At 39.2% G+C, this 72,089-nt stretch overlaps 1 protein-coding gene, 1 non-coding gene and 1 pseudogene across 2 annotated transcripts; 1 reads left to right on the top strand and 2 right to left on the bottom strand.

Annotated features, from left to right (window-relative positions):
• Positions 1-5,826: 5,826 nt before the first annotated feature.
• LOC133237074 (U6 spliceosomal RNA) lies at positions 5,827-5,920 on the bottom strand (annotated as a pseudogene).
• A 46,248-nt stretch (positions 5,921-52,168) lies between these two features.
• LOC133236611 (placental prolactin-related protein 3-like) lies at positions 52,169-61,599 on the top strand. Its single transcript, XM_061398730.1, has 5 exons — positions 52,169-52,293; positions 56,382-56,563; positions 58,750-58,854; positions 60,598-60,777; positions 61,411-61,599. Exons 1-5 carry the CDS (start codon positions 52,239-52,241, stop codon positions 61,597-61,599), a joined length of 711 nt encoding a protein of 236 aa, XP_061254714.1. The 5' UTR covers positions 52,169-52,238.
• Positions 53,971-54,081, bottom strand: LOC133237119 (U6 spliceosomal RNA). The gene has a single exon (XR_009733149.1). It is a non-coding gene; the product is annotated as a U6 spliceosomal RNA (small nuclear RNA).
• Positions 61,600-72,089: the final 10,490 nt, after the last annotated feature.

Genomic DNA, 72,089 nt, shown 5'->3' with positions numbered 1-72,089 from the left:
GACTCCAAAGAAAGGAACATCAACAAAATCAATGGCAATTTACAGATTCACAGAAGATATTCCAAATCATATATTGGTTAAGGGCTTAATATCCAAAAATACATGGGACCTACAACTCAATGGCAAAAAACCCCAAATAATCCAAATTTTTAATGGAGTGTAAGGAAAGTAAGAGTTTCAATAAATCTGAAGATTATACTGTAGATGAGAGACACAGCAAGGTTTTCCGTCTAGAACAATAAAAGCCTGTGCCTTCCTGGCATTACTTTCTTCATCTCCACTCACTTGTTTGACAATTACAGTTCAATGTGTACATTCTTTAGTCAATACTAATCACCCCACAGTGAGCTATAATATGTACTAAGAACAGCCCCACTGGGGAAAAAAAATCCTAATATTTGCATCCTTACTAATGAGGCATATCAAAAGGTAGGTAATTTCCAGAGTTTACCACTCCATTGTTTTCTATATTTCATTTCAAAATTGAGCTGCCTAGTAAGGAAAATGAGTTAAGAGACTTCAATAATATATAGATAGAAAATCAGTTTTAAAAGGGAGCATTAATGGATTATAATTTGGGGGTAATTTATTACTACTGTTGTAACTATAGTCCTTTTGGTTCTCTACTGCATCCATTAATAATTTTTATAAATATTAATACCAACACAGGGACTGCTGCTGCTGCTGCTAAGTCACTTCAGTTGTGTCTGACTCTGTATGACCCCAAAGGTGGCAGCCCACCAGGCTCCCCTGTCCCTGGGATTCTCCAGGCAAGAACACTGCAGTGGGTTGCCATTTCCTTCTCCAATGCATGAAAGTGAAAAGTGAAAGTGAAGTCGCTCAAGGGTGGTCAGACCCTCAGGGACCTCATGGACTGCAGCCTACGAGGCTGCTGCGCCCATGGGATTTTCCAGGCAAGAGTACTGAAGTGGGTTGCCATTGCCTTTTCCAGAGAATTAGGTAGGGTCGGGTATACAGACATTCAAAATTCTCCATTGCTTAGTCCATCAGGCACTCAAGGACCACCCTCACTGAAGTCTTTCTCTATTGCTCAACCTACAGGTACCAGCATGGAGAAAGAGACAGCTCTACTCCACAGGCAGTAGAACCCTACCTTTACGCCTCATGGCTTTCCTTAAGAAGCATTCCATGCAGCAGATTTCCTCCATCCCATCCCATCAGGCTGACTCCCCACTGTCAACAGGAGTCCTCACCCTGGGATCATTCCGCAATCCCCATGGCTCCAGCTCCCAGTTTCCGTGGACACCAGTGGACTTACAACCCTGTCCGAGGTATGAAAGGCTGCAGCATGGCTTGTCTATGTGGTTCTCACTCTGTTCAGACTGTGACAGATTAGTGAGTTCACTCCCCAACTGCTTCAAATGCCTCCCCTGTCCCAGTGGACGGCCATGGGTGTGGGGATCTCTCCCCTGCACTTCAGCTCCCTCTCCCCCAGGTGCAGGCTGGTCCCACTTGCTCTCGTCCTTCTTTCCCCTTCCTCCTTGTCCCTTCTTTCCTTTGTCCTACCAAGTTCTGTATGGATCCGGATGTTCCTTCTCAGTAGTCAGCGAGTCCTGCCAGGATTCACCTGGTCTTCTGTGAGAACTGCTGCGTCTTTAGACGTTCTTGATGCATCAGTGGAGAGAGGTATACCCCACTTCCACCTACCCCTCTGTCATCTTGTCCACCCCCATTTGTGCATGGATTAGAAACGAGTTTCCTTTTCTATTAAGTAACATTGCCATCACCACACACATTTAACTTTTGCTTTTTGAGGAGAACACAGGTAATTCCCACTCTCTTCAGTTCAGCCTGTCATTCAGTCGTGTCCCACTCTGTGTGACCCCAGGGACTGCAGCACGCCAGGCTTCCCTGTATATCCCGACACCCAGAGCTTGTTCAATCTCATGATTAGACCCGAAGCTCAAACTTAGATCTTCATCTTAATAATTTTTTATACATAAAAATATGTAACCTTTAAAAGTCTTTCCCAATTTTCCTACCCTCCAGTCTTTGGCAATCATTTTTCTACTCTGAGTTCCTTTTTTTTTTTTTTTGGAAATTCCTTATAGTTGAGATCCTATGGTATTTGTCCTTCTCTGACTTAGTTTACTTAGTGTAATGCCCTCCAGTTTCATCCTTGTTGCCACAAATGGAAGGATTTCTAATTCTAATGGCTAAATAATATTTACCTATATATATCACATCACCATTCACCTGTTGAAAGATTGTTTCTATAACAAGGCTACTGTGAATAATGCTGCATGAACATGGGAATACAGATCTCTCTTTGAGACAAGACTTCATTTCCTTTGACTATATATCCAGAAGTGGGATAATGGATCACATAAACGTTCTCTTTTAAATTTCTCGAATAACTTCCACACTATGATTCCAATGGAGGTACACTGGTATACATCCCTACCAACAGTGCATAAAGCACTCCTTTTTCTCCTCATCCTCAATAACATTTGTCCTTTCTTACATTTTTGGTACTAGCCATTCAAACAGGTAAGAGGTGATATCTCTTGTGCTTTTGATCTGCATTTCCTTTGATTATTAGTGATGCTGAGCATCCTGTCATATACCTTGTGATCATCTATATGTCTTATTCATGGGAAAAATGTCTATTCTTTAAAGATGTAGCATACATTATGTTTACTATATTCCAATATATGAAACTCAGTTGTCTACCTATGTATCAACAGCAAATTATCAGATAGTGGAATAAAGAAACAATTCCATTTACTATTGCATCACAAAAAGATAAAACACTTAGAAATAAACTTAAGCATGGTGTTGAAAGGTTTTATGCAAAACCATTAAGACATTGATAAGAGAAATTTTTAAAGAGTTAAAGATATGTAAAGTTAGGTCACCTATTCAATGTGTTTCTTGAGGTAGGATTTGTATTACTATAAACTTCCCTCTTAGAACTGCTTTGGTCCATCCTCTAGGTTTTTGATCATCATGTTTTCATTGTTCTTTGTTTCTAGGAATGTTTTGATTTCCCTTATTTCTTCAGTAAACTGTTCACTATTTAGAAATGTGTTGTTTAATCACCATGGGTTTGTGTTCCTTAAAGTTTTTTTTCCTATAATCGATATCTAGTATAATATCTAGATTATACTATCGATTATATCTAGTATAATCGATATCTAGTACTCTTGCCTGGAAAATCCCCTGGATGTAGGAGCCTGGTAGGCTGCAGTCCATGGGGTTGCCAAGAGTCAGACACGACTGAGGGACTTCACTTTCACTTTCACTTTCATGCATTGGAGAAGGAAATGGCAACCCACTCCAGTGTTCTTGCCTGGAGAATCCCAGGGACGGGGAGCCTGGTGGGCTGCTGCCTATGGGCTCGCACAGAGTCGGACACGACTGAAGTGACTTAACAACAGTAGTAGTAGCAGTATCATAGTGTTGCGGTCAGAGAAAATTCTTGATATAATTTCAATTTCCTTAAATTTACTGAGGTTTGATTTGTGACCCAAGATGAGGAGAATGTTCCATATGCACTTGAAAAGAAAGTATACTCTTCTGCATTTGGATGGAGTGTGCTGAAGATATCAATTAGGTCTGTTTGCTCTAATATTTCCTTCTAGGTTTATTTTTCCTTATATTTTCTGTTCTGATGATCTGTCCACTGGTGTAGGTGTGGGGTTAACATGCCTACTATTATTGTGTTATGGTCAATTTCTCCTTTTGTGTCAGTTAGTGCTTACCTTATGTATTGAGGTGCTCTTATGTAGGGTACATAGTTAAAATTGCTGTCTTTTTCTTGGACTGATCCCTTGATCATTTGGTAGTGTTCTTCTTTATCTCTTATAATAGTTTTTATTTTAAGGTCTATTTTTTCTGATACGAAAATTGACAATCTGGCTTTCTTTTGATTTCCATTTGCATGGAATATCTTTTTCCATCCACTCACTTTCAGTCTGTATGTGTCTCTAGGACTGAAGTGGGTCTCTTGTAGACAGCATATATATGGGTCTTGTTTTTGTATCCATTCAGCCAGTCTGTGTCTTTTGGTAAGAATGGAAGAAGATAATAGCAAATAAAGCAACTGATAAAGGATTGCTTTCCAAACTACAAGCAGCTCAAACAACTCAGTCATCAAAAGCAAAGGCAAGAACTGCAAAAATAAACTAGTGAGATCACATCAAACTCAAAACCTTCTGCATAGTAAAAGAAGCCATCAGTAAAATGAAATGACAACCTATGGAACGAAAAAAAAATTTGTAAATCACCTATTTGGTAAGGGCTTAGTATCCAAGTATATATAAGAGACTCATGCAACTCATTATTGAAAGAAATCAAACAACCCAAATTATTAAATGAGCAAAGGAAGAGTAAGTGTTTTGAAAAATCTGAAGAGTAGACTGTAGATGATAGACCCTGTAAGTTTTTCCTTCCAGAACAAAAGCCTGTGTCTTCCTGGCATTGTTTTCTTTATCACCAATCACCTGTTTGGTGACTGCAGTTCTCAGTATACATCCTTCATTCAATAGCTGTCACCCAACACTTAGCTATATGTGCTCAGAATAGCCTTATTAACTATAACAAACTAATAATTACATACTTAACCTTGAGGCATCTAAAATCCAATGTGATTTTCATAATTTTCCAGTCCATTGTTTTCTACATTCTATTTCAAAATTGAAACACCTAGTATGGAAAAATGAGTAAGGGACCTCAACAATACATGCATAGAAAGTAATTTAAAACTGGGAGCATTACTGGATTTTATTTTGGGGGAATGTATTATTACTAATGCTATTGCAATTTTATTCCCTTTAATTCTCTGCTATACTAGTAGATATTGATTTAAAATAGTAATAACAACATAGAGCGCATAGTACTCAAGTTATAGTAGATTGAGAAAGACAAAGCTTGTGGGGCAGGCAGTGAAATCACAGAAAATTAGTAATCGTATCAAAACAAGGGGCAGTGTTGCCTAGAAAGAAAGCAGAGTTCTGTAATTATTTGGAGACAACATGAACAAGCCAGATGTGAGCCAACCAGCTTAAACTGTGTACCAAAAACCGCACCAGAAGGAAAATGAAGTTCATAAAAATATGCTGATGCTAAACGCCAAAATCCAGACAATAAGAGAATAGGGTAGGGTTTATGTAGATGCTGAAAACTACTCAGAGAGGTAGACATGGAAGGAAATACACTAATGAGCATCATGAAGATCAAAGCACAAAAGGGTCTGAAAAATAAATCGTAAAGGGACTTGGTAGTCTGTTCAAAAGAATAAGAGAATCAAATTAGAAAACCAAAATATAAAAACGTGTGCACGTGATAGACCCAGAGAATGCTCAGAAGAGAAAATTTCAGCCTTAGTGACCAGCGAACGGAAGCCTCCAGCATCAGGAACAAAAACCCTGGGCAGGACTCACGACTGTGCGCTTCTGGGAACAGCCTCAGTTTCAAAGTTTGGGCACCATACCACCTAAAAGCGAACGCAGCAAGGATTATAGCTTGCTATTGCACTGAATCACAGACAGTAGTGTTGGTTAGTTTACTTTTCTCATTCAACTATAAAGTTAATGAATCACTAACCGATGATAATTGACACCATCATTTTCTAGTCAGACCCTCTTTAGTCATACAATGGATATGTGAACCTGTTATATGATCCCCAATAACAGTTTTAATAATTGAATTTCTTGATGTTTAATTGAAGGGAAATTGCTTTACAATACTGTACTGCTTTCGGCCAAACATCAACATGAATCAGCCATAGGTATACCTATGTCCCCCCGCTCTTGAACCTCATTCCCACCTTCCTTCCTGTCCCACCCCTTGAAGCTGTTACAGAAAAATATGGAAGGCTTCAGAAATGTGTGTGTCATCCTTGGGCAGGGGCCGTGCTAATCTCCAATTTATTAATATATGTGCTACCAAAGCAAATGCACGAATAACAATTTAACAGAAAAACAAACCACATAGTCACCTACAAGTAAATGACCAATTACATTAGGAATTAGGGTATTCTGCTATATTTACCATCTCTTATAAAATCAAATTTTATAAGGTCCAAAGTTCCATGAAGGAATTAAGCATATATTTAGGCATAACACATGTATACATGCACAGAAATATATGCACACAAATTCGTCTATGTTATACAAGCTATTATTCTCCTTGGCTGTCACAATAAGCTCTTTAGTTGATAAAAGATATAGTTTCAAATTTTTCCAACTTATATATCTTCCTTTTGAGAACTACTTTTATTTTTATCACCTAATTTTAAATAACCATTTTATTCTTAGGTACCATGCCCCTTTAAACTAGGAGCACAAAAACCTAGTAAATGTTGATATCTTATCATTAATTATATCACCATTTTTCTGGTAAATTGGAAAAAGAATCATGTTAAGATCTCATTCAGGAGGATATAATCCCTGTTTTACCAGTTCTCTTGTCCAAACTCAGTTCTTGCTCACTTCATTCTTAAATTATGCTTACTTTGATGGATGAACAGGAAAAGTAATATTAAAATCACGCTTGCAAGAGTCTGTGATTTTATGCTTCTGTTGGTCAAAGGTAGGGGCCATGAATAATATCTGAAATTTTACAACACATCATTGAAACATGAAGGTCTAGTTCTACCATCAAAGAGGAGATGTTTGGAGATGGTTCAAAAACTAAGCACCATGGGTTGTCAGGATGTACTCCCGACCAGACAGATAAATTTTGTCCCTAAAAAGTCAAAGTCAGGAAAGGGCAGGCCTTTTTCCCAGAGCCAATGATGTTGTCTTGGGTGCTGAGCAGGTAATATTCTTGTATTATCATTTGGAGATTTATTTGCTATTTTCTCGAAGAAACAAACGTAATGAGAGGATTAAAGATGCATAAAATTTCAGATATACACATGCTCCCCATCCTGAACCCTCCTCCCTCCCCCTCCCCATACCATCCCCCTGGGCCTTCCCAACGCACCAGCCCCAAGCATCCAGCATCGTGCACTGAACCTGGACTGGCATCTCGTTTCATACATGACATTTCACATGAAATTCACATTTCATATCTGAAATTAAAAAAAAGAAAAAAAGAAAAAAAAATAAAGGTGAGTAATATTCATAAAAAAAAAAAAAAAGATGCATAAAAGTAGAAGAGCTGTCAAGGTAACTAGAAGAAAGGCTAGCCAGGAGAACCAGGCCCCCACACTGATAATTGTCAAAGACTTTAACAGTGGGTGTTTTATAGACAGAGCAGAACAAATGGATAAAACCAATGTTCTAGGGTCACTGCTGTTTTGCAGTCAAAGACAAAATATTTTTCTCATTAAGCAGAGTCATCATAGATCCTGCTGTGGCTCCTGGTTACACACATGCAGACCGAGAGCCACAGGCATGTGTGATGTGACATCAGGAAGTGAACAGATGTACTGGTGCCCAGTCACCTGCATCTGCTAATAATGGGACCTGGGGAAAATTACTTGCCCTCTCCAAGTCATTGCATCTTCATTAACATAAATTGATGATCATGGTGAGATTAAAAGCTATCCCACAGGGTTACTGTGAAACACAAATTTTAAGATGTTCTAAAGCTTTGGGGAAAGTATCAAAGACATGCATGGGGTTACTAAGGTGAGTGAGCAGATCCAAGGTACAGTATCCTTTTTCTCTTGGTATTCTCTTTTTACTCAACAGTAGCGATCAGTCAGTCATGTGTTTACTCTTACCCCAGCGTGATGGTAAACCACAGAGATCAACTGGACTTTTCTTGTCATTTCAGTGTCTAAAATGCAAGCGTTAGTCAATGCAGAGTGAAAAAATTACAAACTCCTTGAGGGCCTCCCTGCCAGAGTCTGCAGAGTCCGAACATTAAACTGTGTTAAAAGAATGGCCTAAACACTCTGGCTCAGAATTAAGTTCCAAATGTTTGCAGAGCACAGAAGTACTTCTGAGAGCAATACAAAAATTCAGGGAGTAACCTACTTCTCCCACTATCTATCCGTGCAAATACCATCATCCATGTAAATTTACACAGAAGGCACTCCTTCTTCCCTACCCCAGGTACTACAGCACCAACTCCTGCTCAGAGCAACTGGGAAAGAGAAGGCTTCCCTCCACAGGATGGATTTGATAACCTCAGGTGACTAGATCATCTCAGAATGGTTCATGTTTTTATTTAAATAGGGTCCTGCCTGCTGCTGCTGCTGGTCATGTCAAATCTGCTCCTGTGCCAAGGCAACTCATGCCCGTCCTGCTGTCCTGACGTGTCTGACATCCCCCTGGATTTACTTAGAGAACTGTTTCTCAATGCCACCTTGCTGTCCCAAAGCATCCTTAAGCATTCCAGAATAATGTTGAATGAGTTTGTAAGTACTGTGGTGTTGGTGGTTTAGTTGCTAGTCCTGTCTAACTCTTGTGACCCCATGGACTCTAACCTGCCAGGATTCCAGATGGAACCTTCGCGTAAGTGACTGGGCTATACTGTCCTTTCAACAAGAAGGCTGCATCAGCCAAACTTCAAATAACACAGTGTCTAGGTCAAAGAAGCCATCAGCTCATAAGATGTGGAATACGAATAAAGGATCCTTTTTGTGAAATCTCAAAGATTCCTAGAAGTGCAATAACTTTTTCAATTTCCTTTCATTCATTTTCTTTTGTAAATTTCCAAAATAAATGATTTTGTATTTGTCAGCCAGGAATGCCATAAAAGAATACAATACACTCAGTGGAATAAACAACAGAAATTTATTTCCTCACAGTTCTTGGGTCTAGAAGTTCCAGATCAGGGTGCTAGCAAGGTGAGGTTCTGGTAAGAACTCTTTTTTCCCAGGCTGGATTCTTGGTGCATCCTCAGACAGGGTGGTGGGTGGGGAAGAGAGATAGAGGAAAAGACAAAGAGACACAGAGGTAATTCTCTGGTGTTTCACTTCATGAAGACACTAAACCTATTGGATCAGTGTTCCACCCTAAGAGCTCATTTAACCTTAATGGGCGTCTCTGGTTGCTCAGATGGTAAGGAATCTGCTCTCAATGTGAGAAAGAGACCTGGGTTCTATCCCTGGGTCTGGAAGATTCCCTGGAGAAGGGAACGGCAAGCCACTCCAGTATTCTTGCCTGAGCAATCCCATGGACAGAGGAGTCTGGTGGGCTACAGTCTATGGGATCCCAAAAAGTCGGAACCCTTTTCAAAACACAGTACTTTGGCAGTTAGGACTCAAACACATGAATTTGAAGAATACACATTTAGTCCATAATACTACCTGACATAAAGCACTTTTAGGTGGGACTGGGGAAAAGGAAGCATGTTGATTTTCTGGTGCTTCAGTGTCTCTCTGGGCTTTTTTCTCCAGGCTCAGAGTAAATAGCCGACGAATGAAAACTGCTCTGCAGTGAACTTGGTGGATGGAACATATTAAACAAAGCTGAATGTTGGTCACAAAAACAAATACTGGTAGTTTTTTTAATGCTACAAATTATTGTTTTAAGATTTGCAGCGTATAGGTTTTGAACTACAATAGAAGGGGAGTTTACAATTGGAAACAATTATTCTCTTTTTGAGGAAGGTCTTTGAAAGTTGTATGTTAATTCTTTTAGGTCAATCAAGGAGCACACATTAGAGCAGACAGCTAATAAAAGACTGTGCTAAAGGTTTCTATTAAATTCACGTAGTTCTTTTTACACACTAGTTTTTGCTTCATCCTCCATTTTTGACTGTCCATTTTTCCCCCAACTCTTCCAAGTAATCTCTTGAAATGTTCATAAGCTTCGCTAAAGATTAGTTTTTCTCTATCAATGTGTTATCTAGATTTCTCTACTCTTATTATTCTGTCCATGCTTACTATTTCCTATAGCTTTATGCCACGTTTTTCTGCCGTACCATTTTGTCCCCATAAACAACACTGTATTCTGCACCTGGGATGAACACTAAACTTCTTGGTGTGCGGATCAGAGATAAGTCAGAATCATAACTTATTACTCCTTGCAAGGGAATATATTGGCTCTAACCCACAGTAAACAAGAGATTAAATGGTTAAAAAGAGGTGCATGCATGCATTCTAAGTCACTTCAGTTGTGTCCACCTCTTTGCAACCCTACTGACTGTAGCCCAACAGGCTCCTCAGTCCAATGGGTTTGCCAGGCAAGAATACTGGAGTAGGCTGCTGTACACTCTTGCAAGGGATGCTCCTCACCTAGCAATCAAACCTGAGTCTTCTTATATCTCCTGCACTGGCAGGAATGTTGTTTACTACTACCTTCACCTGGGAAGCATCAAGTATTGGTACAAAAGTGCTATATTTGGTTCAAATACTAAAAAATAAAAAAAAATAATAATAAAATAGAGAAGGGAAAAGGTTGAACTTAGAAAATTTACATGTAAAATCATTTTATAGAGACAACGTATAGAAAAAGTAGGAAAAGAATGACTTTCAAATTTTGTGATGCCCCCCGTTAAGAAAATTACAGGACTGTCAAACATGTTAATGTTTTGGTAGTGGGTTCATCTATTTAATACCCCAAAACCCTAACTAATTGCCTGATCACTTTCAGGATGAAAAGTATGCCCAGGGCAAACTGTACTATCTCACTGCCACCAAGAGCTGCCATACCAATTCCCTCCATACTACCGAAGACATGGACAAAGCTGAAAAGATAGACGTGAGTCTTTCACCTGGGTTTTTCACAAGATCATATGAGACAGTTGTAGGTTACCAGGCTTCAGATTATAAGAGGTAATGGTAACTGTACATGCAGAAAAAGGTGGAGGAACCATAAGCAATTGAAGGAAATTATATTATGCAGTTGATGAAGCATGAGCAAAATCAAGGGATGAGTAAAGATCTGTAGTAGCAAGATAAATAACAGATCCATAAATTGTCCATGCAGACAACTTTAGTTCAACCAATGGATTAGACACAGGATTGCAGCTATTGTACTGTACAAAAACAGGAAATGAATGGGAACTTCCATGAGTAAAATATAAGATTGCAAAATTCATGAATATGTAAGAAACACACTCCAGTTTTGAGTGCTCCCTGTTACTAGTGAGTGCTACTTGGGAATGCTATACTGCACCACCCGAGCCCTCGCATCTGCCTTTCAAGGCTCTCCTGATACTGCTTCTACTTCTCTGACACCTCCTTCATTCGTCATTCTCAATGAATCCTCCATCACCTTTTATTCTTAATTTGTAAGTCTCCCCTACAATGGCCTATAACATATTGCCTTGCTTTTCATGGCCACAATTGCATCTGTTCTGAGCACAGCACAGTTTACATATCAAGCCTCAATCATATGGCAGCTCCAAATTTTTACCCTTATGATCCCTCCTTTCTGATTTCCTGCATTATCCTTCGTCCTAACACTATTTAAAATATTTTCACATGCATCCCCCCTTAAAATACTAACTTCTCTCTCTACAACTTTCTTAATGATACCAGCATTCTTTTCCTCTGTTAAGCTTATTAATAAAGAAGATGATCAAGTAAAGGAAAAAGTCAAAGAGAAAAAAGAGGAGGGATTTTTCAATAATCTTAAATTTAAAGTTTATTGAGAGTTCACTACATGGCCTTACATTTTACTCAGCACCTTAGGTGCATAACTATATTTAATCCTATTCAGTTCTCTGTTCTTTACCAGTAAAACAGTTCATGGCTGTAAAGAAATCAAGCATAGAAATTTTCAGCCCCCAGGATTTTCGTGCTGAATTCTGGTAATAGTAGTGAAGTAGGGGGGAAAACCCTCCATTGTGAATCCCACTGATGCTGTTACTAAAGACAACGCTATGCCATTTTCTGCCCGGACACATGTCAACAAAACAGACTGTTCTGATATCAGCAGGGGGCTGGTGTTGGGATCAGCTGAGGAGAGAAGCCTGTTTAGGAATGTCATGTCTTCTTCCTTGTCTCTTTGTTGTAATATCATAAAACAATTACCAATAAAAAATCAATATGGAGGACCCACCTGATTCATTAATACAAATGAATCACTGGGTGTCAATGATGTGGGCACAGGTGGAATCCCTCTTTCCTGGGTCAGGCACTGCAGCACATACTGACTTGCGTAAATACTTAGATTTCTCTCGAGAAAATACACAACATAAAAGAACTCACCGAGTGGTGGTAGAATTTCAGGGGACAAAAGAAAATTCTTCATGGTATAAATTAGAATGCATCAGAAGAATCAGTTCCTAGCATAGCCTAGATTTTTAATAATTCAGCAAAGTGTGAACTAATAGCTTACATTTTATACTTTTCTAACTTTCACTACCCTCTAAAATCTCTGCATACACATAGGAATAACCAAAAGTTTTTTAGGTCAGCTGCTCTAAGCAAAGATCACATGTTACCAAAACCACTTAATTATGATTATTTTAATGAGAATGTTTCTTCTGGTTGCTTAGAATGAAGACCTTAGTAAGTGGATACTCATGTTACTGTACTCCTGGCATAGACCTCTGAATCATCTAGTCACTGACATGCGGGGTATGATTGAAGTCTCAGACACTATCCTATCAAATGCCAAAGAGAACGTGAAAAAAGTAGAAGAACTTCAAGCATTCATAGAGAGGCAATTCTGCCAGGTGAGCATCCTGCAGAGGGCTTTCTTGCTTTGTTCATGAATGAAAGAGGTCACCTCTGTAATGCATAAGGTGTTTTAAAATATCTCATTTTGCAAGAAAAAGTTCATGACTAGTATATTCTAGACTGCTACTACATAAAGCAGGAGCCTAGTCATTCATAGTGATAGATTCTACTGTAAAGGAATCAGAATTTCACTGCAATTTTTGACATGTGCAGTCTTCTCTGCATTGCACACAATTCCATCAAAAGCTTGCCTCTTCCTGGGCACTGGTGGTTGAAATATTTTCAAGAGTATGAGAACTAGAGAACAGAATTTCCAAGATCAGAATTTTCTTCAAAGTAATCCAGGAGATATGCTATTGAAATTCCACTTGTCTTCTTTCTCTGTTCTCATCAAATCAAAGGATGAGAGTAAGAAGGAAGAAAAGAGAAAGGTAAAACTAAACTCGAGTTATGTTTCTACTTTTTAGATTCATAGTAGTTTTCTCATAGGCTGGCTCCAAAATCCATATCTAGATAGTTTTACATTCATATGTCTTCCCCAGATCTTAATTTGATAATTAGAAGGAACAAAACGAATCCTCATAAAGCACATAAGAACTCATTATCTTTTGGGTATTCAGATTATTATTCCAGTAATGCGGAAGATGTTGGAGAATAATATTTACTGGTCGGGACTCCCATCCCTGTTGTCCAGCGATGAAGATGTGCGTCATTCTGCATTTTATAGCCTGTTCCACTGCCTGCACAGGGACACACTTGAAATTGACATTTACACCAAGATCCTGGCACGCCGAATGATCAACACCTAGTGCTAAATCCACATCCATGCCATCCAGGTCTGAGATTATCAGAATCATCTATCCCATAGCAAGCTTATTTGAAATTTACAGCGTTTTAATGCATGTTCTGTGAAATGGGTCTCCTCTTAAAAAAATAAACACAGACTCTGTAGAGATGTCAAACTCTATGAGGGCAATTTGTCAACATTTCTTATTTTCACTTAATAGAAAATCAAAAGAAAATCTACCCCTACAATTCAGAGAATGAAGCTCCTACTAAAATTAGGCACAAATAACAGAAGCTGGCATTACAAAGAAGATCATTAAGAGATTACGTAAGAATCACAGCCAGTTATGCTGGGTCATGTTATTAGAATCAAAGAATTAGACAATTGTTCATGGTTCTGGTCATGCTACCAAGAAGACTGAATTCTCAGGATTCTTTATGAAACCCAGCCACGAACTGTCAGCCAACTATCACAGTGTTACACCAGAAAATATAAGTGCTTTGTACCTTTGTATAAATACCATGAGCTTTACTGAACTGTCTAAAGATTGTTAGGATGCTGTATTAGTTCTTCTGGGTTGCCATAACAAAATATCAGAGGCTTAAAAACAATGGAAATGGATTTCCACAGCGTGGTCATGCAGGGTCCATTCTGGTCACTTACTTCTTAGGGTATCCTCACACAGGGGAGGGCTCAGGAGCTCTGTGTGTCTCTTATATATAAAAGCACTCATCTCATTGAAGAGACTCCATCCTTACAACTCCATCACCACACAAAGGCCCAACCTAGGATTACCATAACCATGAGAATCAGGATTTCATCATATGAAATTTCTGGGGGACACAAAGACTGAGACCATAGCAGATACAAAGGTGAACTGGCTCATCCTCCTGCAGTGGCTGTCATCACCCACACTCCACTGCATCCTCATTTCCAGCATCACCTTGCAGCCATTCCATACATTCTATCACTCTGGGTTTCACAAGTCCAGGTCAGTCAAGGGTCAGCTCCATCTCATATTCAGCCTATTCAATGTTTCCCTCTCCCCTGCTGAGGCCCAGGGAACCTACCAGGAAATGCGGATGTGTCCATTTTGGCAAGGTTCCTTCTCTCTCCCTCTCTGGATCTTCTTCCTTGGGCCATATTCAAACAAGGTAGATGGTAATGAAATGGGAAGGTTCTGACATCACTGACTTACATGGTGCTGTTGAAGCCTTCTCTTGGTTCAGACAGACTGATCTGAAATCCCCCTGACTGACAAGTGTTTCCCTTGTGGGGTATCCTTGTGATTTTCCAGGACATTCAGAGTTGGGGATCCCCAAATTCATAGTTTCCTTTGTAATCAGGGGAAATGTTCTGGAACCACAGCTCCCCACCTGCAGTAGTCACCACAGCCTCACTGATTCCCTCATTCTGCAAGCACCATCTGGAGAAAATTAAGCAGCCCACAGTGAGCTGCCTACTAGCTGACCCACAGGAAACCCATGTATCATAAACACTCTGAACATGAATGGAAGAAATACTGGTATGCATCTGTCCGCTACTGAGGCCTCTGGACGATTGTCCAACTGGTCACATAGACACAGAGTAGATCAGAAAGCTGGATTCAAAAACACATTTATCTGATAAGTGAGATACCATTCTCTCTTCCTTTTAGAGTAACTATCCTTGTCATTAATTATTTGGCCTTACAAACATGCCCTGCTGCTGCTGCATCTGCTAAGTCGCTTCAGTCGTGTCCGACTCTGTGTGACCCCATAGATGGCAGCCTACCAGGCTCCCCCGTCCCTGTGATTCTCCAGGCAAGAGTACTGGAGTGGGTTGCCATTTCCTTCTCCAAAAACAGGCCTTAGTAGGTCCCTAAATTATAAAATTCTCCAAATAGACTGAGTCTCTGCTGAGACTGGAGCAATGTGACTGGATTAGGGATGCTCAGCTTGTTCAACAGCCTCCAAACAACCTGGGATGAAGGCCAATCTCTTTACTGGCTCTCCTAGGAAGCCAGTGATGTTGCTGGGCTGGTGTTGCAGCATCTTTCGGGCTTTAGCAGTAATTCCTGGTAAAGAAAATGGGAAATCAAAAGGTAGAAGGAAAAGGGGCATGAAAAAAAGAGAAGGAAGAGAAAGAAGGAAGGAAAAGCAGCAAAGGGAAAGTGAGTCTAGTACTTGGGTAGTGAAGGATGAAATGCTGTTAGAACATTTTATTTTTAAGGACACAAATATATAAGTTTTTTTTTAATATCCTAAGAGCAAATATCTCATATTCCCTTTTATTTCCATTTTCTCTTCTCTCCTCTTTTTTCTGAAATTGTCCTTTATATAATCAATCTGATTTTGGTGTTGACAATCTGGTGATGTCCGTGTGTTGAGTCTTCTCTTGTGTTGTTGGAAAAGGTTGTTTGCTATGACCAGTGCATTTTCTTGGCAAAACTCTATTAATCTTTGCCCTGCTTCATTCTGTATTCCAAGGCCAAATTTGCCTGTTACTCCAGGTGTTTCTTGACTTCCTACTTTTGTATTCCAGTCACCTATAATGAAAAGGACATCTTTTTTGGGTGTTAGTTCTAAAACGTCTTGTAGGTCTTCATAGAACCATTCAACTTCAGCTTCTTCAGCATTACTAGTTGGAGCATAGACTTGGATTACTGTGATATTGAATGGTTTTCCTGTCGTTTTTGAGACTGCATCCAAGTACTGCCTTTAGGACTCTTTTGTTGACCATGATGGCTACTCCATTTCTTCTGAGGGATTCCTGCCTGCAGCAGTAGATATAATGATCATCTGAGTTAAATTCACCCACTCCAGTCCATTTTAGTTTGTTGATTCCTAGAATGTCAACCTTCACTCTTGCCATCTCCTGTTTGACCACTTCCAATTTGCCTTGATTCATTGACCTGACATTCCAGGTTCCTATGTAATATTGCTCTTTACAGCATCGGATCTTGCTTCTATCACCAGTCACATCCACAACTGGGTATTGTTTTTGCTTTGGCTCCATCCCTTCATTCTTTCTGGAGTTATTTCTCCACTGATCTCCAGTAGCATATTGGGCCCCTACTGACCTGGGGAGTTCCTCTTTCAGTATCCTATCATTTTGCCATTTCATACAGTTCATCGGGTTCTCAAGGCAAGAATACTGAAGTGGTTTGCCATTCCCTTCTCCAGTGGACCACATTCTGTCAAATCGCTCCACCATGACCTGTCTGTCTTGGGTTGCCCCACGGGCATGGCTTAGTTTCACTGAGTTAAACAAGGCTGTGGTCTTAGTGTGATTAGATTGACTAGTTTTCTGTGAGTATGGTTTCAGTGTGTCCGCCCTCTGATGCCTTCTTACAACACCTACTGTCTTACTTGGGTTTCTCTTAATTGGGCGTGGGGTATCTCTTTAAGCCTGCTCCAGCAAAGTGCAGCCGCTGCTCCTTACCTTGGATGATGGGTATCTCCTCACTGCTGCCCCTTCTGACCTTGAACATGGAATAGATCCTCTAGGCCCTCCTGCACCTGCGCACCCACTGCTCCTCACCGCAGCCACAAGAGAAGAATCTACACATGGACATCACTGGATGGTCAACACTGAAACCAGATTGATTATATTCTTTGCAGCCAAAGATGGAAAAGCTCTATACAGTCAGCAAAAACAATTCCAGGAGCAGACTGTGGCTCAGATCATGAACTCCTTATTGCCAAATTCAGACTGAAATTGAAGAAAGTAGGAAAAACCACTAGGCCATTCAGGTATGACCTAAATGAAATCCCTTATGATTATACAGTGGAAGTGAGAAATAGATTTAAGGGACTAGATCTGATAGATAGAGGGCTTGATAAACTATGGACTGAGTTTGTGACATTGTACAGGAGACAGGGATCAAGACCATCCCCATGGAAAAGAAATGCAAAAAAGCAAAATGGCTGTCTGGGGGGCCCTTACAAATAGCTGTGAAAAGAAGAGAAGTGAAAATCAAAGGAGAAAAGGAAACATATAAACATCTGAATGCAGAGTTCCAAAGAATAGCAAGAAGAGATAAGAAAGCCTTCCTCAGCAATCAATTCAAAGAAATCAGGAAAACAACAGAATGGGAAAGACTAGAAGTCTTTTCAAGAAAATTAGAAATACCAAGGGAACATTTCATGCAAAGATGGGCTTGATAAAGGACAGAAATGGTATAGACCTAACAGAAGCAGAAGATATTAAGAAGAGGTGGCAAAAATACACAGAAGAACTGTATAAAAAAGATCTTCATGACCCAGATAATCATGATGGTGTGATCACTGACCTAGAGCCAGACATCCTGGAATGTAAAGTCAAGTGGGCCTTAGAAAGCATCACTACGAACAAAGCTAGTGGAGGTGATGGAATTCCAGTTGAGCTGTTTCAAATCCTGAAAGATGATGCTGTGAAAGTGCTGCAGTCAGTATGCCAGCAAATTTGGAAAACTCAGCAGTGGCCACAGGACTGGAAAAGGTCAGCCTTCATTCCAATCCCAAAGAAAGGCAATGCCAAAGAATGTTCAAACTACCACAGAATTGCACTCATCTCACATGCTGGTAAAGTAATGCTCAACATTCTCCAAGCCAGGCTTCAGCAATACGTGAACCGTGAACTTCCAGATGTTCAAGCTGGTTTTAGAAAAGGCAGAGGAACCAGAGATCAAATTTCCAACATCCACTGGATCATGGAAAAAGCAAGAGAGTTCCAGAAAAACATCTATTTCTGCTTTATTGACTATGCCAGAGCCTTTGACTGTGTGGATCACAATAAACTGTGGAAAATTCTGAAAGAGATGGGAATACCAGACCACCTCACCTGCTTCTTGAGAAATTTATATACAGGTCAGGAAGCAACAGTTAGAACTGGACGTGGAACAACAGACTGGTTCCAAATAGGAAAAGGACTATGGCAAGGCTGTATATTGTCATCCTGCTTATTTAACTTACATGCAGAGTACATCATGAGAAATGCTGGGCTGGAAGAAGCACAAGCTGGCATCAAGATTGCCAGGAGAAACATCAATAACCTCAGATATGTGGATGACTCCACACTTATGGCAGAAAGTGAAGAGGAACTCAAAAGCCTCTTGATGGAGGTGAAAAAGAGAGTGAAAAAGTTGGCTTAAAACTCAACATTCAGAAAACGAAGATCATGGCATCCGGTCCCATCACTTCATGGGAAATAGATGGGGAAACAGTGGAAACAGTGTCAGACTTTATTTTTTGGGGCTCCAAAATCACTGCAGATGGTGATTGCAGCCATGAAATTAAAAGACGCTTACTCCTTGGAAGGAAAGTTATGACCAACCTAAATAGCATATTGAAAAGCAGAGACATTACTTTGCCAACAAAGGTCCATCTAGTCAAGGCTATGGTTTTCCAGTGGTCATGTATGGATGTGAGAGTTGGACCGTGAAGAAGGCTGAGCATGGAAGCATTGATGCTTTTGAACTGTGGTGTTGGAGAAAACTCTTGAGAGCCCCTTGGACTGCAAGGGGACCCATCCAGTCCATTCTGAAGGAGATCAGCCCTGGGATTTCTTTGGAAGGAATGATGCTAAAGCTGAAACTCCGGTACTTTGGCCACCTCATGCGAAGAATTGACTCATTGGAAAAGACTCTGAGGCTGTGAGGGATATGGGGCAGGAGGAGAAGGGGATGACAGAGGATGAGATGGCTGGATGGCATCACTGACTCGATGGATGTGAGTCTGAGTGAACTCCGGGAGTTGGCGATGGACCGGGAGGCATGGCATGCTGCGATCCATGGGGTCGCAAAGAGTCGGACAGGACTGAGCGACTGAACTGAACTGAACTGAACTGTCCTTTATATTAGGAGTATTCTTTTGTTGTTACTAAAGGCCAAAGTTCTAGAGATGAACAATGCTTGCCAATCTTCAGGGCACAATCCAGCCAAATCATCTTCTTTTAGGCAAAGACACCTTTCAACCACATACAGGAACACTGTCCAGAAAAACCAACTTCTTCCCTCATAGCCAGGGTTATTCTTGTCTGAGTCCTGCCCCTGACTCTACCTGGGATGACCCAAACCTTTCAGAACACGACAGAATACTCTGCCCCAAAGAAATCTATCAATCCCTCCTTTGGCTCCTTCATGCATGTAAAGTGTCAGCTTTCTTGTTTTTTCACTTTCTGCTTTCAAAAGTTGAAAGACCATCAAACACCCTGTAAGTACTTTGTAAGTCATTTACTGCCCAAAACATCTAATTCTATTTTGTTACTTGCTTAATTTTCTTTCCTTCAATGTCTAGATATTTCCAGCAGAGAACATGGTATTAATTAGAGGGAAAATTTCGCAATAAGGGGAACAATGTAATTGGAGGAAACATACACTCACCAATAGACCACACACATCTTCATGTATTTGTCTCTTATAAAATGTATTTCAAACATAAATTTAGGACTTTACATCAAGAACAGAGGTGGTGACATTAAGAGCACTCTCCTTGCTTGACTGTGACATATAAAGTGAATACTGTAGATTTCAGACAATATGGAACAGGGCCATAGATATATTATAGAGTCAGTCAGGAATAGCCAAAGCAGGGATATTTGGACAGGATTTGAGTCACTCCCTTGCTATCGAGAAAGTGTTGATTTTCCCCTCTTTTACAGATTTCCAATTAAGATTACATTTGAAGAAATGTCCCTGGTATATCAAGAATAGTAGCAGTGCTTACCAAATGGAAACCAACAAATGAAAAATCTTCGAAGTTCACTGACCTTTATAGATTAGTAAATCACATGTCATGGATACATGGATACTTAAACTGAGGCTTTAACAAATCTCTATTTTCCAGAAGCAGGCCCTCAAGTTGTGGAGAAAGACAGGTTGATATAAACACACAAACTGCTATATTACATGATAGATCGAAGAAGAATAAATGTGACATCAACACGGTGCTACAGTATATTAAAGTAAAGCTAGGAACCATCTAAGTGTGTCATAGGAGTGATGCTAATGGGATGGCTTTATGATGGAGTTTTGAAAAGTTGATGGGATATTGATGTGCAAAAATAAGAAAACAGTATATCTGTCAATTCATTTAGGATCATCTTAGGAAGTAACGATCTCCGACATCCTAGATCAAAGCAACTGAGATATTAATACACATAGCATTATAAGGTATCAGTGAATAATCAAGTCTGACAAAAACACAAGAAATGTTCATTTTTTACCATTCATGTTGTATCTCTCATGATTATGCTCCCATGATATACTGCATATATTATTGTAGGGTTAGAATGGAGAAATACTTGTATGCATTTTTATGCATTAGATATTGCATTTTTTGCAATATCATATATTGCAAAATGGAGAGTTTGCCTTTATTCTACAATGCAGCAGGAAACCAAGAAAATTCAGTCCAAGAGAGCAGTATGTCCAGAATTAGAAAAGAGAAACTTTAATGTGGATTGAGGAGTTGTGGCTGGTAGAGAAAAGAAAGACGAGAAAGATGTGGGAATATTATGACACTAAAAATCAAAGAGGGCTCTGCCAAATGAAAAGACACAAAGCATGTGAGAGATACAAGAAATGAAATAGACCTTGACCACATGCAAGGAATGAGGCAGACAGAAGAGCCAAAAAAGGCATCCAGCAACATGGGACTAGTTGAGTCAATAAATGACTGAAAAGTCAGAGAGAAGGGGGGAGATAAATTAAGGTTTTATCCAAAAGCACCTGAGCTCTATTTTCCTGTATTTCATATCTTAGTACCAGAAATTACCAAAAAATGTTAAGGTTCTGCAGCAAATGATAGAAATAAATACTCTACGGAGCCTCTGCTAGACCCTATGGAATCCCAGAACCAAAGCAGGACTACCCAGTGATAACAAGCAGTAAGTCACTAATCACTTTCAACACTTAAATAAGACATACATTGTAAAGCATAGAGGATGAATGGAAATCAAATGGAAACAACCCATACATGTACAGAGTCAATCTAAACAAAACCTAAAACCTAAACCAAATAGAGGTAATGGTCTCCTTAATCTTGTGTCCACTTTCTCCCAGAGTTTCTCATTCCTTTTGCCTGAATTCTCCCTAGTTTCCTAATGCTTCATTGCCTTACTCTCAGTAGACGGTTAGCTAATCACTAACCAAGTAAATAATTAAACAGTGTTCACTCCTGAGATATAGTTGTATTGATGGACTCTACAAACTGAAAAGCTTCCTAATCCCCTGAAAGTAAAACGCTGATACTGGAAGGACTCCTTCCCAGCCTCTTTCCAAAATGCCCAGTGGGCAGCAATTGTGAGTCTAGCTACTTAGACATCTTCTGCTGTAATTATAACCTGTTTGGATAGTCAAGACAGGAGACAGATGAAGCACTGAATGATGTTGAGAAAGAAATGCATGGACAAGTGGAAAAGATACCATAAGCCTTAAACACGGATCTATGCCTGCACACCATGCCATGTGTGATGGGAGCCAGGTGGGCCTAATGAGGGATGGATTTTTCAAGAAAGCTGTATATGAGTTGGCACTGAGACGTTTGATTCAACTCAACTGTTTCAACATGATTTTTTGATTCTAAACTAGAGCCACTTGTCTCATTTAACTGCACTAATTCAAAAAGGGAATATACTTATTGCCTATTTGAACACTGACAAGAGATCATAAAAGTTTTCATCACAAGGAGAAAATTGTAACTATTTCTAATGAGGGATGTTCACCAGACTTATTGTGGTGATCATTTTGCAATATATGTGAAATAATTATGTTGTACACCTGAAACCAAAATAACATTATAAGTCAATATGATCTATGTAAAATGATACCTGAACCTAAAATAACATATTTGTCAATGTGACTTATGTATACTGATCATATAATCATTATGTTATATACATAACATATATCATACCTTCAATTGACTTCAGTCACTCAGTCATATACAACTCTTTGAGACCCCACGGACTGCAGCACATTAGGGTCCCATTTCCTTCACCACCTCCTGGAGCTTGCTCAAACTCACGCCCATCGACTCAGTGATGCCATCCAACCATCTCATCCTCTGCCTTCTCATTCTCCTCCTGTCATCAATCTTTCCTAGCACCAGGGTCTTTTCCAATGAGTCAATTCTTTGCATCAGGTGGCCAAAGTATTAGAGCTTCAGCTTCTGTATCAGTCCTTTCAATGAATATTCAAGGCTGATTTCCTTTAGTATTGACTGGTTTGATCTCCTTGCAGTCCAGGGGGCTCTCAAGAGTCTTCTCCAACACTGCAGTTCAGAAGCATCAATTTCTCAGTTCTCAGTTTCCTTATGGTCCAGCTCTCACGTCCATACTGACTACTGGGAAAACCATACCGTTGACTAGATGGAATTTTATTTATATATATAAACATATATGTATACACATCTATGTTAGGAAAAGGTTTTGAAAAGGAATATAATTATATTTCAGATAAAGAAAACAAATAAACTAGTATAATTGTTTTTTCAAATGTGCATTTTGACTATCATGTTTAGTCTAAAGACTTTTCTTCAAATATAGTTTATGTTTATGATGATAAAAGAAACATAAATGTATCTTAATCTTGTAACATTAACTGTAGAACAGTTTATTTACAATAGCTAACCAAAATCATAAAATTTTGAAACCTATAGTCCTGCCCAGTACTCTGCTATTGGTCATTTAACCAAATGATCATTGACTTAATTCTTCCTTGACTCAGAAACTCTTATAGGTGCTTGAAGTGAAACTGAAAGTAAAGTCGCTCAGTCTTTTCTAACTCTTTGCGACCCCGTGGACTGTAGCCCACCAGGCTCCTCTGTCCGTGGGAATCTCCAGGCAAGAATACTACAGTGGGTTGCCATTTCCTTCTCCAGGGGATCTTCCCGACCCAGGGATTGAACCCAGGTCTCCTGCATTGCAGGCAGACACTTTAACCTCTGAGCCACCAGGGAAGCCCTCATAGGTGCTTAGTTTACATCAATAAACAAAGCAGGCAGACACGTATCCTCATGGAACTGATATTCTAGCTGGGGGAAGACAGATAATCTGCAATAAACATGAATCCAAGTATATTATATGGTATGTTAACAGGTGATCTGTACTATTGGAAAAGAACTAGTAAAGCAGAGGATGGGGTTTAGGGAATAAAAGTGAAAAAAGGGAAGTGATTTAAAGAAAAACAACTTAGACCACACTGAGGGGAGCAAACATGCTCTCTTGCATTCAAGAGTCAACCCAGTCAGGTCTCGGTCTTCTACCCAACTTCAAAATTGTTTCCATCTCTGAGGCTCTATGCAAACTCATGCAAACATGGATGTTGTGAACATTTTGCCTCTCTTCAGTTGAACTGGTTTCATAAAAAATTGTTGGTAAACTCCCCCAAATTAAGTAACATTTTATGCAGCAAATTTTGATAATTTTCTGTTTCCTGAAGAACTAATCCCCAAATTATTTTCCATTTTACAACACACTGTCAGTAATCTAATTGTATTATGTAAAAATATTATATATGCATTGCTATTCTATATATTATGACATTTAAAAATATACACAAAATATAAACTAAATGACACTGAGATAAAAATAGAAATGGAAATGCTAACATTTTCTTCCCCAGGGGATGAGGACACTCATTTTTATGGCCACTAGACTAATGGATTCTGAATGTACACACATAATTATACTAGTTATTTAACTATCATAAAAAAGTAACTTCTTTTACATATAGCTTCATTCAAAGTTCTCAGAATAACACAAGGGGCCAAGAATACAATTATATGTGAATAACTCTCTTCATATGCATATGTAAAATTTTGTGAGCTCAATTAAGTAATCATCTTTAGTTCTTCTGTTATTCCATCAATTCATCTACTGGTAAATAATCCAAACTCTACAATAGATATCTCATTTTCAGGGTTTAAATCTCAAGTCATAATAAAAGCAGAGCAATGGCCTAGAATGAATAAAATGTCATATGGATATCATCATATATATGCATTTGTAAAGAAAATTAATGAAAAAATACAGAAGACTTACAGTTTGCTGAAACATAAAGTGTACTCACTCAGAGCTGAATATACACTCACCTAGAAAAAATACTTTCTCAGCTTCTGATGACTTCTAAAGAAAGGGACTCCATGACTTTCATCTCCAGCCTACTGTGGACTCCTTTCCACTTTCCTCCTCAACTTCCCTCCATGAAATCTCTTCCCTAGGTTATAAAACACACCTTGGGCTTCTGGTTCAGACAAGATGACATTGATCTCTTTGTGCCCACTCCTCTGTCTGTTCTGGAAAAAAGAAGAGACCACTAAAGGAGACCTTTTATATTTGGCAAGAAGAAGGTGAACTAGATTAGGGCCTGAAGAATGGAAGAGAAACACAGCAGCACCTGAGAAGACAAGCCAGGCCCAGCATTCCTGACCTCCAACCTAGTGTCAGAAGGCAGCCTGAGTAGGGCTGTTCCTCCCAAGGAACAAATGTGAAGAAACACCAGGTGGTGGTTTAGTTGCTAAGCTGTGCCTGAGTCTTCGTGACCCCATGGAATAGAGGCCACCAGATTCCTCTGTCCACGGAATTCTCCAGGCAAGAATATGGATTCCCATGTCCTCCTCCAGGGGATCTTCACAACCCAGGGGTTGAATCCAGGTCTTCACAAGGCAAGTGGATTCCTTACTGTCTGAGCCACCAGGAAAGCCCAAGAAACTCAATAATCACATGGATATTTGGAAAATAAAAGGATAAAAGCATATGTTAATATTAAATAAAGTAGACTTTAGAGCAAAAAAATTTCCAAAGACAAAGGAAAAGGACATTACATATAGAAAAAAGAGTTTAATCCCTGGGTCAGAAGATCCCCTGCAGGAGGCCATGGCAACCTACCTTAACATTCTTTCCTGGGGAATCTCCATGGACAGAGGAGCCTGGCAGGCTATATAGTCCATGCGGACACAAAGTGTTGGACATGACCGAAGTCACTTAGTACACATGTTAAGAGAGGAAAACTTAAAGTCCTCACCAAAAAGATCTAGAAAGGTAAATATGTGAGGTGATATTAATAGATATGTTAATTAAATCAATGAGGGGATCCATTAATAATGCAGGATATAAAATCAACACACAGAAATCCCTTGCATTCCTATACACTAAGAATGAGAAAACAGAAAGAGAAATTAAGGAAACAATTCCATTCACCATTGCAACGGAAAGAATAAAATACTTAGGAATATATCTACCTAAAGAAACTAAAGACCTGTATATAGAAAACTATAAAACGCTGGTGAAAGAAATCAAAGAGGACACTAATAGATGGAGAAATATACCATGTTCATGGATTGGAAGAATCAATATAGTGAAAATGAGTATACTACCCAAAGCAATTTATAGATTCAATGCAATCCCTATCAAGCTACCAATGGTATTCTTCACAGAGCTAGAACAAATAATTTCACAATTTGTATGGAAGTACAAAAATCCTCGAATAGCCAAAGCGATCTTGAGAAAGAAGAATGGAACTGGAGGAATCAACCTGCCTGACTTCAGGCTCTACTACAAAGCCACAGTTATCAAGACAGTATGGTACTGGCACAAAGACAGAAATATAGATCAATGGAACAAAATAGAAAGCCCAGAGATAAATCCACGCACATATGGACACCTTATCTTTGACAAAGGAGGCAAGAATATACAATGGATTAAAGACAACCTCTTTAAATTGTCATGTATTCTTTATATATCTTGCCATTTTGACTGGAAAATATATTTTAAAAAAACTTAAAAAAGAAAAATAGCAAGAATTTCAATGCTTTTTATGTAATTTTGTAGGTATTTCAGACATTACACTTGGTAAGTAAAAGGTTTTTTTTTTTTTTTTTTTATTCCAGATAATAACCAGTAGGATTCACTGGATATTCAGAAAGAGAAGAAACCTTGGAAATTATCTAGACAATCTTCCCATATTAAGAATTTATAAGTAAATCCAAGAATGATTATGTCACTTATCTAAACTTATAAAACTCGATGCAAAGTAGCAATAGAAACCAGGTTTCCTAGGTTTAAGTGAATCTTTACCGAATTACCCGTCAAATGAAAATATCTCCTATGCTCTGCAAAACCTGATTCTTATCTCTTTCATAGAACTGATCATATTCCACCTTGTATTCATTGTCCAATTAGCATAAGTTTTACCAAGTAAATTAAATTCCTTGAAGGTTCAATGTGGACATATGGCATTCTGTGCTTTTCCCTCTCGGCACGTGTCCCAATTGTGGTGCAACATTTAACTTTGAAATTTACCTCTTTCTGTTTTTCTATTAAAATTTAAGTCTAATTCACAAAGTCCACATGTATGTTCTTCACTGTTGTCCATTCTTTGCATCCAGCAGGCCTTCATTGTGTGTTTGTTCAATGAAACATTTTTATTTGTACAGAGTAAAATTCCAATGAATTATTGATGTTGCTCTCACAGAATACAGTGAACTAAAACCACTGAGGTCTTTTCTCCCCAACCAAACCCTCATAACCTGATTATTTGGACATAATTATAAAACTAGAACTGGGGGGGGCTTCCCTTGTGGCTCAGCTGGTAAAAAATCTGCCTGGAATGTGGGATGCCTGGGTTTGATCCCTGGGTTGGGAAGATTCCCTGGAGAAGGGAAAGACTACCCATTCCAGTATTCTGGCCTGGAGAATTCCATGGACTGTATAGTCCATGGGATCACAAAGAGTCAGACACAACTGAGTGACTTTTACTTTCACAGAACTGTGGATGCATTTGCTTTTAATTGCTACCCTATTAGATGGAAAGCACTGGATGTTCAGTCTTTTATTCCACATACACTAGCTAGCCCTCACAGTTTCATGTCCTAAGATAATGTGATAATCCAATCACTGACTAAAAGGCTGAATAGGACATAGCTAGAGACAGTGCTCTGAACCTGCCACTTGAGTCTACTTTTTACCATAGGATTCTCAGCTTCACTAGAGGAGTTCAGTTTCTTAGCTGTGCTTTCTGATCATGACAGATGAAAATACTTTAAGGACAGTCTACAAATCAAATGTTCCTACATTGTACACAAACACCTACTCTCTCTTCGAAGGTAGAAAAGAAATTCACCTCTTTGATGAATTGTTTCCTACATTTCCCAGATGAAAGTACCATCTTCCTCCTTATGCTTTCCTAATTTCATTCTCACCAATTTTATCTCACTGACCACATTCTGTCTTATAGTTAATTATCTGAACAACACCAATTCCCACTACTTTAATTCAGTTCCCTTGGGTTTACAAAGGTTGCACCAACTACCCTGAACTTACTATTCACCACTTACTGTTTATCAACCATGCCAGAAACTGGTATTTTTCACAGACCAGCTTATTTGTTCCTTTTGAGGTAAATATTACCATTAAAAGCAAATACTCAGGCTCTTGTATTTTAAATAAACTGACAACTGGACAAAATCTTAACTGCTATTCCAGATAAAACTTCCTTTTGTGTTATTTTTTTTTTTTTCTTTCAGAAAGAACTTCCATTATGGACAGCTTTCAGGTGAATGGAAATGGGACTGATATGTTAACTGGAAAAAAGCCACCATTGCAGGAAACAAAAGTAGACAAATCACACATCTTCTGTATACATCAAGACTCATTTTATTGGGAGCTGTTGGCTCAGACAGTAAAGAGTCCCCCTGCAGTACAGGAGACTTGAATTCCATCTCTAGTTAGGAAGATCACTTGAACAGGGCATGTCAAACCACTCTAGTATTCTTGCCTAGAGAATCCCCATGGACACAGTAGCCTGGTGGGTTGCAGTCCATGGGGTTGTCAGATCATGGAGTCGTAAAGCATTAGACTCAACTGAGCAACTACGCATAGGAAAATTCCTCAAGTGACATACTGACATTTGGAAACAGTTTCTCTCACACTTGTGCTTAACTACAACTCCTGCTTTTCAATAAAGACAAAAGATCAAAGTACTATTCCATAATAATCAAGTAATTATTTATATCAAGGAATTTTTCCTAAAGCTAAGCTAGAGAATACACTGTGAGATAGAGCAGATAATTAGAAGTAGAAGAGATCCAAACACGGAAGCTGCACAACCAATGGATAATTTTCTTTTCAGGAAAAAGAGTAAAACCTCACTTTGGGATCATATTTTATACAGAGATTTGCATAATCTTAGAAATGTAAAGGATTCTCTACTCTAATTTCCTTGTTTAGTTGAGAAAACCAAAGCCTAGAGAAGTGAAGATAAGTTTACTAAGTCAAAGAGCAATTAAGTTAGGATTCTGATGAGAGCCCAGTGACACGCATTAGGGTTCATTTGCTTCATCTTTGGGCTGATATGCTGGAGATTGGGGTACCAGTAATGGTGCAGTCTTCAGGGTGAATTGCTTTAGTTTGGGAAACCCCTATCTTTGCTCTTAACACCCTCAACTGATCCCATAAAATCCAAAATCTATATGTTTAAATGTTATTTACATCTAAGAAAATATCTTCCCATGGGAACATGTCAAAGAACTACAATTTGAAAGAAATGTACAATTCTATGGAGTATGTTACCACGTACCACTGGAATTTAATATCTTTGCTACCTGTTCCACACTTATGACCTAGGAAGGGAAAACAAGATTGACAATTTTTTTTTCCCCACTTAATCATGTCCAGAGTTTTAGTGCATGCAGGCTGTGATTACAAAATGCCAGAGGTTGAGTGGTTTATAAACCATGTTATTTATCACAGTTCTGGAGGCTAGAAGTCTTCAGAGAGGGTGTGGAGAAAAGGGAACCCTCTTACACTGTTGGTGGGAATGCAAACTAGTACAGCCACTATGGAGAACAGTGTGGAGATTCCTTAAAAAACTGGAAATAGAACTGCCTTATGATCCAGCAATCCCACTGCTGGGCATACACACTGAGGAAACCAGAAGGGAAAGACATGTGTACCCCAATGTTCATCGCAGCACTGTTTATAATAGCCAGGACATGGAAGCAACCTAGATGTCCATCAGCAGATGAATGGATAAGAAAGCAGTGGTACATATACACAATGGAGTATTACTCAGCCTTCAAAAAGAATACATTTGAATCAGTTCTAATGAGGTGGATGAAACTGGAGCCTATTATACACAGTGAAGTAAGCCAGAAAGAAAAACACCAATACAGTATACTAACACATATATATGGAATTTAGAAAGATTGTAACAATAACCCTGTGTACGAGATAGCAAAAGAGACACTGATGTATAGAACAGTCTTATGGACTCTGTGGGAGAGGGAGAGGGTGGGAAGATTTGGGAGAATGGCATTGAAACATGTAAAATATCATGTATGAAACGAGTTGCCAGTCCAGGTTTGATGCATGATACTGGATGCTTGGGGCTAGTGCACTGGGACGACCCAGAGGGATGGTATGGGGAGGGAGGAGGGAGGAGGGTTCAGGATGGGGAACACATGTATACCTGTGGCAGATTCATTTTGATATTTGGCAAAACTAATACAATTATGTAAAGTTTAAAAATAAAATAAAATTAAAAAAAAAAAAAACAGAACCAAAATGCTCAGAAGTGGGAAAAAGGGAGTGAAAAGATAAGATGAATTATGAAGTTCTTGACTGGCAGAAATTTCAGAAAGGAAACCTTTATTGGATATAACTATCCAAAAAACTATTCAAAAATTTCCCACAAATGATAAATATGCATTTCTATATTGAAAAGACTCATTAAAATATTGTCTCTAAAATATTGGTGGAAATAAAAACAGCAACAAGATGCATCATCATAGAATTCACAGAATTTCTGGCATTGAGGAAAAAATTTGAAAAGCCATCAGCAAGAATAACACAAGTCACATGGGAAAGACTAGGAATCAAAATAGTCATATTTCTCAGTGATAATTAGGAGCTCAAAAGAAATGAAGATACAGTTCACAATTCTGAGGAGAAAATTATTTCTAATTTAGAATTCTATACACAGTTAAAATACGAAAGAAGTGGATCGAATAAAGTCATTTGAAGAACCTATGTGATATAAAAAAATTTACATTCAATGCACTCTTTCTAGGCAAACTATGGAAAGGATGGTATAAAGCAAGAAAAACATGGGATTCAGGAAGGAAAGAATTCAGCCTAGGAGAGAAGTACAAGGGAATATGACGATGATGCCTGTGCAGCAGATATAGAAAGAAGCATGTCCAGATTAAAGCAAGAATATTAAAATGCCTAGGAGCAATATCTTTAAGAAAACAAAGGTAACTGACCACCTGATGTAAGACCAAGGGTTATCAAACTATGGCTGAGGCCAAATCTGGCTCCCTGCTTGTTTTTTTTAAATAAAGTTTTATTGAACTATCAAAAAGAAAAAAGAAAATATCTTCCCATGGGAGCATGTCAAAGAACTACAATTTGAAAGAAATGTACAGTTCTACGGAGTATGTTACCACGTGCCACTGGAATTGAATATTCTTTGCTACCTGTTCCACACTTATGACCTAGGAAGGGAAAACAAGATTGACATTTTTTTTTTCCCCACTTAATCATGTCCAGAGTTCTAGTGCATGCAGGCTGTGATTACAAAATGCCAGAGGTTGAGTGGTTTATAAACCATGTTATTTATCACAGTTCTGGAGGCTAGAAGTCCAAGATCAGGATGCCAGCATGGTCGCCTGAGTGAGGGCCTCTTCCAGGACATATCCCTAAATAGAAGGAATGAGCAATTATTTCAGGCCTCTTTCACAAGAGCCCTAATCCCATTCATATGGGCTCTGCCCTCATGTGGGTTCCAAACTCGTGACCTAATTATTTTCAAATGGTCCCACCATCTAAAATTGTCACTTTAGGGATTAGGTTTTCAACATATGAATTTTGGGAGAACACAAGCATTAGACCATGGCACCCAAAGAGGAGACTGACTTGTCTAAGGTAACCCAAAGCCTCATCCATACTGAATGCTCTGGTGCTGATATGAAGCCAAGGACTAAGGAATTAAGAGATTTCTCCTGGTATATACCAAGGGGATTGCAGAGTTTTGAAAGAAACAGATAAAAAACTGCCCAGATAAAACACTGTTTTATTTGGGGGAAAATTTTTCTATTCTGTAAAAAATAGCAGCATTTTGTATGCTGTATATGAATACATAAAACTCAGTTACCTGTCCATACACCAAAATACATTACAGAAATACAAATAATCCCATTTACAATTGCATCAATAAAATAAAATATTTAGAAATAATGTTAAGCAAGGTGTTGAAAGATCTATGTATGAAAACATTCAAGACACTCATGAAAGAAATATTTAAAAGACACAAGGGAAACATATTTCATATTTATTGACTAGAAGAATTAATATTATTAATACATCCATACTTCCCACAGCTATCTTCATATTCACTGCAGTCTCTTTCAAAATTCCAAGGCATTTTTCATAAAACAGAAAGAAAAAAATTCTACAACTCATTTAAAACTGTTGTTGTTGTTCAGTTGCCAGGTCATGTCTGACTCTTTGTGACTCCACAGCCTGCAACACACCAGACTTCCCTCTCCCTTACATTTCCTAGAATTTGCCCAAGTTCGTGCCCATTGAATTGGTGATGTCATCCAACCATCTCATCCTCTATCACCCTCTTTTTCTTCTGTCTTCAATCTTTCCAAGCATCAGGGTCTTTTCCAATGAGTCAACTATTCACATTAGGTGGCCAAAGTATTGGATATTCAGCTTCAGCATCAGTCCTTCTGAAGAGTATATGGGGTTGCTTTCCTTTAAGGTTGACTGGTTTTCAACTCCTTGGTGCCCAAGGGACTCTCAAGAGTCTTCCACAGCACCACAGTTCGAAAACATCAATTCTTCAGCGCTCTGTTTTCTTTATTGTCTGCCCAGCTCTTACATGTGGACATGACTACTGGAAAGAGCCTAGCCTTGACTATACAGACCTCTGTCAGCAAAGTGATGTTTTTGCTTTTAACACACTGTCTAGGTTTGTCATAGCTTTCCTGCCAAGAAGCAATCATCTTCTAATTTTGTGGCTGCAGTCACCATCCACAGTGATTTTATTTTATTTATTTTTTTAATTTAATGTTATTTTTTAACTTTATAATACTGTATTGGTTTTGCCATATATCAAAATGAATCCGCCTCAGGTATACATGTGTTCCCCATCCTGAACCCTCCTCCCTCCTCCCTCCCCATACCATCCCTCTGGGTCATCCCATTGCACCAGCCCCAAGCATCCAGTATTGTGCATCGAACCTGGACTGGCGACTCATTTCATATATGATATTATACATGTTTCAATGCCCTTCTCCCAAATCATCCCACCCTCTCCCTCTCCCACAGAGTCCAAAAGACTGTTCTATACATCAGTGTCTCTTTTGCTGTCTCGTATACAAGGTTATTGTTACCATCTTACTATACTGTATTGGTGTTTTTCTTTCTGGCTTACTGCACTCTGTATAGTAGGCTCCAGTTTCATCCACCTCATTAGAACTGATTCAAATGTATTCTTTTTGAAGGCTGAGTAATACTCCATTGTGTATATGTACCACTGCTTTCTTATCCATTCATCTGCTGATGGACATCTAGGTTGCTTCCATGTCCTGGCTATTATAAACAACGATGAACGTTGGGGTACACATGTCTCTTTCCCTTCTGGTTTCCTCAGTGTGTATGCCCAGCAGTGGGATTGCTGGATCATAAGGCAGTTCTATTTCCAGTTTTTTAAGGAATCTCCACACTGTTCTCCATAGTGGCTGTACTTGTTAGCATTCCCACCAACAGTGTAAGAGGGTTCCCTTTTCTGCACACCCTCTCCAGGATTATTTGCTTGTAGACTTTTGGATCGCAGCCATTCTGACTGGCGTGAAATGGTACCTCATAGTGGTTTTGATTTGCATTTCTCTGATAATGAGTGATGTTGAACATCTTTTCATTTGTTTGTTAGCCATCTGTATGTCTTCTTTGGAGAAATGTCTATTTAGTTCTTTGGCCCTATTTTTGATTGGGTCATTTATTTTTCTGGAATTGAGCTGTAGGAGTTGCTTGTATATTTTTGAGATTAGTTGTTTGTCAGTTGCTTCATTTGTTATTATTTTCTCCCATTCTGAAGGCTGTCTTTTCACCTTGCTTATAGTTTCCTTTGTTGTACAGAGCTTTTAAGTTAAATAGGTCCCATTTGTTTATTTTTGCTTTTATTTCCAATATTCTGGGAGGTGGATCATAGAGGATCCTGCTGTGCTGTGTGTCAGAGAGTGTTTTGCCTATGTTCTCCTCTAGGAGTTTTATAGTTTCTGGTCTTACGTTGAGATCTTTAATCCATTTTGAGTTTATTTTTGTGTATGGTGTTAGAAAGTGTTCTAGTTTCATTCTTTTACAAGTGGTTGACCAGTTTTCCCAGCACCACTTGTTAAAGAGATTGTCTTTAATTCATCGTATATTCTTGCCTCCTTTGTCAAAGATAAGGTGTCCATATGTGTGTGGATTTATCTCTGGGCTTTCTATTTTGTTTCATTGATCTATATTTCTGTCTTTGTGCCAGTACCATACTGTCTTGATGACTGTGGCTTTGTAGTAGAGCCTGACGTCAGGCAGGTTGATTCCTCCAGTTCCATTCTTCTTTCTCAAGATCGCTTTGGCTGTTCGAGGTTTTTTGTATTTCCATACAAATTGTGATTTTTTCTATTTGTTCTAGCTCTGTGAAGAATACCATTGGTAGCTTGATAGGGATTGCATTGAATCTATAAATTGCTTTGGGTAGTATACTCATTTTCACTATATTGATTCTTCCAATCCATGAACATGGTATATTTCTCCATCTATTAGTGTCCTCTTTGATTTCTTTCACCAGCGTTTTATAGTTTTCTATATATAGGTCTTTAGTTTCTTTAGGTAGATATATTCCTAAGTATTTTATTCTTTTCATTGCAATGGTGAATGGAATTGTTTCCTTAATTTCTCTTTCTATTTTCTCATTCTTAGTGTATAGGAGGGCAAGGGATTTCTGTATGTTGATTTTATATCCTGCAACTTTACTATAATCATTGATTAGTTCTAGTAATTTTCTGGTGGAATCTTTAGGGTTTTCTATGTAGAGGATCATGTCATCTGCAAATAGTGAGAGTTTTACATCTTCTTTTCCAATTTGGATTACTTTTATTTCTTTTTCTGCTCTGATTGCTGTGGCCAAAACCTCCCAAACTATGTTGAATAGAAACGGTGAAAGTGGGCACCCTTGTCTTGTTCCTGACTTTAAAGGAAATGCTTTCAATTTTTCACCATTGAGGATAATGTTTGCTGTAGGTTTGTCATATATAGCTTTTATTATGTTGAGGTATGTTCCTTCTATTCCTGCTTTCTGGAGAGTTTTTATCATAAAGGGATGTTGAATTTTGTCAAAGTCTTTCTCTGCATCAATTGAGATAATCATATGGTTTTTATTTTTCAATTTGTTAATGTGGTGTATTACATTGATTGATTTGTGGATATTGAAGAATCCTTGCATCCCTGGGATAAAGCCCACTTGGTCATGGTGTATGATCTTTTTAATGTGTTGTTGGATTCTGATTGATAGAATTTTGTTAAGGATTTTTGCATCTATGTTCATCAGTGATATTGGCCTGAAGTTTTCTTTTTTTGTGGCATCTTTGTCAGATTTTGGTATTAGGGTGATGGTGGCCTCATAGAATGAGTTTGGAAGTTTACCTTCCTCTGCAATTTTCTGGAAGAGTTTGAGTAGGATAGGTGTTAGCTCTTCTGTAAATTTTTGGTAGAATTCAGCTGTGAAGCCTTCTGGACCTGGGCTTTTGTTTGCTGGAAGATTTTTTATTACAGTTTCAATTTCCGTGCTTATGATGGGTCTGTTAAGATTTTCTATTTCTTCCTGGTCCAGTTTTGGAAAGTTGTACTTTTGTAAGAATTTGTCCATTTCTTCCTCATTGTCCATTTTATTGGCATATAATTGTTGATAGTAGTCTCTTATGATCCTTTGTATTTCTATGTTGTCTGTTGTGATCTCTCCATTTTCATTTCTAATTTTATTGATTTGATTTTTCTCCCTTTGTTTCTTGATGAGTCTGGCTAATGGTTTGTCAATTTTATTTATCCTTTCAAAGAACCAGCTTTTGGCTTTGTTGATTTTTGCTATGGTCTCTTTTGTTTCTTTTGCATTTATTTCTGCCCTAATTTTTAAGATTTCTTTCCTTCTACTAACCCTGGGCTTCTTCATTTCTTCATTTTCTAGTTGCTTTAGGTGTAGAGTTAGGTTATTTATTTGACTTTTTTCTTGTTTCTTGAGATATGCCTGTATTGCTATGAACTTTCCCCTTAGGACTGCTTAGAGCCCGGGAAGCAGAAGTCTGTCACTGCTTCCACCTTTTCCCCTTCTATTTGCCATGTAAGTGATGGGACAAGATGCCATGATCTTAGCTTTTTTGATATTGAGTTTTAAGCCAGCTTTTTCACTCTCCTCTTTCAAACTCATCAGAGGCTTTTTAGTTCCCCTTTGCTTCCTGCCATTATTGCAGTATCATTCACAGATCTGAGGTTGTTGATATTTCTCCCAGAAATCTTGATTCTAGCCTTTAGGATTCATCCAGTCCAACATTTCACATGACATGCTCTGCATATAAGTTAAATCAGCAGGTTGACAATGTTCATCCTTGACAGACTCCTTCACCAATTTTTACCCAGTTTATTGTCCCTTTTCTGCTTCTAACTGTTGCTGTTTGAACTGCATACAGGTTTCTCAGAGGACAAGTAAGGTTCGTCTGGTATTCCCATCTCCTTAAAAATTTTCCACTTTGTTGTGGTCCACACAGTCTGGTGAGGTCAATGAAGCAGATGTTTTTCTGGAATTCACTTGCTTTCTCTATGTTCCAGCAAATGTTGCCAATTTGATCTCTGGTTCCTCTGCCTTTTTAAAACCCAGCTTGAACATCTGGAAGTTCTAGGTTCACCTAATGCTGAAGCCTAGCCTGGAGGATTTTGAGCATAACCTTACTAGCACTGGAGATGATTGAAATTGTTCAGTGGCTTGAACATTCTTTAACACTGTCCTTCTCGGGAACTGGGATGAGGATTGACCTTTTCCAGTCCTCTGGTCACTGCTGGCTTTTCCAAATTTTCTGACATATTGAGTGGAACACTTTAGTACCATCATCTTTCAGGTTTTAACTAGCTTTGTTGGAATTCTATGACCTCCACTAGCTTTGTTGGCAGCAGTGCTTTTTAAGACCCACTGGAGTTCACATTCCAGGATTTCTGCCTCTGAATGAGAAACTACACCATCATGATTATCTGGGTCATTAAGATATTTTTTTGTATAGTTCTTCTGTGTGTTTTTTCCATCTCTTCTTTGTCTATTCTGCTGTATTAAATCACAAAACACCAAAGATAAAAGTGATCTTGAGAAAGAAGAACAAAGTTTGAGACTAGGGTTGCTGATTTCAAATTGTATTAGAAAGCTATAGTAATCAAAACAATGATTTGCTTCTGGCACGAAAATAGATACATAGATCAACAGAGCAGAACAGCGAAGCTGGAAAGAAACGCACACCCATATATTGTCGGTTAGCTTATGAAAAAGAAGCCAAGAATATCCAGTGGGGAAAAGACAAGTTTTCCAAAACTAATACTGGGAAAACTTGATAGTTATGAAAAAACAAAACTGTGCCCCTGTCTTTTACTATACACAAAAATCAACTAAAAATGGATTAAATATTTGAACATAAGACTTTAAACAATTAAACTCCTAGAAGAAGACATTGAGATAATCTTCTTGCCATCAGCCTTTGCAATTGTTTTTTGGGTTTCACACCAAAAGCAAAGGCAACAACTGCAAAAACAAACTAGTGGGACCACATCAAACTCCAAACAAAGGAACATCAGCAAAATCAATGGCAACTTACAGATTGACAGAAAATATTTCCCAATCATATATTTGAAAAGGGCTTAACATCCAAAACTCGGAGAAGGCAATGGCACCCCACTCCAGTACTCTTGCCTGGAAAATCCCATGGACGGAGGAGCCTGGAAGGCTGCAGTCCATGGGGTCATAGAGAGTCGGACACGACTGAGCGACTTTACTTTCACCTTTCATTTTCACACATTGGAGAAGGAAATGACAACCCACTCCAGTGTTCTTGCCTGGAGAATCCCAGGGATGGGGGAGCATGTTGGGCTGCCATCCATGGGGTCTCACAGAGTTGGACATGACTGAAGTGACTTCACTTCATTTAATAGCCAAAACTACATGAGACATACAACTTAAGGGCAAGAAAACCAAATAATCCAAAAATTTAATGCAGCATAATAAAAGTAAGAGTTTCAATAAATCTGAAGATTAGACTTTAGATGAGAGACACAGCAAGGTTTTCCTTCTAGAACACCAAAAGCCTGTGCCTTCCTGGCATTACTTTCTTCATCTCCACTCACTTGTTTGACAATTACAGTTCAAGGTGTAATTCTTCAGTCAATAGCAATCACCTCACCCCATAAAGTATGTTGAACATGCAAAGAAAAAAATAAACAGCCCTATCCCTAAAATGTTGTGTAATCTAAAGATAAAATTATACATGTATGAAACGAGTCGCCAGTCCAGGTTTGATGCACGATACTGGATGCTTGGGGCTGGTGCACTGGGACGACCCAGAGGGAGGGTCGGAGGGAGGAGGGTTCAGGATGGGGAACACAGGTATACCTGTGGTGGATTCATTTCAATATTTGGCAAAACAAATACAATACTGTAAAGTTTAAAAATAAAATAAAATTTTTAAAAAAGTTATATTGTACCTAGGAGAATGACATATACGCTAAAATGGGTACTCAACAAATACTATAACAACAATAGTAAAAAGTCCTATGAATACGACTAATTTTCTGGGGCTAAAGGTACCTAAAGCACTAATCCACATTATCTCTGTTTCTCATTTTATATTCTTCCCTAAAATGCTATTCCTTTAATAAAGTGTAACTAATTTGCATTCCAAAAGTGTGAGGTGGATAAAAGTTTGTCAACCTTAATCTAAGTGTACAAGATTATCACAGGTACAGGCAATTAATAAGCAGATTGCCCTACACCCCGAGTCCTTGGGGACCCAAAGCTAGCAGTAAAGGGATAGTAGAGATTTCAGCTCAGTTACAAATAGAATTAGGCAGAGAATATTTATACACCCTGTTCTCATTTTCTCCATTTTCTTTTGAAATTGAGAACATGCTTCAGTCACTCTGAAGTGATATTATTGACTTGTATAATATTTTTTTTCTTTGCTCTGCAATGTGAATGTACATTTTTCAAATATCAAGCCTTTGATCTGAGTTGCTCCACCAGAACACTCTATAGAGAATGGAAACCATTTCTATATAAGGCTTTGCTTTGCTGAGAGGAAGAATACTTCAGCTTGGAAGAGGTTGGAAATATTCCATCTGAAAGATCTTTTCAAGCCCTCCTCAGCATAAACACTTTACTGAGAGGGGTCAAAGGTCACCAACTGCTAGAACAAAACCCAAATGACAAAGTGCTTCCATAAGGAAGCTAAGTTAACTGGAAACTCAGAGGTCACCAACTGAAATCCTTAATGCAACAAGGGTCAAACAGTAAAAATGTCCTTAAAAAGTAACAGGTACATTCTTCTAAATCCTACTGATTTTTACAAGTTGTCCAATAAGTTTAAAAGACTAGCTTCTTAGGTATCAATGTAGAAACTAAATTGAACTATTCAAGAAGGAGGAGGGAGTGGTAGTAGTAGTGGTGTGGTCAGCCCAAACTTTGAACTCTCAAAGCAACCAGCCTGCAAACTACGAAGCGCCAGATGGTTTTATAAACTCGTAGGTCCATAAATCTTTCCTTAAAATTTCCAATTTAAAAGAAAAAGGGTTGCTTTCTTTGTGGCATTGGGGTAAATTTTTGCCATTGGGTATCTGACCCCCCAAAACCCTAATAGCTTTTTAAGTTTTCTTGCTCTACATGCAGGAGACAAGCAGAACAGAGGCCAAGAGAGCAAGCTCAGAGCACAGCGTCATCTGGCAGCTGTCTTGCTGGGGAGAGAAGGCTGAGCTTCTATTTCTCAACCTTGACTGTCTCACTGTAGTCATCACAACTTAATGAAGTTCTGAGACTTTAAACATTCATGGACTGAGTTCACAGATTGCTGTTTCAATTGGAAAAGTAATATGTATTTCTGATTTTCAATTACAACTCCAAATCTCCAGTTTTCAAATCATATTCAGCAGTGGCCAGAAAGAGAGAATGATGGGGAAAGACTTCCCTGATTTTGTTATTTAGTCACTAATTTGTGTCTGATTCTTTTGCAATCCTGTGGACCATAACCAACCAGACTCCTCTTGTCCATGGGATTTCCCTGGCATGAATACTGGAGTGGGTTGCCATTTCCTTGTCCAGGAGATCTTCACCACTCAGGAAATCGAACCCGGGTCAACTGCATGGCAGGCGATTTCTTTACTGCTGAACCAGCAGTGTAACTTTAATTTGTAATGGAGTCAACTTTATCCCTACAACTTTTAATGTGTGTGTTTGAGCTACCCATTTCCCACATCCTACCCGGTAGAACATGCAGGAAGAGTACAGAAAATTGAAGGGAAAGGGGGGCAGACCAAAGAGCCATTGGTAGGCACAATGCAAATTGGCTCATTTCACTTGTCAAGGTCTGTGTACACACCTGTGTGCAGAGGTGTGTGCCAACTTTGTCAGGACGGGATTCAATCAGGCAAGAGTCTGCAAAAAATATGAGGCTTTGATTTTGCTACAAAAATTAGTGAATCAGAAAAGGGCAACTGTTCTTGGTAGACCCATCGTTCTTACTTAGTTTGGCCACTGAAATACGTACACATGCCATTATTTCATGTTCTTACGTGTTCTTTCATGTTCTTACATTTCCTGATCTACTCAACCCTTCATTACACATCACCTTAACTTCCTTCCTTGCTTCCCAGATTTCTTTCTTCCTTAAGTGCATGAAACCCTTGTCTCCTTGTTTATCACAATGAGACTAAGACCAACATGGATATAAAAATTGCTTTGGAAATTATGAAGCTTTGAAACAATGTCAATCATGAATATTTATTCATATGCCAAAGTATACAAAAGATAGAGTGCAAAGGAAGACATGAGAAATGCTAAATGCTTAAGATGGCTTACCTTTAGAAAATAGGTTCAAGATCATTTAATAATCACATCAAAGTGTATTAGGAATTATTAGACTAGAGAGGTTTCAAATTCCATGGAAAATGGAAAAGAAAACATGGAATGACTTCAAGCTTCAAGGTATATATAATAGGAAATTTCAGCAATCTGGGTTGTTGAGTCCTGGGGTGGATCATTAAAGGAGACTGTGGCCTGACTTCCCAGGAATTGTATAAGGAGCAGAATGGTCACCATCTGATGTGGTTCCCACTCTGGAACCAAGCAAAAGGACTGAGAGAAATCCTGTCACCCCAATCCTATTTTCTAGTTCCAAAATTTGATCAAAGCATTAATTTTTTAAAACTCTTATGCAAAGTCCCTATAACTTTAATACAAACACTCACATTTAAAAATGTAAAATTTCCTACAGAATGGCAAAGTAGTTGAAAATTCCAGCTATTATGGTAACAAATAATAAAAGTATCTTTCCAAATGCAATGCATGGACATTTTAACAGCAGCCATTTCAGATGAGACTTCTGTTTATAAGACACCCCCAAAGGTTCAAAAATCAGAGGTGGTGATAGCAAAACAAGAGCAAGTTTCTTGGTTTTTGCGTGTAGCCCCACAAAGGCTTTATGATCTGAAGTGTCCAGAAGAAAAAGAATATTCAGCCCCATGAAAAATGTCAAACCTTTCAGTGACTGGTTATCATAACACTGTCAGAGACCTTCCACACCAAAGTTAATGACATCCTGGTTAGAAGATCCTTCAGCTACCCTTTATGTATATCTGTATGAATATATGATGTCTATGTATTTATATTTTTTTGAATATTTTTATTTTAAGAAAATGAAGGAGGAATGTTAGAATTCTCTTCTGATTTGAAGGTTTAGTGTGGGATTTTCACTGTTTTCATTCACATTTTACTTTTAAAAGAAGAGAATTGGGGCAACAAGATCAGTCTAAATTTTTTATCTTCAATCACTGGAAAATGGGAAGCTGAGTTTCCTTTCATGCCAGTCTTTTATTATGTGGGGACTGTGTGTGTGTGAGATGGGCATATGTATGCAAGCACAAGACAGCCACGGCTGCTCAAGCAGCCTGAAAACTTTTGTACACCCCCAATCTAGTCCTGACAAGAGGAGTCCAGCTTGGAAAACAAAACCTCTCTCTCAGTGCTACCCTCAGCTTTTTGGATCTCCTTAAAAACACGAATGATACGGGGCAGGCTTTTATTTCACACAAGCAGTTTCAACTGATAAGGTTCTTTGTCACCTCTGGGGACAAAGCACCCAATTATAACATTTGTATGGAAGCTGACTTGTTAAATTTGCCCTCAAAGATAAATAACCTACCAAAGCACAAGAAAGAGGAGAAGCAGGGTCCAGTTAAAGGTGATGCCATAGGCTGAGGGGCTATTCATCCACTGATAACTACTTAATTATTAATGCTTTTGCTTAAGTGATATTTAAACATTGAAAAAGTTTCCATTTTGCCTTTCTTAGTAGATACTGCAGTTCTTTTTTTTTTTTCTTTTTCCTATGTAGACACCAACATATATAAATCAAATGTCATGAATAGTGACTAATAAGCAGAGTATTTTTTCAGACAGAATTGGCAAAGAAAACTGTCAGATATTTAAAGTGTCAGTTCAGTTCAGTCACTCAGTCGTGTCCGACTCTGTGACCCCATGAATCGCAGCATGCCAGGCCTCCCTGTCCATCACCAACTTTCGGAGTTCACTCAAACTCATGTCCATTGAGTCAGTGATGCCATCCAGTCATCTCATACTCTGTCGTCCCCTTCTCCTCCTGCCCCCAGTCTCTCCCAGCATCAGGGTTTTTCCAATGAGTCAACTCTTCGCATGAAGTGGCCAGGTATTGGAGTTTCAGCTTTAGCATCAGTCCTTCAATGAACACCCAGACTGATCTCCTTTAAATGGACTGGGTGGATCTCCTTCCAGTCCAAGGGACTCCAAAGAGTCTTTTCCAACACCACAGTTCAAAAGCATCATTTCTTCGGTGCTCAGCTTTCTTCACAGTCCAACTCTCACATCCATACATGACCACTGGGAAAAAACATAGCCTTGACTAGATGGAACTTTGTTGGCAAAGTAATGTCTCCGCTTTTCAATATGCTATCTAGGTTGGTCATAACTTTCCTTCCAAAGACAGGATAATTTGATATATGTATATATTATTTTTTTAATTTATTTTAATTGGAATATAATTGCTTTACAATGTGTGGTTTCTGCTGTACAATGGCATGAATCAGCCATAAGTACATATATCCCCTCCCTCTTGAATCCCCCCACCTGCACCCCATCCTACTTCTCCAGGTTGTCACAGAGCACTGGGTAAGCTTCCTGTGTCACAGCCACTTCCCACTGGCATCTATTAATATTTTACATATGGTAATGTACTATGTGTCAATGCTACTCTCTCAATTCAACTTGCCCTCTCCTTCCCCTGTTGTGTCCATAAACACGTTCTCTGTCTATGTTTTTCTTTCTGCCCTGAAAATAGGTTAGCCAGTGCCATTTTTCTAGATTCCATATATACACATTAATATATAGTACTTGGTTTTCCCTTTTTGACTTACTTCACTCTACATAACAGGCTGTAGGTTCATCCACACCAGCTCAAGTGACCCAAATTCACTTCTTTTAAAGCTTACTTAAAATTCCCTTGTATAGATGTACCACGCCTTCTTTATCCATTGCTCTCTCAATGCACATACAGATTGCTTCCATGTCCTGGTTATTTTAAACACTGTTGCAATGAATTTTGGGGTACACGTGTCTTTGAATTATGGTTTTCTCAGGGTATATGCCCAATAGTAGAATTTCTAGGACATACGGTAATTTTGTTATAACTTCCCTGATGTCTCAGCAGGTAAAGAATCTGCCTGCAATGGAGGCAACACAGGGAATGGTTCAATCTCCAGATCAGGAAGCTCCTCTGGAGGAGGAAATGGCAACCCAGTCCAGTATACTTGCTATTTCCACCTACCCCTCTGACATAGTGCTGATCTTTATTTACATATATTTTAGAAAAGATTTTCCCTTTCTATTAAGTAATGTATGAAAGCTGAGCGCCGAAGAATTGATGCTTTTGAACTGTGGTGTTGGAGAAGACTCTTGAGAGTCCCTTGGACTGCAAGGAGATCCAACCAGTCCATTCTGAAGGAGATCAGCCCTGGCATTTCTTTGGAAGGAATGATCCTAAGCTGAAACTCCAGTACGTTGGCCACCTCATGCGAAGAGTTGACTCATTGGCAAAGACTCTGATGCTGGGACGGATTGGGGGCAGGAGGAGAAGGGGACGACAGAGGATGAGATGGCTGGATGGCATCACCGACTTGATGGACTTGAGTCTGGGTGAACTCCGAAAGTTGGTGATGGACAGGGAGGCCTGGCCTGCTGCACTTCACTGGGTGTCAAAGAGTCGGACGCCACTGAGCGACTGAACTGAACTTAACATAGGTATCATCTGACATGTTTACTTTTATTTTTTGAAGCGAATACAGGTAAGTTTCACTCTCTTAGACAGCATCAATTATACAACACAATTTTAACAGTTATAATCATCATGCTGTACATTAGATCCTCAGACCTTATAATTTAAATATGTTAAAATGTATCAGATCAGAGCAGAGCAGATCAGTCACTCAGTCATGTCCGACTCTTTGTGATCCCATGAATCCCAGCACGCCAGGCCTCCCTGTCCATACCCAAATCCAGGAGTTCACTGAGACTCACGTCCATCGAGTCAGTGATGCCATCCAGCCATCTCATCCTCTGTCGTCCCCTTCTCCTCCTGCCCCCAATCCCTCCCAGCATCAGAGTCTTTGCCAATGAGTCAACTCTCCACATGAGGTGGCCAACGTACTGGAGTTTCAGCTTAGGATCATTCCTTCCAAAGAAATGCCAGGGCTGATCTCCTTCAGAATGGACTGGTTGAATCTCCTTGCAGTCCAAGGGACTCTCAAGAGTCTTCTCCAACACCACAGTTCAAAAGCATCAATTCTTCAGCGCTCAGCCTTCTTCACAGTCCAACTCTCACATCCATATATGACCACAGGAAAAACCATAGCCTTGACTAGACAGACCTTTGTTGGCAAAGTAATGTCTCTGCTTTTGAATATGCTATCTAGGTTGGTCATAACTTTCCTTCCAAGGAGTAAGTGTCTTTTAATTTCATGGCTGCAGTCACCATCTGCAGTGATTTTGGAGCCCAGAAAAATAAAGTCTGACACTGTTTCCACTGTTTCCCCATCTATTTCCCATGAAGTGGTGGGACCGGATGCCATGATCTTCGTTTTCTGAATGTTGAGCTTTAAGCCAACTTTTTCACTCTCCACTTTCACTTTCATCAAGAGGCTTTTGAGTTCCTCTTCACTTTCTGCCATAAGGGTGGTGTCATCTGCATATCTGAGGTTATTGATATTTCTCCCAGCAATCTTGATTCCAGCTTGTGTTTCTTCCAGTCCAGCGTTTCTCATGATGTACTCCTCTGCTGCTCTTGCTGCTAAGTCACTTCAGTCATGTCCGACTCTGTGCAACCCCATAGACGGCAGCCCACCAGGCTCCCCCATCCCTGGGATTCTCCAGGCAAGAACACTGGAGTGGGTTGCAATTTCCTTCTCCAATGCATGAAAGTGAAAAGTGAAAGGTAAGTCGCTCAGTCGTGTCCAACTCTAGTGACCTCATGGACTGCAGCCAACCAGGCTCCTCTATCCATGGGATTCTCCAGGCAAAAGTACTGGAGTGGGGTACCACTGCCCTGCATAAAAGTTAAATAAACAGGGTGACAATATACAGCCTTGACGAACTCCTTTTCCTATTTGGAACCAGTCTCTTGCTCCATGTCCAGTTCTAACTATTGCTTCCTAACCTGCATACAAATTTCTCAAGAGGCAAATCAGGTGGTCTGGTATTCCCATCTCTTTCAGAATTTTCCACAATGTATTGTGATCCACACAGTCAAAGGCTTTGGCATAGTCAATAAAGCAGAAATGGATGTTTTTCTGGAATTCTCTTGCTTTTTCTATGATCCAGCAGATGTTGGCAATTTGATCTCTGGTTTCTCTGCCTTTTCTAAAACCAGCTTGAACATCAGAAAGTTCACGGTTCACATACTGCTGAAGCCTGGCTTGGAGAATTTTGAGCATTACTTTACTAGCGTGCGAGATGAGTGCAATTGTGCGGTAGGTTGAGCATTCTTTGGCATTGCCTTTCTTTGGGATTGGAATGAAAACTGACCTTTTCCAGTCCTGTGGCCACTGCTGAGTTTTCCAAATTTGCTGGCATATTGAGTGCAGCACTTTCACAGCATCATCTTTCAGGATTTGAAATAGCTCAACTAGAATTCCATCACCTCCACTAGCTTTGTTCATAGTGATGCTTTCTAAGGCCCACTTGACTTCACATTCCAGGATCTGGCTCTAGGTCAGTGATCACACCATCGTGATTATCTGGGTCATGAAGATCTTTTTTGTACAGTTCTTCTGTGTATTCTTGCCACCTCTTCTTAATATCTTCTGCTTCTGTTAGGTCCATACCATTTCTGTCCTTTATTGAGTTCATCTTTGCATGAAATGTTCCTTTGGTATCTCTGATTTTCTTGAAGTGATCCCTGGTCTTTCCCATTCTGTTGTTTTCCTCTATTTCTTTGCATTGATCACTGAAGAAGGCTTTCTTATTTCTTCTTGCTATTCTTTGGAACTCTGCATTCAGATGCTTATATCTTTTCTTTTCTCCTTTGCTTTTCCCTTCTCTTCTTTTCACAGCTATTTGTAAGGCCTCCCCAGACAGCCATTTTGCTTTTTTGCATTTCTTTCCTATGGGAATGGTCTTGATCCCTGTCTCCTGTACAATGTCACAAACCTCATTCCATAGTTCATCAGGCACTCTATCTATCAGATCTAGGCCCTTAAATCTATTTCTCACTTCCACTGTATAATCATAAGGGATTTCATTTAGGTCATACCTGAATGGTCTCGTGGTTTTCCCTACTTTCTTCAGTTTAAGTCTGAATGTGGCAATAAGGAGTTCATGGTCTGAGCCACAGTCAGCTCCTGGTCTTGTTTTTGCTGACTGTATAGAGCTTCTCCATCTTTGGCTACAAAGAATATAATCAATCTCATTTCAGTGTTGACCATCTGGTGATGTCCATGTATAGAGTCTTCTCTTGTGTTGTTGAAAGAGGGCGTTTGTTATGACCAGTGCATTCTTGGCAAAACTCTATTAGTCTTTGCCCTGCTTCATTCTGTATTCCAAGACCAAATTTGCCTGTTACTCCAGGTGTTTCTTGACTTCCTACTTTTGCATTCCAGTCCCCTATAATGAAAAGGACATCTCTTTTGGGTGTTAGTTCTAAAAGGTCTTGTAGGTCTTCATAGAACCGTTCAACTTCAGCTTCTTCAGTGTTACTGGTTGGGGCATAGACTTGGATTACTGTGATTTTGAATGGTTTGCCTTGGAAACTAACAGAGATCATTCTGTTGTTTTTGAGATTGCATCCAAGTACTGCATTTCAGACTCTTTTGTTGACCATGATGGCTACTCCATTTCTTCTGAGGGATTCCTGCCCGCAGTAGTAGATATAATGGTCGTCTGAGTTAAATTCACCCATTCCAGTCCATTTTAGTTTGCTGATTCCTAGAATGTTGACATTCACTCTTGCCATCTCTTGTTTGACCACTTCCAATTTGCCTTGATTCATGGACCTGACATTCCAGGTTCCTATGCAATATTGCTCTTTATAGCATCGGACCTTGCTTCTATCACCAGTCACATCCACAGCTGGATATTGTTTTTCTTTGGCTCCATCCCTTCATTATTTCTGGAGTTATTTCTCCACTGATCTCCAGTAGCATATTGGGCACCTACTGACCTGGGGAGTTTCTCTTTCAGTATCCTATCATTTTGCCTTTTCATAGTGTTTGTGGGGTTCTCAAGGCAAGAATACTGAAGTGCTTTGCCATTCCCTTCTCCAGTGGACCACATTCTGTCAAATCTCTCCATCATGACCCACCCATCTTGGGTTGCCCCACAGGCATGGCTTAGTTTCATTGAGTTAGACAAGGCTGTGGTCCTAGTGTGATTAGATTGACTAGTTTTCTGTGAGTATGGTTTCAGTGTGTTTGCCCTCTGATGCCCTCTTGCAATACCTACCGTCTTACTTGGGTTTCTCTTACCTTGGGCATGGGGTATCTCTTCACGGCTGCTCCAGCAAAGCACAGCCATTGCTCCTTACCTTGGACGAGGGGTATCTCCTCACCACCGCCATTCCTGACCTTCAATGTGGGATAGCTCTAGGCCCTCCTGCGCCCGCGCAGCCACGGCTCCGGGTAACTCCTCTCGTCGCCACCCCTAATGTATATAACCTTTTACAAACCCATCCCTATTTCCCCCACCATCCAAGCTTTGGCAATCACTTTCCTACTCTGTTTCTGAGTTCCAGTTTTGTTGTGTGTTTTTTTTAGATTCCTTACAATTGAGATCATACAGTATCTGTCTTTCTCTAACTTATTTAACTTAGCATATAGCCTTCCAAATTCATCCATGCTGCCACAAATGGAAGAATGTCTTTCTTTTTTAATGGATAAATAAAATTCACACACACACACACACACACACACACACACATATATATATATATTACATCATATTGTTTTAATCTCTTCACCTCCTGACAGATATTTAGATTGTTCCTATAATAGGTTTCTAGGCTACTGTGAATATTGATGCAATGAACATGGCAGTACAGATTTCTCTTTGAGATGATTATTTCATTTCCTTTGAATATATATTCAGAAATGAGTATATATCCAGAAGTGGGATTAATGGGCGCATAACAGTTCTTTGTGAAATTTCTTGAGAAATTTCCTGAAGGTATGCCATGGGAGTTGCACCAATATAGATTCCTACAAATAATCCATTAGACCTCCATTTCCTACACATCCTCAATCACACTTATTTCTTAATTCTTGGTAAAAGCCATTTCAACAGGAACGAGGTGGTGTATGTTGTACTTTTGATTTCACTTCCCTGATAGTGATGTTGAGCATCTTGTCATATACTTCCCGGGCATTCTGTATGTCTTATTTGGGGGGGAAATTGTCTATTCTGTAAAACATAGCATGCATTTTGTATGCTGTATTTGAATACATAAAACTCAGTTACCTATCCATACACCAAAACAAATTATAGAAATACAAATAATCCCATTTACAATTGCATCCAAAAAAAATACTTAGAAATAAATTTAAGCTGGGTGTTGAAAGATTTATGTATGAAAACATTCAAGACACTCATGAAAGAAATATTTAAAAGACACAAGGGAAACATATTTCATATTTATTGACTGGAAGAATTAATATTATTAATACATCCATACTACCCACAGCTATCTACATATTCTCTGCAGTCTCTTTCAAAATTCCAACAAAACAGAAAGAAAAAAATTCTACAACTTGTATAAAACCACTGTTGTTGTTCAGTTGCCAGGTTCTGTCTGTCTCTTTGTGACTCCACAACCTGCAAAACACCAGACTTCCCTGTCCCTTACCATCTCTTAGAATTTGCCCATTGAATAGGTGATGGCATCCAACCATCTCATCCTCTGTCACCCTCTTTTTCTTCTGCCTTCAATCTTTCCCAGCTTCAGGGTCTTTTCCAATAAGTCAGCTATTCACATTAGGTGGCCAATGTATTGGAGCTTCAGCTTCAGCATCAGTCCTTCCAAAGAGTATATGGGGTTGATTTCCTATAAGGTTGACTGGTTTTGAACTCCTTGGTGCCCAGGGACTCTCAAGAGTCTTCTACACCAGCACGGTTTGAAAACATCAGTTCTTCAGCACTCTGTCTTCTTTATTGTCTTCCCAGCTCTTACATGTGGACATGACTACTGGAAAGAGCCTAGCCTTGACTATACAGATCTCTGTCGGCAAAATGATGTTTTTGCTTTTAACACACTGTCTAGGTTTATCACAGCTTTCCTGCCAAGAAGAAATCATCTTCTAATTTCGTGGCTGCAGTCACCATCCACAGTGATTTTAGAGCCCAGGAAGTGGAAATCTGTCACCGCTTCCACCTTTTCCCCTTCTATTTGCCATGTAAGTGATGGGGCCAGATGCCATGATCTTAGCTTTTTTGATATTGAGTTTTAAGCCAGCTTTTTCACTCTCCTCTTTCACCCTCATCAAGAGGCTATTTAGTTCCTCTTGCTTTTTGCCATTAGAGTGGTATCATTCACATGTCTGAGGTTTTTGGTATTTCTACCAGGAATCTTTATTCTAGGCTTTAGGACTCATCCAGTCCAACATTTTGCATGACATGCTCTGCATATATGTTAAATCAGCAGGGTGACAATATTCTGCCTTGATGGACTCCTTCACCAATTTTGAACCAGTTTATTGTTCCTTGTCTGCTTATAACTGTTGCTTTTTGAACTGCATACAGGTTTCTCAGAAGAGGGGTAAGGTTGGTTTGGTATGCCCATCTCCTTAACAATTTTCCAATTTGTTGTGATCCACACAATTTGGTAAAGTCAATGAAGCAAATGTTTTTCTGGAATTCCCTTAATTTCTCTATGTTCCAGCATATGTTGCCAATTTGATCTCTGGTTCCTCTGCCTTTTCTAAACCCAGCTTGAACATCTGGAAGTTCTAGGTTCACATAATGCTGAAGCCTAGCCTGGAGGATTTTGGGCATAACCTTACTAGCACTGGAGATGAGTGCACCTGCAGTGGCTTGAACATTCTTTAATACTGCCCTTCTTGGGAAATGGGACAAGGATTGACCTATTCCTGTCTTCTGGCCCCTTCTGGCTTTTCCAAATTTTCTGACATTGAGTGGAGCACTTTAATAGCATCATGTTTTAGGATTTTAAATAGCTTTGCTGGAATTCTATCACCTCCAATAGCTTTATGGGCAGCAGTGCTTCTTAAGACCCACTTGAATTCAGATTCTAGAATGTCTGGCTCTAAGTGAGAAACCACACCATTGTGATTATCTGGGTCATTAAGATTTTTTTTTGTATAGTTCTTCTGTGTACTTTTCCCATCTTTTTTGGTCTATTCTGTTGTATTAAATCACAAAACACCAAAGATAGAAGTGATCTTGAGAAAAAAGAACAAAGTTTGAGACTAGATTGCTGATTTCAAATTGTATTAGAAAGCTATAGTAATCAAAACAGAATGACTTGCGTCTGGCACATAAATAGACACATAGTTCAACAGAGCAGAACAGCAAACCTGGAAAGAAATGCACACCCATATATTGTTAGTTAGGTTATGAAAAAAGAGGTTTTTTCCAGTGGGGAAAGGACAAGCTTTTCAAAAATGGCACTAGGAAAACTGGATAGTCCTATGAAAAAATGAAACTGTGCCCCTGTCTTTTACCATACACAAAAATCTACTAAAAAGGGAATAAAAGGTGAACATAAGACTTCAAGCAGTTAAACCCCTAGAAGAATACATTGAGGTAATCTTCTTGCCATTGGTCTTTGCAACAAGTTTTTGGGTTTCACACCAAAATCAAAGGCAACTACTGCAAAAACATACAAGTGGGACGACATCAAACTCCAAACAAAGGAACATCAACAAAATCAAATGGCAATTTACAGATTGACAGAAGATATTTCCAAAACATATATTTGATAAGGGCTTAATATCCAAGAATACATGAGACATACAACTCATGGGCAAAAAAACCCCAAGTAATCCAAATTTTTAATGGAGTGTAAGAAAAGTAAGAGTTTCAATAAATCTGAAGATTAGACTGTAGATGAGAGATACTGAAAGGTTTTCCTTCTAGAAAAACAAAAGCTTGTTCTTTCCTGGCATTACTTTCTTCATCTGCACTCACGTGTTTGACAATTACAGTTCAATGTGTACATTCTTCAATGAATAGCAATCACCCCACAGTGAGCTATAATATGTACTAAGAACAGCCCCATTGGGGGGGGAAAAAAAATCTAATATTTGCATACTTACTAATGAGGCATATCAAAAGGAAGGTAATTTCCAGAGTTTACCACTCCATTGTTTTCTATATTTCATTTCAAAATTGAGCCACCTAGTAAGGAAAATGAGTTAAGAGATCTCAATAATATATAGATAGAAAATCAGTTTTTAAAGGGGGCATTAATGGATTATAATTTGGGGGTAATTTATTACTACTGTTGTAACTGTAGTCCTTTGATTCTCAACTGCATCAGGTTAATAATTTATTATAAATATTAATACCAACACAGGGACACATACTACTAAAGTTATAGTGAATAGAGAAAGACATATTAGGCAAGAAGTGAAAGTATGGGAAGTCAGCAATGGTAGCAAAGTAAAAGGCAGTATTGCCTTGAGGGGAAAGAAGATTCTCAAAGTTTCTTGAAACAGCAAGAACAAACCAGATGTGAGGAGTTAGTTTAATTTGTAAACCAGAAGCTCTACCAGAAGAAATGTAAGTTCATAAAAACATTACGATGCTAAAACTCAAAATTTAGCTAGGGAATAGGGTAGGGTCAGGTATATAGGCATTCAAAATTCTCCATTGCTTAGTGCGTCAGGCACTCAAGGACCACCCTCACTGAAGTCTTTCTCTATTGCTCAACCTACAGGTACCAGCATGGAGAAAGAGATAGCTCTACTCCACAGGCAGTAGAACCCTACCTTTACGCCTCATGGCTTTCCTTAAGAAGCATTCCATGCAGCAGATTTCCTCCATCCCAACCCATTAGTCTGACTCCCCACGGTCAACAGGAGTCCTCACCCTGGGATCATTCCACAATCCCCATGGCTCCAGCTCCCAGCTTCTGTGGACACCAGTGGACTTACAACCCTGTCCAAGGTATGAAAGGCTGCAGCATGGCTTGTCTATGTGGTTCTCACTCTGTTCAGACTGTCACAGATTAGTGAGTTCTCTCCCCAACTGCTTCAACTGCCTCCCCCTTCCCAGTGGATGGCCATGGACGTAGGGATCTTTTCCCTGTGCTTCAGCTCCCTCTCCCCCAGTTGCAGGCTGGTCTGACTAGTTCTGCTCCTTCTCCCTCCCCTGCCTTGTCCCTTTTTTCCTTGTCCTACTGAGTTCTGTGTGGATCCGTATATTCCTTCTTAGTAGTCAGAGAGTCCTGCCAGGATTCACCTGTTCTTCTGAGAGAACTGCTGCATCTTTAGACGTTCTTGATGCATCAGTGGAGAGAAGTGTACCCCACTTCCACCTACCCCTCCATCATCTTGTCCACCCCCATTTGTACATGTGTTAGAAATGAGTTTCCCTTTCTATTAAGTAACATTGCCATCATCACACATGTTTATCTTTTGCTTTTTGAGAAGAACACAGGTAAGTTCCACTCTCTTCAGTTCAGTCAGTCATTCGGTGGTGTCCAACTCTTTGTGACCCACTGACTGAGGCAACACAGGCTCCCCTGTCCATAACCAACTCCCAGAGCTTTTTCAATCTCACGATTAGATCATGAAGCTCAAAGTTAGATCCTCAGACCTTATTAATTTTTTATACATTAAAATATGTAACCTTTAAAATCCGACATAGAGGTACATAGTATTCAAGTTACAGTAGACTGAGAAAGGCAAAGCTTATGAAGCAGGAAATGAAATCATATAAAATTAGCAATGGTATCAAAACAAGGGGCAGTATTGCCTAGAAAGAAAGCAGAGTTCTCTAATTTTTGGAGACAACACGAACAAGCCAGATGTGAGCCAACCAGCTTAAGCTGTATACCAGAAACTGCACCAGAAGGAAAATGAAGTTCATAAAATTATGCTGATGCTAAACCACAACATCCCGACATAAGAGAATAGGGTAGAGTTTATGTAGACGCTGAAAACTACTCAGAGAGGTAGACATGGAAGCAAATACACTAATGAGCTTCTGAAAAATCAAAGCACAAAAGAGTCTGAAAAATAAATTGTAAAGGGACTTGGTAGTCTAGTCAAAAGAATAAGAGAATCAAATTAGAAAACCAAAATATAAAGACTTGTATACATGATAGACCCAGAGAATGCTCAGGAGAGAAAATTTCAGCCTTAGTGACCAGCGAAGAGAAGCCTCCAGCATCTGGAACCGAAACCCTGGGCAGGACTCATGACTGTGTGCTTCTGAGAACAGCCTCAGTTTCACAGTTTGGGCACTAAACCACCTAAAAGCAAACGCAGACAAGGATTATAGCCTGCTATGACAGTGAATCGAGACAATAGTGTTGGTTAGTTTACTTTTCTCATTCAACTATAAAGTTAATGAATCACTAACCAATGATAATTGACACCATCAGTTTCCAATCAGATCCTCTTTAGTCATACAATGGATATGTGAACCTGTTACATGATCCCCAATAACAGTTTTAATAATTGAATTTCTTGATGTTTAATTGAAGGGTAATTGCTTTACAACACTGTACTGCTTTCCGCCAAACATCAACATGAATCTGCCGTAGGTATACCTATAGCCCCTCTTTCTTCAACCCCCTTGCCACCTTCCTTCCAATCCCAACCCTCGAAGTTGTTACGGAAAAATATGGAAGGCTTCACAAATTTGTGCATCATCCTTGGGCAGGGGCCATGCTGATCTTCTCAGTATTATTCCAATTATTTAATATATGTGCTACCAAAGCAATCACACGAACAACATTTTAACAGAAAAAAAAAATCATATAGTTAGTCATCTACCAATAAATGATCCATTACATTAAGAATTAGAATATTCTGCTATATTTACTCGGAGAAGGCAATGGCACCCCACTCCAGTACTCTTGCCTGGAAAATCCCACAGATGGAGGAGCCTGGCAGGCTGCAGTCCATGGGGTCGTGAAGAGTTGGACACGACTGAACGACTTCACTTTCACTTTTCACTTTCATGCATTGGGGAAGGAAATGGCAACCCACTCCAGTATTCTTGCCTGGAGAATCCCAGGTACGGGGGAGCCTGGTGAGCTGCCATCTATGGGGTCACACAGAATCGGACACAACTGAAGCGACTTAGCAGCAGCAGCTATATTTACTGCCTCTTATAAAATAGAATTTTATAAGGTCCAAAGTTTCATGAAGGAATTAAGCATATATTTAGTCATAACACATGTATACTTACACAGAAGTATATGCACACAATAATGTCTATGTTATACAAGCTATTATTCTCCTTGCCTGTCACAATAAGTCTCTTTAGTTGATGAGAGATATAGTCCCGAATTTCTCCAACTTATATGTCTTCCTTTTGAGAACCACTTCTTTTATTTTCACCACCTATTTTTAAATGACCATTTTATTCTTATATACCTTCCCCCTTTAAACTAACAAAGAGCAGAGAAAACCTAGTAAATGCTGATAACTTATCCTTAATTAAATTACCACTCTTCTGGTAAATTGGAAAAAGAATCATGTTCCCACCTCATTCAGGAGGATAAAATCTCTACTTTATCAGTTCTCTTGCCCAAATTCAATTCTTACTCTCTTCAGTGTTAAATTCTGCTTACAAAGGATGCACAGGAAAAGTAATATTAAAATCATGCTTGCAAGAGCCTATGATTTTATGCTTCTGTTGGCCAAAGGTAGGGCCAGGAATAATTTCTCAAATATTACAATACATCGTGGAAGCATGAAGGTCTAATTCTCCTATCAAAGAGGAGATGTTTGGAGGTGGTTCAAAAACTAAGCCCTATGGGTTGTCAGGATGTACTCCTGACCAGACAGATAAATTTTGTCCCTAAAAAGTCAAAGTCAGGAAAGGGCAGGCCTTATTCGCAGAGCCAATGACATTATCTTGGGTGCTGACCAGGTAATATTCTTGTATTAAATTTGGAGATTTATTTGCTGTTTTCTTTTTTTTTTTTTTTTATTTGCTGTTTTCTTGAAGAAACAAACGTAACGAGAAGATTAAAGATGGATAAAAGTAGAAGAGCTGTCAAGGTACCTAGAAGAAAGGCTAGCCAGCAGAACCAGGCCCCCACACTGATAACTGTCAAAGACTGTAACAGTGAGTGTTTTATAGACAGAAGAACCAGTGGATAAAACCAATGTTCCAGGGTCACTGCTGTTTTGCAGTCAAAGACAAAATATTTTTCTCTTTAAGCACAGTCATCAGAGATCCTGATGTGTTCTTGGTTACACACATGCAGACCGAGGGCCACAGGCATGTGTGGTGTGACATCAGGAAGTGAACAGATGAGTGTACTGGTGCCCAGTCACCTGCATCTGCTTCTAATGGGACCTGGGGAAAATTACTTGCCCTCTCCAAGTCATCACATCTTCATTAACATAACTTGATGATCTTAGTGAAGACTAAGGCTATCTCACAGGGTTCCCATGAAACACAAATTTTAAGATGTTTTAAAGCTTTTGGAAAAGTATCATAGACAAGCATGGGGTTACTAAGGTGAGCGAGCAGATCCAAAGTACAGTATCCTTTTTCTCTTGGTATTCTCTTTTTAGGCAATAGCAGCGATCAGTCAGTCATGTGTTTACTCTTACCCCAGCATGATGGTAAACCACACAGATCAACTGAACTTTTCTTGTCATTTCAATGTCTAAAATGCAGGCATTAGTCAATGTAGAGTCTAAAAATTATGAACTTCTAAATGGCCTCACTGCTCAGAGTTGCAGAGTCCCAACATTAAACTGTCTTAAAAGAATGGCCTAAACACTCTGGCTCAGAATTAAGTTCCAAATGTTTGCAGAGCACAGAAGTCCTTCTGGCAGCAATACAAAATTACAGGGAGTAACCTATTTCTCCACCTATCTATCTGTGCAAATATCATCATCCATGTAAATTTACACTGAAGGTGCTCCTTCTTCCTCATCCCGGCTACTACAGCACCACTCCTGCTCAGAGGAACAGGGAAAGAGGAGGCTTCCCACCACAGGATGTATTTGATAACCTCAGATGACTAGATCATCTCAGAACGGCTCATGTTTTTATTTAATCAGGGTCCTGCCTGCTGCTGCTGCTGGTCATGTCAAATCTGCTCCTGTGCCAAGGCAGAACATGCCCGTTCTGCTGTTCTGACGTGTTTGACATCCCCTTGGAATCCCTTAGAAACCTGTTTCTCAATGCTACCATGTTGTCCCGCGACATTGCCATCCATTCCAGCATAATGTTCACTGATTTTGTAAGTACTATGGTGGTGGTGGTTTAGTTGCTAAGTCGTGTCTGAGTTTTGCAACCCCATGGACTGTAGCCCGCTAGGCTCCCAGATGGAACCTTAGCATAAGTGACTGAGCTATACTGTCCTTTCAACGAGAAGGCTGCATCAACCAAACTTCATATAACACAGTCTCTAGGTCAAAGTAGCCATCAGCTCATAAGATGTGGAAATCAAAGAAAGGATCAGTTTTGTGAAATCTCAAAGATTCCTAAGAAGTGCAATAACTTTTTCAATTTCCTTTCATTCATTTTCTTTTGTAAATTTCCAAAATAAATGATTTTGTATTTGTCAGCCAAGAATGCCATAAAAAAATACAATAGACTCAGTGGAATAAACAACAGAAATTTCTTTCCTCACAGTTCTGGGGGCTAGAAGTACCAGATAAGAGTGCCAGCAAGGTGAGGTTCTGGTAAGAACTCTTTCCTCCCAGGCTGGATTCTCCATGCATGCTCACACATAATGGGGTTGGGGAAGAGAAAGACACAGAGATATAGAGAGAAAAGAGAAAATTCTCTGCTGTTTCGCCTCATAAAGACACTAAACCTATTGGATCAGTGTTCCACCCTAAGAGCTGGTTAATGTTAATGGGCTTCGCTGGTGGCTCAGATGGTAAAGAATCTGCCCTCAATGTGAGAGACCTGGATTCTATCCCTGGGTCTAGAAGATTCCCTGGAGAAGGGAATGGCAAGCCACTCAAGTATTCTTGCCTGAGAACTCCCATGGACAGAGGAGTCTGGTGGGCTAGAGTGCATGGGGTCCCAAAATGTTGGAACCCTTTTCAAAACACAGCACTTTGGCAGTTAGGGCTCTAACACATGAATTTGAAGAACACACATTCAGCCCACAATACTACCTGACACAAAGCACTTTTAGGTGGGACTGGGGGAAAAAGAAGCATGTTGATTTTCTGGTCCTTCAATGTGTCTCTGGGCTTTCTTCTCCAGGCTCAGAGTAAATAGCCAACAAATGAGAACTGCTCTGCAGTGAACTGGGTGGACGGAACATGTTAAACAAAGCTGAAATCCGGTCACAAAAACAAATAATGGTAGTTTTTTTTAATGCTACAAATTATTGTTTTAAGTTTTTCAGTGAACAGTTGTAGAACTACAATAGAAGGAATGTTTACAATTGGAAACAATTATTCTCTTTTTGATGAAGGTATTTCAAAGTTGTGTGTTAATTCTTTTAGGTCAATAAAGGAGCACATAGTAGAGCAGACAGCTAATAAAAAGCGGTGCTGAAGATTTCTATTAAATTCACGTAGTTCTTTTTACTCACTAGTTTTGCTTCATCCTCCATTTTTGACTGTCCATTTTTTTTCCAACTCTTCCAAGTAATCTCTTTAAATGTTCATAACGTTCACTAAAGATTAGTTTTTCTCTATCAATGTGTTAGCTAGAGTTTTCTACTCTTATTATTCTCAGTCCATGCTTAGTATTCCCTATAGCTTTATGCCATGTTTTTCTGCAGTACCATTTTGTCGCCATAAACAACATTGTATTCTGCACCTGGGAAGAACACTAAGCTTTTCGGTGTGCGGATTCAGAGATAAGTCAAAGTCATAAGTGTATAACTCTTTGTAAGGGAATATATTGGCTCTACCCCACAGTAAACAAGAGATTAAATGGTTAAATATAGGTGCATGCATGCATTCTAAGTCACTTCAGTTGTGTCCAACTCTTTGCAACCCTACTGACTGTAGCCTAACAGGCTCCTCTGGCCATAGGATTTGCCAGGCAAGAATACTGGAGTAGGCTGCTGTGCCCTCTTGCAAGGGATGCTCCTCACCTAGGCATCAAACCTGAGTCTTGTTATATCTCCTGCATTGGCAGGAATGTTCTTTACCACTACCATCACCTGGGAAGCACCAAGTATTGGTACAAAAGTGCTATATTTGGGTCAAATAATAAAAAAGAAAAAGAAAAGAGAATAATAAAATAGACAAGGGGAAAAGGTTGAATTTAGAAAAGTTAGATGTAAAATCATTTTTATAGAGACAATGTATAGAAAAATAGGAAAAGAATGACTTTCAAATTTTGTGATGCTCCACGTTATAAAAATTACACGAATGTCAAACATGTTAATGTTCCTGTAATGGGTTCATCTACTGAATGCCCCAAAACCGTAACTAATTGCCTGATCACTTTCAGGATGAAAAATATGCCCAGGGCAAACACTACGATATCAATGACGAGAGCTGCCATACCGATCCCCTCCCTACTTCCGAAGAAAGAGAACAAGCCCTAAAGATAAACGTGAGTCTTTCACCTGGGTTTTTCACTGGGTCAAATGAGACAGGAAGTATGTTACCAGACTTCAGATTATTAGAGGTTATGGTAACTGTACATGCAGAAAAAGGTGGAGGAATGGTAAGAAATTATATTATGCATTTGATTAAGCATGAGCGAAATCAAGGGATGACTAAAGATCTGTAGTAGCAAAATAAATAACAGATTTATAAAATGTCCATGCAGACAACTTTAGCTCAACCAATGCATTAGACACAGGATTGCAGCTATTATTCTGTATGAAAACAGGAAATGAATGGGAACTTCCATGTGTAAAATATAAGATTGCAAAATTCATGAATATATAAGAACACACCCCAGTTTTGAGTACTCCCTGTTACTAGTGACTCCTACGTGGGAGTCCTATACTGCACCACCTGAGCCCCCGCATCTGCCTTTCAAGGCTCTCCTGATTCTGCTTCTACTTCTCTGACACCTCCTTCACTCGTCATTCTCAATGACTCCTCTGTCACCTTTTATTCTTAATTTGTAAGTCTCCCCACAATGGCCTATAAACATTGCTTTACTTCTCATGGCGGCAACAATTGCCTCTGTTCTGAGGACAGCACAGTTTACATATCAAGCCTCAGTCATTTATGGCAGCTCCAAATTTTCACAGTTATAATCTCTCCTTTCTGATTTCCTGCATTATCCTTCATCCTAACATTATTCAAAATATTTTCACATGCATCCCTCTTAAAATACTATCTTCTCTCTCTACAACTTTCTTAAAGATACCAGCATTATTTTCCCCTGTTAAGCTCATTAATAATGAGGGTGATCAAGTAAAGGAAAAGGTCAAAGAGTAAGAAGAGGAGGGGTTTTTCAATAAGCTTATTGTTTAAAGTTTATTGAGAGTTACTACACGGCCATACAGTTTACTCAGCACTTTATGTGCATTACTATATTTAATCCTATTCAGTTCTCTGTTCTTTACCAGTAAAACAGTTCATGGCTGTAAAGAAATCAAGCATATTAACTAGAGAGTTTCAGACCCCGGGATTTTCATGCTGAATTCTGGTAATAGTAGTGAAGTAGGGGGCAAAACCCTCCATTGTGAATCCCACTGATGCTGTTACTAAAAACAAGACTGTGCCATTTTCTGCCCGGCACATGTCAACAAAACAGACTCTTCTGATATCAGCAGGGGGCTGATGTGGGATCAGCTGAGGAGAGAAGCCTGTTTAGGAATGTCATGTCTTCTTCCTTATCTCTTTGTTATAATATCATAAAGCAATTACCAATCAAAAATTAATACAAGTGACTCATCTGATTCATTAATACGAATGAATCACTGGGTGACAATGATGTGGGCACAGGTGGAATCCCTCTTTCCTGGGTCAGGCACTGCAGCACATACTGACTTGTCGTAAAAACTTAGATTCTCTCAGGCAAATATACAAAGATAAAAGAACTCACTGAGTGGTGGTAGAATTTCAGAGGAAAAAGAAAATTCTTCATGTTATAAATTAGAACTCATCAGAAGAATTAGTTCCTAGCATAACCTAGATTTTTAATAATTCAGCAAAGTGTGAACTAATAGCTTACATTTTATCATTTTGAAACTTTTACTACCTTCAAATATCTCTGCACGCACATAGGAATAACCAAAAGGTTTTTTTAGGTCAGCTGCTCTGAGCAAAGATCACATGTTACCAAAACCACTGAATTATGATTATTTTAATGAGACTGTTTCTTCTGGTTGCTTAGAATGAAGACCTGAGTAAGTGGATAATCATGTTACTGTACTCCTGGAAAAGACCTCTAAATCATCTAGTCACAGAGCTGCAGAATATGAAAGAAGTCTCAGATACTATCCTATCAAGTGCCAGACAAAATTTGAAAAAAGTACAAGAACTTCAAGAATTCATAGAGAGGCAATTCAGCCAGGTGAGTGTCCTGCAGAGGGCTTTCTTGCTTTGTTCATGAATGAAAGAGGTGACTTCTGTAATGTGTAAGGTGTTTTGAAATATCTCATTTTGTAAGAAAAAAATTTATGACTTCTATATTCTAGATTGCTACTATATAAAGCAGGAGCCTAGTCATTCATAGTGATAGATTCTACTGTAAAGGAATCAGAATTTCACTGCAATTTTTGACATGTGCAGCCTTCCCTGCATTGCACACAATTCCACCGAAAGCTTGCCTCTTCCTGGGCACTGGTGGTTGAAATATTTTCAAGAATAAGAGAACTAAAGTACAGAATTTCCAAGATCAGCATTTTCTTCAAAGTAACCCAGGACATCTGCTATTGAAATTCCACTTGTCTTCTTTCTCTGTTCTCATCAAATCAAAGGATGAGAGTGGGAAGGAAGAAAAGAGAAAGTTAAAACTAAACTTGAGTTATGTTTCTACTTTTTAGATTCCTAATAGTTTTCTCATAGGCTGGCTCCAAAATCCATATCTAGAGAGTTTTATATTCGTATATCTTCCCCAAATCTTATTTTGATAATTAGAAGCAAAAAAAAAAATGAGCAAATACTAATAAAACACATAAGAAGTCACTATCTTTTGGGTATTCAGATTATTTTTCCAGTAAGGCGGCTGACCGAGGGTGAAATAGTCTGGTCAGAACTTCCATCCCTGGTGTCCAGCGATGAAGATATTCGTCATTCTGCATTTTATAACCTGTTCAAGTGCCTGCAGAGGGATTCACATAAAGTTGACATGTACACCAAGATCATGTTGTGCCGAATCAACAATACGTGCTAAATCCAAAGCATCCCATCCAGCTCTGAGGTGGTGGTAATGTTCTATCCCATAGCAAGCTTCTTACAAATTTATAGTTTTTTAATGCATGCTCTGTGAAATGGGTCTCCTCTAAAAAAAATAAACACAGACTCTGTAAAGATGTCAAAATCTAAGAGGGCTATTTGTTAACATTTCTTATCTTCATTTAATAGAAAATCAAAAGAAAATCCACACCTACAATTGAAAGAACGAAGCTCCTATTAAAATTAGTCACAAATAGCAGAAGCTGGCATTACAACGAAGACCATTAAGAGATTATGTGAGAATCACAGCCAATTTTCTGAGTCAAGTTATTAGAATCAAAGAATTAGACAATTGTTCGTGGTTCTGGTCATGCTACCAAGAAGGCTGAATTCTCAGGATTCTTTATGAAAGCCAGCCACGACTTTCAGCCAACTATCACAGTGTTACACCAGACAAGATAAATGCTTTGCACCTTTGTATAAATAGCATGAGGTTTACTGAACTGTCTAAAGATTGTTAGGATGCTGTCTTAGTCCTTCTGGGTTGCTATAAAAAAAAAATATATATATATATATATATATATATATATATATATATATATATATATATCTCAGGCTTAAAAACAATGGAAATGGGTTTCCACAGCGTGGTCATGCAGGGTCCTGTCTGGTCACATACTTCTTACTATATCCTCACACAGGGGAGGGCTTGGGAGCTCTGTGGGTCTCTTATATATAAAAGCATTCATCTCATTGAAGAGGCTTCATCCTTACAACTCCATCATCTCACAAAGGCCCCACCTATGGATGTCATAACCATGAGAATCAGGATTTCATCATATGAAATTTCTGGGGGATACAAAGGCTGAGACCATAGCAGATACAAAGGTGAACTGGCTCATCCTCTTGCAGTGGCTGTCGTCACCCACACTCCACTGCATCCTCATTTCCTGCATCACCATGCAGCCATTCCATATTCACTCTGGGTTTCACAAGTCCAGGTCAGTCAAGTGTCAGCTCCATCTCATATTCAGCCTATTCAGTGTTTCCCTCTCCCCTGCTGAGGCCCAGGGAACCTACCACGAAATGCAGATATGTCCATTTCTGCAAGGTCCCTTCTCTCTCCCTCTCTGGATCTTCATTCCTTGGGCCAGGTTGGATCAGGGGAAATTGTAACAAGATGGGAAAGTTCTGATATCACTGACTTACATGGTGCTGTTGAAGCCTTTTCTTGATCCAGACAGACTGATCTGAAATTCCCCCTGACTGACAAGTGTTTCTCCTGTGGGGTATCCTTGTGATTTTCCAGGACATTCAGAAGTTGGGGATCCCCAAATTCATAGTTTCCTTTTTCATAAGGGGAAAGGTTCTGGAACCACAGCTGCCCACCTGCAGTAGTCACCACAGCCTCTCTGTTTCCCTGAATCTGCAAGCATCATCTGGAGAAAATTAAGCAGCCCACAGTGAGCTGCCTACTAGCTGACCCACAGGAAACCCATGTATCATAAACACTCTGAACAATTGAATGGCAGAAATACTGGTGTGCATCTGTCCAACGCCTGCGGCCTCTGGACGATTGTCCAAATGGTCACATAGACACAGAGTAGATCAGAAAGCTGGATTTAAAAACACATTTATCTGATAAGTGAGATACCGTTCTCTCTTCCTTTTAGAGTAACCATCCTAGTCATTAATTATTTCACCTAGTAGTTCCAGAAATATAAAATCCTCCAAATAAACTGAGTCTCTACTGAGATTGGAGCAGTGTGACTGGATTAGGGTTGCTTAGCTTGTTCAACAGCCTCCAAACAACCTGGGATGAGGGCCGATCTCTGACTGTCTCTCCTAAGAATTCAGTGATGTACCTGGTCTGGTTTTACAGCATCTTTAGGGCTTTAGCAGTAATTCCTGATACAGAAAATGGGAAATCAAAAACTAGAAGGGAAAGGGGGATGAATAAGAGAGAAGGAAGAGAAAGACAGAAGGAAGGAAAAGCAGCAAAGGGAAAGTGAGTCAAGGACTTGGGTAGTGAAGGATGAAGTGCTGTGAGAACACTTTATTTTTAAGGACCCAAATATATATGCTTCTTTAATATCCTAAGAGCAAATATCTCATATTCTCTTTTATTTCCATTTTCTCTTCTCTCCTATTTTTTCTGAAATTGTCCTTTATATTAGAAGTATCCGTTTGTTGTTACTAAAGGTCATAGTTCTAGAGAGAACAAAGCTTGGCAACTCTTCAGGGCAGAATCCAGCCAAATTATCTTCTTTTAGGCAAAGACACCTTTCACCCACATACAGGAACACTGTCCAGCAAAACCAACCTCTTCCCTCATAGGCAGGGTTATTCTTGCCTGAGTCCTGCCCCTGCCTCTACCTCGGATGACCCAAACCTTTAGAATTATGACAGAATACCCTCTCCCAAAGCAAACTATCAATCCCTCCTTTGGCTCCTTCATGAATGTAAAGTGTCAGCTTTCTTGTACTTTCACTTTCTTCTTTCAAAGGTAAAAGACCATGAAAAAATTCTGTAAGCACTTTCTAAGTCATTTACTGCCCGAAACACCTAATTCTATTTTGTTACTTGCTTAACTTTCTTTCCTTCAATGTCTAGGCCTTTCCAGCAGAGAGCATGGTATTTATTAGAGGGAAAAATCAGCAATAAAGGGGACAATGCAATTTGAGGAAACATATACTCACCAAGAGACCACGCACATCTTCATGTATTTGTCTGTTATAAAATTTATTTCAAGCATAAATTTAGGACTTTACATCAAGCCCAGAGGTGGTAACACTGAGAGTGCTCTACTTGCTGACTGTGACATATAAAGTGAATAATGTAGATTTCAGACAATATTGAACAGAGCCATAGATATTCTATAGAGTCAGTCAGGAATAGCCAAAGAAGGGATATTTGGACAGGATTTAACAATCATTCCCTTGCCATCCAGAAAGCATCAATTTTTCTCTCTTTTACAGATTTCCATATAAGATTACATTTGAAGAAATGGCCCTGCTATATCAAGAATAGTAGCAGTGGTTTCCGAATGGAAAAAAACAAATGAAGAACTGAAGTTCACTGACCTTATAGATTAGTAAGTCACATGTCATGGATACAGTGAGACTTAACTGAGGTTTAAAAAAGTCTCTATTTTCCAGAAGCAGGCCCACACTTGTGGAGATGGAAAGGGTAATATAAACACACAAATTGCTTTATTGCATGGTAGAGTGAAGAATAAGATGTGATGCCAACATGGTGCTACACTGGATTGAAGTAAAGCTAGGAGCCATCTGAGTGTGGCATAGGAGTGACGCAGATGGGATGGCTTTATGATGGAGTTTTGAAAGGTTGATGGGATATTGATGTGGAAAAATAGGAAAACAGCATATCTGTCAATTCATTTAGGATCATCTTATGAAGTAAGGATCTCTGACATCCTAGATCAAGGCAACTGATATATTAATACATATAGCCTTAAAAGGTATCAGTGAATAATCAAGTCTGACAAAAACACAAGAAATGTTCATTTTTTACCATACATGTTGTATCTCTCATGATTATGCTCCCATGATATACTGTATATATTATTGTAGGGTTAGAATGGAGAAATACTTGTATGCATTTTTATGCATTAGGGAGAATCATATATGCCAATTTGGAGAGTTTGTCTTTATTCTACAAAGCAACAGGAAACCAAGAACATTAAGTCCAAGAGAGCAAAATGTTCCGAATTAGAAAAGAGAAACTTTAATGTGGATTGAGGAGTTGTGGCTGTTGGGGCTGGTAGAGAAAAAGAAAGAGACCAGAAAGAGCTGGGAATATTATGACACTAAAAATGAAAGAGGGCTGTGCCAAGTGAAAAGACGCAATGGATGTGAGAGATACAGGAAATGAAATAGACCTTGACCACATGCAAGGAATGAAGCAGACAGAAGAGTCAAAAAAGACATCCAGCAACATGGGGCTAGTTGAGTCTATCAATGACTGAAAAGTTCGAGAGAAGGGAGGAGATAAACTAAGGTTTTATCCAAAATTGTCTTAGCTCTATTTTCCTGTATTTCATCATCTTAGTACCAGAAATCACCAAAAAAGAATGTTAAGGTTCTGAGCAAATGATAGAAATAAGCACACTACGAAGCTTTGCTAGACAGTCTGGAATACCAGAACCAAAGCAGGACCACCCAGTGATAACAAGCAGTAAGTCACTAGTCACTTTCAACACTTAAATAAGACATACATTGTAAAGCATAGAGGATGAATAGAAATCAAATGGAAACAACCCATACCTTTACAGAGCCAGCCTAAACAGAACCTAAAACCTAAACCAAATAGAGGTAATGGTCTCCTTAATCATGTGCCCACTTTCTCCAAGAGGTTCTCATCCTTTTGCCTGAATCCTCCCTTGTTTACTAATGCTTCATTACCTTACTCTCAGCAGATGATCAGCTAATCACTAATCAAATAAATAATTAAACACTGTTCACTCCTGAGATATATTTGTATTGATGGACACTTCAAACTGAAAAGTTTTCTAATCCTCTGAACGTAAAACTCTAAAACTGGAAGGACTCCTTCCCAGCCTCTTTCCAAAATGCCCAGTGGGCAGCAATTGCGAGTCTAGCTACTTAGATGTCTTCTGCCATTATTACAACCTGTTTGGATAGTGAAGACAGGAGATGGATGAAGCACTGAAAGATGTGGAGAAAGAAATGCATGGACAAGTGGAAAAGATAGCACAAGCCTTAAACACCGATCTATGCCAGCACACCATACCATGTGTGATGGGAGCCAGGTGGGCCTAATGAGGGATGGATTTTTCAAGAAAGCTCTACATGAGTTGGCACTGAGAAACCTGATTCAACTCAACTGTTTCAACATAATTCTTTGATTCTAAGACTCTAGCCAATTTCATATTTAACTGCACTAAGTCAAAAAGGAAATATGCTTATTGGCTATTTGAACACTGTTAAGAGTTCTTGCCTGGAGAATCCCAGGGACGGGGGAGCCTGGTGGGCTGCCGTCTATGGGGTCACACAAAGTCGGACACGACTGAAGTGACTTAGCAACAACAGCAAGAGATCTTAAAAGTTCTCATTGCAAGAAGAAAATTGTAACTATTTCTAGTTACAGATATTCACCAGACGTACTGAGGTGATCCTTTTGCAATATATATATCAAATAATTATGTTCTATACCTGAACCGAAAATAACATTGTATGTCAATATTATCTACGTATAATGATCAGATCAGATCAGTAGCTCAGTTGTGTCCGACTCTTCGCGACCCCATGAATCGCAGCACGCCAGGCCTCCCTGTCCCTCACCAAATCCTGGAGTTCACTGAGACTCACATCCATCGAGTCAGTGATGTCATCCAGCCATTTCATCCTCTGTCGTCCCCTTCTCCTCTTATCCCAAATCCCTCTCAGCATCAGAGTCTTTTCCAATGAGTCAACTCTTCGCATGAGGTGGCCAACGTACTGGAGTTTCAGCTTTAGCATCATTCCTTCCAAAGAAATGCCAGGGCTGATGTCCTCTAGAATGGACTGGTTGGACCTCCTTGCAGTCCAAGGGACTCTCAAGAGTCTTCTCCAACACCAGAGTTCAAAAGCATCAATTCTTCGGCGCTCAGCCTTCTTCACAGTCCAACTCTCACATCCATATATGACCACAGGAAAAACCATAGCCTTGACTAGACAGACCTTTGTTGGCAAAGTAATGTCTCTGCTTTTGAATATGCTATCTAGGTTGGTCATAACTTTCCTTCCAAGGAGTAAGCATCTTTTAATTTCATGGCTGCAGTCACCATCTGCAGTGATTTTGGAGCCCAGAAAAATAAAGTCTGACACTGTTTCCACTGTTTCCCCATCTATTTCCCATGAAGTGATGGGACAAGAAGCCATGATTTTCATTTTCTGAATGTTGAGCTTTAAGCCAACTTTTTCACTCTCCACTTTCACTTTCATCAAGAGGCTTTTGAGTTCCTCTTCACTTTCTGCCATAAGGGTGGTGTCATCTGCATATCTGAGGTTATTGATATTTCTCCTGGCAATCTTGATTCCAGCTTGTGATTCTTCCAGTCCAGCGTTTCTCATGATGTACTCTGCATATAAGTTAAATAAGTTAAATATACAGCCTTGACGTACTCCTTTTCCTATTTGGAACCAGTCTGTTGTTCCATGTCCAGTTCTAACTGTTGCTTCCTGACCTGCATACAGATTTCTCAAGAGGCAAATCAGGTGGTCTGGTATTCCCATCTCTTTCAGAATTTTCCACAGTTGTTTGTGATCCACACAGTCAAAGGCTTTGGCATAGTCAATAAAGCAGAAATAGATGTTTTTCTGGAACTCTCTTGCTTTTTCCATGATCCAGCGGATGTTGGCAATTTGATCTCTGGTTCCTCTGCCTTTTCTAAAACCAGCTTAATGCCTGAAACTAACTTGAAACATTATTGTCAATGTGACCTATGTATAATGATCATATAATCATTATGTTATATACATAACACAAATGCATACCTTCAGTTAAGTTCAGTCACTCAGTCATATCCAACTCTTTGAGACCCCATGGACTGCAGCATATCAGGCTCCCCTTGTCCTCCACCATCTCCTGGAGCTTTCTCAAACTCATGTCCATTGACTCGGTGATGCCATCCAACCATCTCATCCTCTGCCATCTCCTTCTCCTCCTGCCATCAGTCTTTCCTAGCATCAGGGTCTTTTCCAATGAATCAGTTTTTTGTATCAGGTGGAAAAAGTATTGGAGCTTCAGCTTCAGTATCAGTCCTTTCAATGGATATTCAGGGCTGATTTCCTTTAGTATTGACTGGATTGATCTCCTTGCAGTCCAAGGGACTCTCAAGAGTCTTCTCCAACACCACAGTTCAAAAACATCAGTTCCTCGGTGCTCAGTTTCCTTATGGTCCAGCTCTCACATCCATACTGACTACTCAAAAACCAGAGCTTTGACGAGATGGAATTTTATTTATATGTATAAACATATATATAGACACACCTAGGTAAGGAAATGTTTTTGAAAAGAAATAAAATTATATTTTGGATAAAGAAAACAAATCAACTAGTATATATATGTTTTTTAAACCTGCATTTTAGTTATCATGTTGGATCTAAAACCTTATCTTCAAATGTAGTTTATGTTTATGCTGATAAAAGAAACAAAAACGTTTCTTAACCTATAACATTAACTGCAGAACAGCTTATTTACAATAGCTAATCAAAACCACAAAATTTTGAAATCTATAGGCCTGCCCAGTACTCTGCTATTGATTTAACCAATTGATCAATGACTTAATTTCTCCTTGACTCAGAAACTCTTATAGGTGCTTGCTGCTGCTGCTGCTAAGTCGCTTCAGTCGTGTCCGACTCTGTGCGACCCCATAGGCAGCATCCCACCAGGCTTCCCCATCCCTGGGATTCTCCAGGCAAGAACACTGGAGTCGGTTGCCATTTCCTTCTCCAATGCATGAAAGTGAAAAGTGAAGTCGCTCAGTCGTGTCCGACTCTAGGGACCCCATGGACTGCAGCCTACCAGGCTCCTCTGTCCATGGGATTTTCCAGGCCAAAGTACTGGAGTGGGGTGCCATTGCCTTCTCCGTATAGGTGCTTAGTTTACATCAATAAAAAAAAGCAGGCAGACACTTGTCCTCATGGAACTAATATTACAGCTGGTGGAAAACAGATAATCTGCAATAAACATGAATCCAAGTACATTATATGGTATCTTAACAGGTAATCTGTACACTGGGAAAAGAACTAGTAAAGCAGAGGATGGGGTTTAGGGAATAAAGGTGAAGAAAGGGAGGTGATTTAAGGAAAAACAACTTAGACCACACTGAGGGGAGCAAACATGCTCTCTTTCATTCAAGATTCAGGTTTTCCCCTGTCCAGGCAGGTCTCTTGGTCTTCTACCCAACTGCAAAAATGTTTCCATCTCTGAGGCTCTGTGTAAACTCATGCAAACATGGATGTTCTGAACATTCTGCCTCTCTTCAGTTGAACTGGTTTCATAAAAAATTGTTGGTAAACTCCCCCAAATTAAGTAACATTTTATGCAGCAAATTTTGATAATTTTCTGTTTCCTGAAGAACTAATCCCCAAATTACTTTCCATTTTACAACACACTGTCAGTGACCTAATTATATTATGTAAAAATATTTTATATATGTGCTGCTATTCTAATATATTATGACATTTAAAAATATACACAAAATACAAATTAAATGACAGTGAGATAAAAATAAATGGAAATGGAAATGCTAACATTTTCTTCCCCGGGGGATGAGGATACTCATCTTTATGGCCACTGGACTAATGGATTCTGAATGTACACACATAATTATACCAGTAGTTTAACTATCATAATAAAGTAATTTCTTTTATATATACCTTCAATCAAAGTTCTCAGAATACCACAAGGGGTCAAGAATAAAATTATATGTCAATAACTCTCTTCATATGCATACATAAAATATTGTGAGCTCAATTAAGGAATCCTCTTTAATTGTTTTGTTATTCCATCAATTCATCTACTGGTAAATAATCCAAACTCTACAATAGATTTCTTTTTTTCAGGGTTTAAATCTCAAATCATAATAAAAGCAGAGCAATGACCCTGAAAAAAATGGCCTGGTGAAAAAAGTTGGCTTAAGCTCAACATTCAGAAAAGTAAGATCATGGCATCTGGTCCCATCACTTCATGGCAAATAGATGGGCAAACAGTGGAAACAGTGGCTGACTTTATTTTTCTGGGCTCCAAAATCACTGCAGATGGTGATTGCAGCCATGAAATTAAAAGATGCTTACTCCTTGAAAAGAAAGTTATGACCAACCTAGTAAAAAGCAGAGACATTACTTTGTCAAAAATGTCTGTCTAGTCAAGGCTATGCTTTTTCCAGTGGTCATGTATGGATGTGAGAGTTGGACTACAAAGAAAGCTGAGCACCGAAGAATTGATGCTCTTGAACTGTGGTTTTGGAAAAGACTCTTGAGTCCCTTGGACTGCAAGGAGATCCAACCAGTCCATCCTAAAGGAGATCAGTCCTGGGTGTTCATTGGAAGGACTGATGTTGAAGCTGAAACTTCAATACTTTGGCCACCTGATGCGAAGAGCTGACTCATTTGAAAAGACCCTGGTGCTGGGAAAGATTGAGGGCATGAGGAGAAGGGGATGACAGAGGATGAGATGAATGGCGTCACCAACTCAACGGACATGGGTTTAGGTGAACTCCGAGAGTTGGTAATGGACAGGGAGGCCTGGCGTGCTGCAGTTCATGGGGTCACAAAGAGTCAGACTAGACTAAGCGACTGATCAGAACTGAACTGAAATGGCCTAGAAGAATAAATAAAATGTCGTATGGATATATATATATATATATATATATATATATGCATTTGTAAAGAAAATTAATGAAAAAATACAGAAGACTCACAGTTTGCTGAAACAGCCCTCAGAGCTGAATATATATATAACCTAGAAAAGATACTTTCTCAGCTTCTGATGATTTCTAAAGAAGGGGACTCCATGACTTTCATCTCCAGTCTGCTGTGGACCCCTTTCCACTTTCCTCCTCAACTTCCCTCCATAAAATCTCTTTCCTAAGTTATAAAACACATCTTAGGCTTCTGGTTCAGAGAAGATGACCTTGATCTCTTTGTGCCAACTCCTCTGTTTGTTCTGGAAATAAGAAGAGACCACTAAAAGAGACCTTGTATATTTGGCAAGAAGAAGGTGAACTAGATTAGGGCCTGAAGAATGGAAGAGCAACACAGCAGCACCTAAGAGAAGACAAGCCAGGCCCAGCATTCCTGACCTCCAACCCAGCATCAGAAGGCAGCCTGAGTAGGGCTGTTCCTCCCAAGGAATAAATGTGAAGGAACACCAGGTGGTGGTTTAGTTGCTAAGCTATGCCTGACTCTTTGTGATCCGTGGAATGTAGCTCACCAGGTTCCTCTGTCCATGGAATTCTCCAGGTAAGAATACGGATTCCCATGTCCTCCTCCAGGGCATCTTCCCAACCCAGGGATTGAATCCAGGTCTTCACAAGGCAAGTGGATTCCTTATTGTCTGAGCCACCAGGAAAGACCAAGAAATTCAATAATCACATGGATATTTGGAAAATAAAAGGGTAAAAACATGTGTTAATATTAGATAAAGTAGACTTTAGAGCAAAGGAAATATCTAAGGACAAAGGAATACAAGGACATTATATAAGGAAAAAAGAGTCAATGCAGCAGGATACATAATAATACTAAATATGTATATACCAAACAACATAATCTCAATATACTTGAAGCAAAAATAGATACATCATCTGAATACTCCTATAAACTTTAATGAGATTGAAACTGTGACATAAAACTTTTGTAAAAGAAATCATCAATCCAAGATAGTTTGACCAGAGAATTTTTTTTTCATTTTTTTAATTTAATTTTTTTTAATTGTATTTTATTTTTAAACTTTACATAATTG

This window comes from Bos javanicus, chromosome 23 (assembly GCF_032452875.1).
Source record: "Bos javanicus breed banteng chromosome 23, ARS-OSU_banteng_1.0, whole genome shotgun sequence".
Classification (NCBI taxonomy): domain Eukaryota; kingdom Metazoa; phylum Chordata; class Mammalia; order Artiodactyla; family Bovidae; genus Bos; species Bos javanicus.
This window is presented reverse-complemented; position numbering and strand designations above follow the sequence as displayed.

Coding starts and splice junctions, on each gene's coding strand:
- LOC133236611 (XM_061398730.1), top strand. CDS start 52,239: ATGGCTCCAGCTCCCAGCTTCTGTGGACACCAGTGGACTTACAACCCT. Junction 52,294..56,381: donor GACTTACAACCCTGTCCAAG/GTATGAAAGGCT, acceptor TTATTTAATCAG/GGTCCTGCCTGCTGCTGCTG. Junction 58,855..60,597: donor AACAAGCCCTAAAGATAAAC/GTGAGTCTTTCA, acceptor CTGGTTGCTTAG/AATGAAGACCTGAGTAAGTG.